We start from the raw sequence: 55,013 nt of genomic DNA, 5'->3' as shown, positions 1-55,013 counted from the left end.
TCTTTTATCTCACTGGATGCATTGCCTGTATTTGGGAGAGAAGGGAGGGAGGGCAAAGGAGGGGCGTGGAGGGAAGGGCAGGGAAGGGAGGGGAAGGAAGGTTTCTGCCCCTCACACTTTGCACTAAGGACACAGCCTCTCCCGGCACAATCCCGAGGTCCTTCGTGAGCTGCTATGGTTCCGGGTGCTCTGCTAGGTCTTGAGGGCTATAGAAGAGGTGGGGTCCCCGCTCCCGGGCAGTTCTTAACCCAGTTGGAGAAAAGAATAAGCAAATCCACCTATTAAAATGACGTGCTTTCAAACAGAGCGATGAAGGACTCCGCTCCCCTCTCCTGCCCCTTCTGTCCCAGGTCCCACCTGGGGTCTCACCCAGAACTCCAGCACCACGTCCTGGGTGGGACAAGCGAAGGGGAAGTTACCCGTGGTACCAGCAGAACAAACAGCAAGCGAGCCCTCCGGGGGTGGAGGTTAAGTGCGTGCGTGCATGCGTGCGAGCGTGTGTCTGCCTGAGGGATCCTGAGATAATCCTGAGATAAAGCGCAGAATGAATGGCCAGGAAATCACTCCACATGCACACGTCTCAAAGGCCGCTGGGCACCTACTCGCTGTGCATGAGAGTGTTTTAAGGACAGCTCCAGTCTGCTCTAGCCGACTGAAAAGCCAGCCTTGCCGACACAGCGCTTCCCAAACTGGCCGGAGACGAAGGTGGAAAGTAGAAGGCAGAGCCATGCAGACTAGACAAGGGACCCGTACGCAACGATGCCTCCCCGTGCACCGCACAGACGCGGGCTCGTCGGGGTGGGCTCCTTCAGCAGGCCGTGCTGGTTCACTAGACCTGCCGTAACAAAGTGCCGTCTTCTCACAGTTCCAGAGGATAGAAGGCCAAGATGGAGATGTCAGCAGGGTTGATTTCTTCCGAGGCTTCTCCCTTCGGCTTGTAGACGGCTGTCCGGCTTCTCTTTTGTCTTCCCGGGGTCTTCCCTCGGTGGGTGGGGTCTGAGTCCCAATCTCCTCTTCTGGTAAGGGCGCCGTTGTGCTGGATGAGGACCCACCCGAATGACCTCATTTTACCTTAATTCCCTCTATAAAGGCCCCAGCTCCAAATACAGTCACCTTCTGGGGTCCTGGGGGTTCGTTAGCGCTTCAACCTGTGAATTTGGGAGGGGAGGACACGGTTTATTTATCCAAGTACAGGGGAAATCTGTGAACGTGTGTCTCGGGGTGAGGAGGGACATGGCCTTCACTCTCCTCCGGCCCACACTCACGTACTCGTGGCTGAATAATTCAAATAACTAGCACTCCTGCGGGGCCACAGGTAACTGAGGAAGGGGAGCTAAGGGCATCTCGGGGAGGAGTGAGCCTCTCGGGGTGAAGGGGAGGTCATTTTCCAGCATAGAGAACATAAGTGGGCGGTGGGGGGGGGAGTTAGAGAGGAGCAGGGGGTGATGGGGAGATGGATGAAGGCGAGTACGTCGAGGAATTCTGCAGGAGGGCAGGGGCGCTGGGGGCCACAGGTGGACACCGGGGCTGGCCCCCGCCAGCCTCTCCGTTAGCCCAGGACTGGCCCCGTGGTCGTCGGACGAGGCAGGTAGTTCGCTACGTACATCTGATGTGAATAAAATGATACCCGTGGAACAGGGTCCACGCCTCAGCTTGAGCGCTTCCTCAGAAAATACAAGTATATTCACAGAAATGCCCTGCCCTTCAAGACAACATTCTACATTCTTCTGTCCCCAAACCACAATGTTGTTTACATAATGAGTTTGAAAACAAAAGGGAAATATTAGACGGCGTCCTTCATGAATTCTGATAAGGGTGTTATTCTGTTCAGAGGCATCCTAATTATAAAGCAACACAATAAGCCTCCACTCCAACAGAGTTATTCTTCTCTATCAGGCAGATGGTAATTGCTTTTTAAAATAATACATATATATGTGTACAACTCGTGGCTTATCTGTTTAAGTTATCTGTTTGGGGGAAGTAATATCTATCTTCTTAAATTGCCTAATCTTTTATTCTGCAGAGGCTAACTCTGACTAAAATCTCTTTTCGAGAAACATATTAGCGCTTAATGAAAAAGCAGCACTAGGAGAAAAGGATATAGTCTCAGAAATGATGAGATTGCCGAGCGATGGCTTCGGAGGGAGGGGGTATAGGTCTCTGCCCGCCGCCACCTGTGAACGCAGAGGGCAGCAACGATTGTTTTGGCTCTTCTGCCCACAGGCACGCCAGGCAGGTTGGGAAGGAGGTGGCCTCCAGGCTCGGCCTCGTCCCGGGAGGAGGCAGGGAGGCAGGGGAGACTTCCAGCCATTTTCGGGATAGCCAAGTATTGGTTACGCCCAAGGACTTCCAGGATCATTCCCTTTCTTTAAAAGATGGCTTCACATCGAGGGCCCCAGCCATAGCCCAGAATAATGCTTTCCTGCCAATGAAACGTTCCGTGGAGACAAATATTGTGGTGGAGAGTGGGGGTTGCCTTTCGTTAGCGGAGGACGATGTAGGGCAGAATTTTAACACTGTAGGTCAAAGCTGATGAGACAGAAGTGACGTCAATTTAGCATTTGCTGAAAAATGAAAAGGAGAGACTAGATTAGACCAGATGCACGTAGGGCTTCCACCGAGGGCAAGCGCTGTTTGGTAAGCCTTTAACGCTCCCAGAGTTAAATGCCAATTCCATCTGGGTGTACCCTCACCGGTCACCCACCCTCTGGGCACGAAGGGTTAGCTGTCCCGGAGCCATCCAGGCCCAAAGCAAAGGCGTCGGAAGGCATGGAAGGCCACTTAGACGCGGCGCCCACGCTCACGCGGAAAAGCCCGGCTCCCTGGGCTTGCTCGCTCGCCTGTCCCCAGAACACTGAACGGGCTGGTCTTGCCTTGTCTGTTGACTCAGGAGCTGGTTTAGTCTGAGGTGAAGAGAACAGGGTCGTCCCAAGATCATCATGCGCTAAAATCCACCACCCTCCTTCCAAACACGAACATGGGACATTGTAGACATTTCTTAACAGGGTCCACCTGCTTCTAACAGACTCCTATAGATTTGTCTGTCAGTGTGCCCGGCTACGTTACAGCCCACCCACGTATCCCCTGTGTCCAAAACACATGCATTTCCTGCAGAAATGTTTATAATTAAAATTTCCATTTTTAACAAGATGAAGGACAAAAGGAAATCCAAACACGGGTTTAGCCGCATAGAGGCAGCTCAGAGTCAGCAGCAGAAATCCAAAATTATCATTTGCTCCCGAAATAAATGTATGAAGTCTCGAACCACCAGCACCATCCCCCCAGATGTCTTGCTTTCATCCGGCTAAAAACACTCTTGCACTTTGGGATACTATGGGATCGTAGTGGGATCAGGATTCTAAAATCACGATGGGACAGCAATCGCCATATGCCTTAGTCACAGCCTCTTTTCTTCCACCAAAGCCGCCCTGACGCTGGACGCTGGCTTTTCCCGTCTCTTTGTCCCTCGTTCACACTTGGTCTGAATTAAGTTAGAACCTAGTGTGTTGCTCTCCACCCTCAGCTCTTTCCCCGAGGTGGAAAGACTTCCCTGCCAGGGCCGTCAGTCAGCTGATGTGTCTGTCACCGGCTCTTGTCACACACTACAGACACAACCATTCCCCTAAACCTGCCAGGGATTCTGGGAGCAGATCTGAGCCCGGTGATCCCGTGGCCTTGCCTTGGTCTTGGCTGTTCAACAGCAATCGCGACAATGCATTCCAGCAAAAACACGTTCCAGTGTGGTGGAATCAGGTGACAGTTTGTGAAGTCACACCCCTCCAAGCAAGGTGAGGGCTCTCAGAAGCTGGCCGCCCATGGAACCCCATTGAGAATCAATCCCCTTGCTTTTAAAAAGCAAATACAACGGACAGTCGGGGGGGGGGGGGCATGTATCATTATGACAACAACCATTAAATGGCATCTCAAGGGGGACCCTCACCCCTCCCTGCCCCTAGGGCCTGGGTTTCTATACAAGGAAAGCTGCAAAAATACGTTTCCGGTGAGGCAGCGTGACCTGTGGGGATTGCTGTGATCCGGACACAAGCTTTTCTCTTTAAATACTCATTTCTGGATTAATTTGTCCGCACACATACCAGTCATTGAGCAAGAGTGCATTCGGAAAGGCTACCCACTGAAAGAGAGCACACTACATTTTATCTCACACTGCTTTTGAGGATACTCGTTGCATATATTAAAATCTCCGGGTTTGCTCTTTGAGCATTGTTTCAGATGTCTGTTCTTTGTTTAGGGTTGCTTTCTCTCAAACCTTTGGTGGTGTTCTATTCACTGTGAATATGCATCTGCTCAGGAATTCCTGCCCAAGTCCTGGGGGAGGCTGATTCTGCATTTCTTGTCTGCCATGACTGAGGGTGAGGAGTAACCTCCAGAAGGAGTGAACTGGTCCTGGTCGTCCAGGTGAGCAGTTTCCCACCAGCCGTGGGGTCTCTAGCTATATCCACACTTTGTCCTACGTTTGCACACATCTTCCAACGTCGCCTGCTGGTGACACAGCCAGGATTAGCTTGGTGACTACCAGAATCCGCTTCCTGTCCTGTGTCTCCACTCACTCAGAAACAGCTCCGGCCTTGGTGGAAGGGTTTCTGTGCTGTGGATTCTCTGCTCTATTTTCTCCCACAATCTGCTCCAATCCGCTATCGTCTTTCAAGGGCTCCCCCAAATGTCACGTCCACAGATGAGCCTCTTTCTTGTTTTCTGGCAGTTACACAGGCGGGAGTGTTAAGTGGTGCAGTCATCTTGGGAAAACGTTCAGAGGATTCTTGTGAAGTTAAACACATGCCTAGCCTTTGACGCGGCCATTCCATTCTTGTCATAGTCCCGGAAGAAGTGAAAATACGTGCCCCAAAAGACGTGTACGTGAGTGTGCTTGGAAGCTATACGCACCATACTCAAAACTGGAAACAACCGAAATGTCCTTCCGCAGGAAGACAGACAGACAGACAGACTGTGGTATATTCACACAATGAGTATCAATAAAACAAACTATCACTACCCACCAATAAAAAGAGACTACCAACCCCAGCAATGGCACTACTAGGTATTTATCCAAGGGATACAGGTGTGCTGTTTCGAAGGGACACATGCACCCCAATGTTTATAGCAGCACTATTGACAATAGCCAAAGTATGGAAAGAGCCCAAATGTCCATCGATGGAGGAATGGATAAAGAAGATGTGGAATATATATACAATGGAGTATTACTCGGCAATCAAAAAGAATGAGATCTTGCCATTTGTAACCCCGCGGATGGAACTAGAGGGTATTATGCTAAGTGAAATTAGTCAGAGAAAGACAAATATCGTATGACTTCACTCACAAGAGGTCTGTAAGACACAGAACAGATGAACACAAGGGAAGGGAAGCAGAAATAATATAAAAACAGGGAGGGGGATAGAACATAAGAGACTCTTAAATATGGAAAGCAAACAGAGGGTTCCTGGAGGGGTTGTGGGAGGGGGGATGGGCTAAAAGGGTAAGGGGCATTAAGGAATCTACTCCTGAAATCATTGTGGCACTATACGCTACCTAACTTGGATGTAAATTAAAAAAAAAAAAAAAAAAAAAAGAAAGAATCTGGGGGAAAAAAAAACCCAACAGACTACCAACACACACACACCACATGGACGAATCTCACCATGAGATCGTATATTGATTTTACATTGATTTACAGAAGCCAGGTATAAAGGGTGCATACTGTATAATTCCATTTATGCGAAGTTCAAATGCAAGTAAATCTGCTTTATGGTGATTAAAAAAAAAAAAAACAAGCACAACAGAGGGTGCCTCTGGTGGGGGGGGGGGTAGACTTGACCAGAAAGGAACTTTCTGGAGGGACGGAATGATTCCATGTCTCGGCTGGCGTGTAAGTTACACAGGTGCATACGTTTTTCAAAACCTGCCGAGTTGTGCAGTTAAGATCCATGCCCTCCACTGTATGTAAATCAATCTTCCATTTAAAATAATTTTCAGGGGCGCCTGGGTGGCTCAGTCGGTGAAGCGTCCACCTTCAGCTCAGGTCATGATCTCGTGGTTTGTGGGTTCGAGCCCCGCATCGGGCTCTGTGCTGACAGCTCGGAGCCTGGACCCTCCTTCGGATTCTATGTCTCCCTCTCTCTCTGTTCCTCCCCCGCTCATGCTCTGTCTCTCTCTCTCTCTCCTTCAAAAATAAATTAAAACATTTAAACAAATTTAAAAGAATAAAGAAAAAATAAAATAATTTTCAAAATAAGAGGCTATTTTCGAGCATGAAACATGCAAGGTTTATTTTTAATCGTATTTTTTAAAGCTGACAGGAGGCAAGAAGACATTTACTTGCTGTCTCACACCGCTGGTAAGATAAACAGTAAAGAGGTTCAAAAGATCCCATTACATCCTATTGCTTCGAAAATGCATAAGATAAATATAATACATGTTCTCAGTTTCAGCTAATTATCATATTTCACTCACCACCCCTCAGCTGTGCCAGGAAACAGCCCTGACTTTCCTTTCTGAGAATACTATATTCGGACCTATATTTAGACCTAATATTTAAGGTAACATTGAATAGAGACGCCACCTTGACACGCAATACCAGCTGCCATCTCACGCGTGCACACAACCAGAAAGTAACTGCCTTTGCCTCGAGCGAAGATGAAAAGGACGGGAGAAACGAGATTATTATCTCTGGAAATCTCTTCACCACGAAGCCGCTTCCTCTTCAGAAAAGAGTGCATGGCTCATGTCACCACTCAAGCATTCCTTCAACGGCCAGGGAGAGGAATCTACATTTGGTAATTACAAATGCTCCCTCGGACCCTCCCTCCCCTGCCCAGGAAGCCGAGCACAGCCCAGGAGGAGCCCTGCGGAGATCGGCACGGTGATGGCACTGACGGGTCCTCCCGGTGATGCGCCCACTGACCGCCTTTGGGCCAGACCACCTGATGTTGGGAGATCCCAAATTAACCCAGGGGTTGGGGTGTTGCGCTAGCCCCCCCCCCACACCCCTCTGCAGTGACAGCAGAGGCCAAGCAGCTGTGGACCGAGAGCCCTGGTTGGGGGCGGGGTGGGGGGGCGCCTCTGCACCAGCAGAGGCTTCACTCGGGGCCCCTGCGTTCCTGCTCCAGGAGGGAGCGGCTGACACCTTAGGGTAATCCCCCTGTCTCTTTTGGCTCCTTTGGCACCCCCGTTCTTCTTTTGTTTCCCAAACACTTCAGCACCCCTGTCACTGATTGTCTAGATTGACCCTCTTGCATGGAAACACACAGTGTGGCTCTGTGTTCCTGATCAAAGCCCGATTAGTACACGGCAGGTTCGAAGACTGGGCAGACCATCAGCGGCTTTGGGCTTGAGCACAGGGACGGGCTCGACGCCGTGGAAATTGGCAAACTGGTCGCTATGCAGAGAGGCGGGATCACAGTTCTGTAATCGCACCCCGCGTGGCCTGGGACGAAGGGCACACTGAGAAGGAAGCCAGCAAGCTGGTGTGCGCTTGGCCATCGGGGCAGGAACGCAGACGCGGTGAGGGCGCGGGACGGCTGCGCCTGACTGCCTGGGAGAGGTCCTACAAGGAAACCAGCAAGCTCGGGGATCGGAACTCTGAGGTCGAGAAGAGTCAGAGCGGGCAGGACGCTCCACGATGGCCCTCGAGGGCTACCGGAAGTCTCACGGCCGCAAGACTGGTACCAAAAATCAATCCCCAAATTCGTTCGCGGAGTTGCAGAATTACCTAGTACTTTGAACCCACAGCCTTGCCAGTCCTCTGATGTGAGAGTTAGGGCATCGACTCGGGGGGGTGACGAGCACCCCGAGCACTGAAATGTGCCCATTGGGTTGACTCGGAAAGCTTCGAGAAGCTATAGGTCTTGAGGATGCCTTGCCAGACGTGGTGTCTCCTCACCTGGTTGAGAACATCAGCTTCCCTTGGCCCAAAGACCCATTATAGTCTTGCCCCAGGAAGTTGCCTTATGAGAGAGTTTGTCCTCAACACTCACCCCCCACTTCCTGCTGCTACCAAACTGAGCCCGGCTCACACCAAGGGGACAGATACCATGTTGGCTCCAAGAGGGTTGCAGGCACGTGTGATCCGAAATCTCCATTCTACAGTTTCACTCTCCAAAAACTGAGCTGTTAAAAATCCAACTAGGAAGGTGCCTGTGGTTCAAGACTTCGAAGTGGCTCCCAGAGTTCAGACCTCCCCGTCTCCTTCCAGTGCGTGGAAGTCAGGTGGAAGGTGGGATACGCGTGAAGGCGGTGTATCTAACCTCCAGGACCTTTAATGACAGTCACTTCCAGAGCCAGGAAAAGGCAGCAACTGAAGCCACCAAGGAAGCCGCGTCCCATTGCATGCAAGAGAAATAAGCTTCTTATTTGAGCCTCTGGATTACTTTTTGTCACAGCAACTTCAACCAGTGTTCTAACGCAAGACATATTCTTTTAAAATATAAATACTCTTAGGGAACTATACGTGACTTAACATTTCACATGAATTCGTTTAACCAAGGTGTTTTCTTCCAGAGCCCTTGTAGTTGAGTCTGACAGCCTGGTACTTGGAATGCCGCCCGCCCGGCACTTAACGGCAGACGACCTTTATTGATGACCGTGCTCTCTGAGCCCAATTCGAGTCCTCACCACAGCACTGCTGGCAGCTTCTACCAACTGATCCAAGTTGGCGAGGACATCATAAAACCCACTCGCCGTCCTGACTTAGGTTTGGATGGGGAACAGCAGACTGGGTTGGTCATTGAAGAGAGGCCCCATGAGTCTAGGACAGCAAATCGTAAAGAATGCTCACGGAACATGTGCTCTGTGGGGACACACCCCCAAGCAAGGGTGGTCACCATTGGATACAAGCGCGCAAGTCAGAGTCCTTGCTTAGCAACAGGAGAGTTGATCAACCAGAAAGGAATGTGCAGATGTCACACGAAGAGTCTCCAGGATGGTCAGGAATTTGTTTTGGAGGCTACAGAGCCTGAGTGACCCCCAACTTAAATCCCTGAACCATCCCAAGGGGGACCCTTCTGCTCCAGCCAACGTACAACCATGAAAATGGAGCCATCGATTCTGAGCTCCGAAGCCCCCCAGGAGTGGCCGCTGCCCTCTCTGAACGTTGGACGGCTCCCCACCCCTCCCCGGGATGAACCCTCCTTGGTCTCCACCTTCTCACCCCCAGTTCTGCTGTTATGTCAGATGGGCTGACATCTTCATTCGTCTATGCCTCAGCTTACTCATCTATAGTGAAGATCATTGTAGCACCTACTTAGGAGGTACCAACTTAATGAAAATTAAGTGAATGTATATAGTGCTTGGGTGGCACCTGAGATGTGGCAAGTGCCATCAAAGTGTTAGCTTTGACGCTCAATAAATGAACGGCATAACTTGTCCCGTGACGTGGTGACATCAGAGGTCCCCGCTATGCCGACTTAGAGTGAATTCATCTGGCAGGCAATTGTTTTGAATTTTGATAGTAATCTGAACAGCTTCACCCGAGAGAATGAATAACATGTATGAGTTGGGGGCAGGTACTTTGAGGTGGTCTGGTTGAAACCTTGGTGACTGCAAGATTGGAGCTCCCGAAGAAATTGGACCAAATAGAAAAACTGGGATGTAGTCATCTGAGGCAGAGGATAGATGAGCAAACCCCACTTCCGCATCTTTATAAAATCTGCTACTGGAGACAGCTGGCCTCTAGGACCGTTGATTCCAATGCTCATGGGAGAGTCGATGGCAGGTCGAGTGCAGTTCCCAGACGATCGAGGACTATGATAACCAGCTTCCCTCCCTCCCTCCCCTTCCTTTCAGGGTAGATTGGCAAGGCTCTCTCTGCAGACATTCCCTAACCAGCCGCCTCCCCACCCCATCACTACTTGAGGACAGAGGAGCAAGACACCCCGTTTTCCTGAGTTTTTTTTTTTTTTTTAATTCTCAGAGAGAGAAAAAGAGAGAGAGCAGGGGAGAAGTACAGAGGGAGGGAGAGAGAGAATCTTATGCAGGCTCCACGCGCAGTGTGAAGCCTGATGTGGGGCTCGATCCCATGACACTGGGATAGTGACCTGGGCTGAAATCAAGAGTCAGATGCTCAACAGACTGAGCCACCTGGGCGCTCCCGTCCTTAGAGATTATTTTATTTCACCAAATGCTCTCAATGCAACTGTCCCAATGTAAACTTAATCTTCAATCAGCTAATTTTTAAATTTGTTGACCATTTATTTTCACTATAGCTGCAATAGAGTCCTTTTGAGAATATTTGAAAATCAAATTTAAAAAAAGAAAAACTATATCAATGAAAGGTAACCTCTCTATATTGCTGGGCTCGGTAGGTATCCATTTGTTTCTCTGGGGACGTAGAACTTTCTAGAATCTTCTGGGATGAAAGAATGAGGGAGGTTTACAGACCATACAGGTCTTTCTTCTCACTTCTGCCCCTACCTTCCTGTCGCCGACGTGAATGTTTGGATCCATGGACTGGAGGACCCAGGATACAAGAAGTTGAGAATACCTACCTCTGCTAACATCATAATTGTTACCATTAAAATTATTTTTCTCCGTCGTGTCTTTTGTCCTACGCATAGTTTTACGTAGTTGTAGCTACAGCGTGGATATAATTTTGGATTCTGCTTTCTCGCTTACAACTATTATGTAGATCACAAGTATTTTCATTTTGCTATATAATCCTCATAGCAAGTGTTATCGCTGCCCAATACACCCTCAAGTGGATTAGGTATAACTTACTTACCACGTCCCCTCTTATTGTAAACCTAAATTGTTTCCATTTTTTCACCAACATTTGACTTTAGCGCTTTTAAGAGTGGATCAGAGACATGGTAAGTCTGTGGGAAAGGTCATAAGTAAGATGACTTCCACCTTGCGTGTCTCTGGGTTCTTCACCGGCCCTCTTGTCCCAGCAACACACTCTCAAAAAGTATCTGCATCCAGACAGTAAGTCATGTGACCACCCCAGTAATCCTTCCACCTGAAAATAGTTTTACAATAGGTACCTGGGATTTCAGCTACATCATTCCCAAATCACACTGGATGACCTCCTTGCTTCAGGGAGAACTGGTCCCTATTGCTGCCACCGATATTTCTCTGAGGCCACACCCAAGGCCAGGTGGCTGTGGCACTGACGGTCACACCCCTCCTGGTGGGGGTTGGGGCGATACCGAACCCAGAGTCCTGACAATGCACTGCGCTGTCAGGGGCAGCTGGTCAACCCACAGCTTGGGGCTGGGAGGCACAGGACCAGGGGGTAGGTCAGAGCACAGGACTGAGCCTCTTTGAAAGTCCATTTCTTCACCAGCACCAGGGGTCAGGTAAAACCCGAGAGGGGTCAGAAGCCACAAAACGATGAAACCTGTAATGCCTGCCCATCCCCACCAACGTTACCATCCAGCGTGTATCCCTCGCGTGTAGATGAAGTGAACACACGGTACTTTACAAACAGACATCGTCATCCTGCTTTTCGGCCTATCCTTACAAAACACAGCTGGACAAAACGAGGTCAGCAGGAAAGCCCATGAGACCCGGACCAACGGACCCTCCATCAGTTCTGGCTGACATTTGGTCACCATCACTGGTCTCGCCTGGGCCACACTGCACCGTCCTCAGTTCCACCCACCTGAACACGGCCTCCCGGAAATGCACTTTCGTATCGTCACCTCTCCCGGGTGGGGGTCTGTGCCCCAGGGAGCAGGTGTCCACTGCTCACTGCCACAAACTGGTGAGGACTACGCTAACACCTCCCTTTCCCCGGAGACGACCCCTGAAAGCCCAACCCCACACCCATTCAGTCTCAACTAGTCTCCGCAGGTGGCCTGAGGCCTGAAGAGTTCTTTCATGCCATGAAAACCTTTAATGATTTGGAAATGAAAAAATGAAATGAAAATGATAAAGATGCTTTAAAAAACAAAACAATACTGTGGCACCAGAATGAACGCGCCCTGGTGATGAACTTAGAGACGCCCCAAGTTGAAAGTCACGTCGGGAAAAGAGGTGAGGTTTAGAGTTCTTGGCCACTGATTGAGGTTTAGGGGGTAATTTCTCCCCATTTCAAGGAGATGGGCGCGCCTCTCACCACTGCGCAGTCCGGCCGCACACACTGGAACGCGAGCGGCAGCGCGCTCCCTGCAAATCTCCAGGCTTCCCGAGCTCTCGGGCTCTTCCAGCTTCTGGAGCACCGAACAAGCTTTTTGCTTGAAATTTCACCCGATAAAAATTATAAGTTTCACTGGGTGAAAGGCAGAAAGGGAAAAGAGGGATGGAGGTGTCCAGATTGAAGGAGGATCCCCTTCCCTTCCGCGGGCGGACCTGAGGTCTGCGGCGGGTACCAGGGACTCCGGGGCGGCGGAGCGGAGAGGGGCGCGCCGTGCGTCTCCAGCACCCGCGGGCGCGGCGCTGGATGCCTCCCCCACCCCCGCCCAGTTTGGGGGACGACTCGAAAGGCAGTGCTCGGCAGTCCCCTCCTCCTCCTTTCTGAACTCAGACCCCTCCGGAGTGGCGGACAGGAGGGAGGCCAGGCCGGCCGGTGGGGGTGAATCTGCGTAACGTTCACCCTTTAAAGTCGTGACTCGGGGCGCGGCGGGGGGGCCTAGTCTTTAGGGGGGTTGCGGCGGGCACGCTTCCCGCATCGTCCCCGCCAGGCCCCGATCATTCATTCGGTCAGTCTTCATGAAAGCGTCCCCGCCGCCTGTCCCCCAGTCTCCGCCTCCGCCGGCCGGGGACTGCTGTGGGGGACACTGGGCTCCATCTGGTCCGAGGCGACCAAGAAAACAGGTTGCTTTCTACCCTTCCCCGACACCCCTTCCCCTCCGGATTGCGCTAACGAGGTTAAGCGAGGTCGGAGGCTCGCGCCCGGGGGGCGGCGGCGAGCCCGCATCCCGGGCCGAAGGCCCCTGAGCCCCCGCCCCCACCCCCCCGCGACCCCCGCGGGCGCGCGCGCGCCCCCTCTCCCGCCGCTGTCCGCCGTCGCCCGGCTTCCGCGGGCCGCTCGGCCCCGCGCCGCTGCCCCGCCGCCCGGCGCCCGGCCAGCCCGCCGCGCGCCGCTGTCTCCCCCCAGCGGCCGTGGCGTGTCGCCGCGGGAGCCGGGCGGCGGGCGGGCGGGCGGCGGGGGCGGCTCGGCGCAGGCAAGCCCGCGGCTCCGCCCCGCGCGCCCCCCCCCCCCCCCCCCGGCCGGCAGGGCCGCCCCCTCCGCGCCGCGCTCGGCTCAGACGGAGCAGCCGCCTCTGCAATGTCAGCAGCCGCAGCGGCGGCGGCGACGCGAGCGGCAGCGGCCGGGGCCCCGCGGTAGCCGCCAGCGCGGCACGGTCCGGCGGGCGCGCACGGCGCGAGCCCGCGGCCACCTAGCTGCCTCCGGGGCGCCGCGGACGGCTCTGCGCGCCCCGGCGCGGCGCTCGGACTCCAGGCCGGTCCGGCCGCGGCCGCGCACAAAGGACCGCGGACGCCGGGCTCCCGGGGGCTGCGCCCAGGGACCGGCCGGGGAAGGGGGCGGGGGGGACGGCCAGCCGCTGCCGCGTCCCCTCCACGCCTCCCCTCGCCTGGCGGCCGGAGCCCGAGCCGGAGCGGGCCCCGTCATATGACAGCGGCGACACCGCGGCCGGCGAGCGCGCGTGCTGCCCACTCGGCTGCGCCACGGCCGCCGGCGCCGGGGGTGGCCCGCGCCGCGCCCCGCTGAGCGCTCGTCCGTCGCCGCCGCCCCGCGCCCCCCGCGCCCCGACTCTCGGGCCCCGGGGGCAGGAGCCGAGGGGAGCCCCCCGCCGGCGCCGAGCCTAAAATGGCCACGCTGCTCCGCAAAATCGGGCTCATCCGCCTGCACAACCGGGACACCGAGGACCCCAAGCACCACCACAACCACCGCGGCGGCGGCGGCGGCCAGCAGAGCGCGTCGCTGCGCGGCAAGGGCGGCGCCAAGAGCGGCGGCCACAAGCAGCAGCAGCAGCAGCAGCAGCAGCAGCAGCACCCCGGGGGCGCGGGCGACGCGAGCCCCGGGCCCGGCAAGGGCAAGGGCAAGCGCGCGGCGGAGCCGGCCCCGCGCGACAAGCCGCCGCAGCCGGCCGCGGGGGCGGCGGGGGCGGCGGGCGCCGGGGGCCCCCGGGAGCGGGCGGCGGGCGCCAGGGCGGGGCCGGGCCCGGCGGCGGCGGCGGCGGCGGCGGCGGCGGCGACGGCGGGCGGCAGCCTGGTGCCCGCGGCGCGCCAGCAGCACTGCACGCAGGTGCGCAGCCGGCGGCTCATGAAGGAGCTGCAGGACATCGCGCGCCTCAGCGACCGCTTCATCTCGGTGGAGCTGGTGGACGAGAGCCTCTTCGACTGGAACGTGAAGCTGCACCAGGTAGACAAGGACTCGGTGCTGTGGCAGGACATGAAGGAGACCAACACCGAGTTCATCCTGCTCAACCTCACCTTCCCCGACAACTTCCCCTTCTCGCCGCCCTTCATGCGGGTGCTCAGCCCGCGCCTGGAGAACGGCTACGTGCTGGACGGCGGCGCCATCTGCATGGAGCTGCTCACGCCGCGCGGCTGGTCCAGCGCCTACACCGTGGAGGCCGTCATGCGCCAGTTCGCCGCCAGCCTGGTCAAGGGCCAGGTAAGGCGGGCGGGCCGGCGGGGAGGGCGGGGGCGCGGGGCGCCGGGCGGCCGCTTCCAGACCCGCCTCCGACGGGGCGACGCTGCGGGGGCCCAGCGCCGTCCCTCCGGGTCTCGGGTCTCCGCGGGCGCTCGCGCGCGCTCGCTCGCTCGCTCGCTCGCTCTGCGCCTCTCGCCACCACCGTTCGTCCTGTGTCCCGCTTCCCCACCCCCGCCCCCGTGCCCGGGGCTCGGCTCCCTTTCTTCCTCCACCGCCCACCCCGTTCCTGCTGCGCCTCACCCCTCCCCGTCTCCCCTCGCGCCCCACCCCTCCACCCCCTGCCCTTGGTGGCCTTCTCCACTCCGCATCCACCTCTCTCCTGCCCCCTTTGCCCCGGTGCATAGGCCGCATCTCCTACTCCTTGGCCCCCTTTCCTCCTTCCCAGCCCCCCTCCATCTCCCTCATTCCCTCCCCCTCATCTGTTTCTCCCCTTCTCGGAAACCCCCTAATCTCCTGAAGGTGGAACTTTAGGGGTACCTCACGACCCGAGCGCCCTGCTCTGCCCCCAACACACACACACACACACACACACACACACACACACACACACGGATCTTCTCAGCAACATCTCAGGTGGGTGCCCCGCAGGGGTGTGGGGTGCCCTGCAGAGGGCTGGCCTGCTGGTGAACCTATAGCCCTGCTCTGCCGGCTCCTTCTGACAGGCATCTAGAGCAGAGGTGAAAATACTGCTCTTGAGAAATTTCACTGGAGCAGCCGAGGTGTGGTTTGAGTGGTTCCTAAAGTGTCAAGGCCAGACTCTGTCAAGGAAATGCCTGGCGCCTACCTGCCCCCTTCCGGAACCATCACCTCTGGGGCAGGTGTTCAAGGGCCGGGTCTCTCCGAGACCTGTTTCTTCCCTGGGTTTCCTCGTGCCTCTGCAAGTTAAATCCTTTCTCAGGGCTAAAGATTTTTAACTAAGTAGTGAACTCCCCCAGGGGGTAGGGGCAGGCAGCTCCACGCCTGAGGACCCCAGAGCAAAGAATGAATGCGTCTTCTCTGAACTCAGTGTTCCCACCTGGCTCCAGACAGGGGCATGATGGTTGTATCTTGCCACACTGCATGCTCTTGATGATGCTCGAGTTGATTGATATTTTCCCGAATCAATATGAAGCAGTTGATAAGACCGTATTTTTGTATGGGCAGTTGTAGATTATGGAGAATCGTTTCGTTTAGAAGACCCTGAATGACCTCGATTTGCTCGTTCTACAGCCAGCATATCAGAAACCATCAGTCCTCTGTCACCTGCCTCTGTCCCTTTCACGGCAGGATCTTTTCACACTAATCAAATAATGCTTGTTCACTGCCAGGTTCACCAGAGGTAGAGCCCCTGGGATCCTACTCAAATAGCGTCCTGACTCCAGGGGAGGAGCACTTCCTGCTTGCCCCTAGTCTGTTGTTACCAAGTAACCATCCTGCCGGTCTGTCTTTTCTGGGATTCATTCGGTTCCACTTATTTCTTGAGTTGGGAAAAGGATGCATATGACAGCTCTGGAGAGACATCTTTAACTGAGAGAGGTTTAATGCTTTTGTGTCAGAGGTTCATGCTGACTCCTTTCCGTTCAGCGCTGGCTCTGATGTAAGGTGCCTGAGATTTAAATACAAGCCACAGGAGTGGGGCGGGTGGGGGGAGGGGTCACCTTAGTTTATTTTTCCAACAGGATTTGTACAAATGATGTGGAAGAATATTCTGCAAAAAAAAAAAAAAAAGGCCTTTGTTATCTGTTTCTTAAATCATTGTGAATCAGAACTTTCTGGAACAGTCTTTTCTTTCATTCTCCACGGTGAGATGACTTTGGGGATCAGGGGAAGAGGAATGTCATCTTATAGAGCCACAGAATCATGACATTTTAGGTTTGGAAGAGATCCTAGAGGTCCCTTGGACCACAGCCTGCATTTTGAAAGGTGCAGGAAAATAAAGATTTCAAATGGGAAGTGAGGACGTTTCTTAAAAAGAGATACATCTTTGTAAATTAAGTGGTTTCCACGTTTAAATTAATGTTGTGCATAATAATTGCATCGATGCCCGTGCAGTTCTCTTAAAGTTCCTTGGGTATACGTTCCTTCCCTTCATGACCAAATTGAGCCTTACACACAGTTTGCAAGTTGCAAGATTATTGCTTTCGTTGTTGAAAATAATTGTCAACATTTTTAATGATTAATTTCAAACCTCACTTAATTGAACTCAGGGCCCTCCACCAAACCTGTTGTATTCCTCCCGTTCTAAATTCTAGTGTGGAAATACCTGAACTAAAGGCAAGAACAGGGCAATGTATCAAAGCACCAGCTCAACACCTTTGCCTTGTCTGTGCTGGCTTCAACACCCGAAAAGACACCAAAGGGGGATTCACGTCAACTATTCAGAATGCAACATACAAATAGGAGAAATGAAGCCATGATGTTTCAAGATCCTGTGCGCCAAAGGATTCTAACAGTGTTTCAGGGACCTGAACATTAGCGTGCCTTTCCGTTTCGAGGTCCCTGCTTACAGACTGCTCGGTGCCCATACTCTTTCCGTGGTGAAAGGTAACAGGCTTTGGCAAAGCCATCAAAACACCTGATGAGGTATTCGAAGACAGCCAGGACGGCCGAACCAATAATTAGTTTAGAGGAAAGAACCGTTCTACTCTAGTTAAATTCCCCTCTCTGTTGCCATTCCTTTTTTGGATTCGTGTGTCTTAAGAGACAAAGTTAAGAAAGGCTTTTTTCCCACTTGCATAACTGCTCAGCTTAACTTTCCAAATCGAGGGTGTACTAAGTTGACTTTGTTTCTGCACCTTCGGAGAAACCGTAAGACACTTTTAAAGGTTCCATCGGGAGTGTGAAGAAAAGGTTTGCTGAACGGTTTTGTGCATAAAATAAAAAGCTCGGGGTTATCGCAGGATACGATAAATTCAGTCGTGTCACGAGACCTCTACCTAGTGGGCCCGCGTTATCAGATGTCTTGCATGCTGCTTTATGGATTGTGGTGGTTTTAAGTGAAATCGATGTGCATTTCTTGTAGGATGTGTTCTTTGTAGACACAGTGAGACACATGCCCTGCTTGCTTATTGTCTATAACTAAGCCTTGTTCTGACCAAATGGAGACATTCTCAGTAATTCTTTTGGTTTTCCGCAATGAAGTGGAAAATTTCCAAACTTTTAAAGTGAACGGATGAAAATGTTGGATCATAATTTATACCCTTTATCATTTACCGAACCAAAAGAGACGCTCCCTGGCTCCAGGGTAGGATTTGCGACCTTCAGAAGCTGTAAGACGGTCCGGAAGTTCATTGCAGCGTGAGACCTAGCAGGTGGCCCCACACACAAGACTCCCCTTGCCAAGCTTTCCGAGTACAGACTCTGGAGACCTAGGCTCACTAGCACCAGCGTTGGAGGGCCCTGGTCGGGAAGTGACTCGGAGTTCCCTGGCTCACACACCAGGTTTGGAGCCTGGGATCACTGAATGATCGATAGAGACCCTCTCCTGGCAGTCCTTGGAGCAGAAGGGTCCCCAAAAGCCGTTTGAGGAGGCTCCAACTCAGCTTTCTGCTTGCACGTCACTTTGCCTCCCGAGTGTCCCCTTTTCCAATCACTTAGACATTGCCAGGGGCAGGGAACCAGATGGCACTTGAAAGACTGTTCCTTACTCCTCCTCTGTTTTCCCAGAGCCAACCACACAGCTCAGCCCAACATGCAGGCGATGCTCAGGATGATAGCAGCAGCTAACCTCACGGGGTGCTCTGTGCTATGCCCCGGGCCAGCTCACACTTAGGCTGTGTCACCTCAGTTGGCACTAGTGTTTCCATGGTCCCCGTACAGGTGAGGAGACCGTGGCTCGGCACAGTTGGGGGAAGTCGATACCTCCTGTTCCAATTCTCGCGATGACCGGCAAAGCTCTGGAAACCGAGGATCCTCGGTAGTGAAGGCTGTCACGGCTGGCAGAGTCCGACCGGGGGCCGTCTAAGCACCTGGCCGTCTCCTCCAGGCAGCGGTCTGCTGGGTGTGACCCGCGTGATAATCGTTTGTGGCCGCAGAGAACAGAATACCCAGGCAGGCGTCCGCAGAAGAATGAGAACAGCGGGACTGACATGGCCTCAGATCTTCGTGTTTGAACCGCAAGCTGGGAAGCGATTCCAGGACAGTGATGTTTTGCCTCACAGAGTTAGTTTCTGGGCTCTTTGAACAAAGGAAGCTGGCAGGTGTCTCCACTTGTCGGAACGTGGTGAAAAAAGTAAAGCTCCCTGCAGTGCAGCGGTTTGATGATCCAGGGCGTCTCTGAGCTCGACCTTAGGACTTAAAGCTCTCTGCATCACGCCACTGCGAATTGTGTGTGCGCACGCACACACGCGCACAAATACAGCCTTCTTCAGAACTTCTTCTGAAGTGCGAAGTCTTGGAATAGCATTTGACGTATGGCCGCAAAATCTCCAGGTCTTCTCAGAAAGAGCGATGAAGATCAACCACCGTTTCTTTGGGTCCTAAAGTGCTGTGGTTTCTAAGCTGGTGTAATCAACACATGGGGTTTGAAGCCCCATACCGTTGGCCAGGCAGCTGTCAGGAAGCACCGTGGACTGCGGGGGGCAGTGGGGGGGGGGCAGGGTGGCACTGAACAACAGACATTGACCGTTCTGGAAGGCAGACGTCTGAAATCAGATGTCAGCAGGGTGGGGTTCTCCTGGGGCTGCGTGGGAGAATTTCCAGGCCGCTCTCCGTGGCTCTCGGACTTCTCCCTATGTCTTCACGTGCTCCTCCCACCGTGCACATCTGTGTCCTCGTTTCGTAAGGACACCGATCACATTGGCTGAGAGCCCACCCTAACGACATCAGATGGACTTGATTGCCTCCAAACACAGTCACATTCCGAGGTGCCGGGGATTAGGACTCAGTATGGGAATTGTGTAGGGTCATGATAGCAAACCAGAACAAGCTCAAATGGGGATTTTATAACCAGTTCAACCTCGTGTCTCTAGAGGCTTTTACTGGTTTGCAGAGTAATGTAGGTGAGGCCGATTCTTGTGAACGCAAGGCCACACTGAGGAGGGCCCGGGAGGGCCACCTTGGGATAGAGCCAGTAGCCCTTATAGGGGGAAGTAGTGGGGGCTGGGGGGGGTATGTATGTAGAGTGTAAACAGTGATAACCACGGGGCGGGTAAAGCCACGGGTTCACGAGCAGCATGGATTGGTGGGGAGTGCTAATGAGTCACTCTGTCGTTTTGTCCTGTGCCGAGTGTAGGTGACGGAGATAATTGCCCACCCAGGATGACTCTGCAGCTTGAGGTAGCCATGTGCTTGGCCGTTTGAAGAAAAAATAGCTTGTTCCGATATCAAGTAGGACGGGCAGGAGGACACAGACAGGACTCTGTATCCTAAAAATAGCCCTGTGCCAAGTTGGCGGGCTCCCATAGCTGGATCCCTGGCGAGTGCGCAGCGCCGTGGCTGATGGTGCAGTTAAGAATAGTAGTGACTCACTTTACCCTGAGTTGTGGACTTTTGAGAATCTGAATTTGCAGGAAGAGAATGTAAATGCGTTTCTGTGCACGCTTCTGACTTGTGGGAAGGGATGTGACAGGTCTGTGTTTCTCGTTAAGGGACAGAGAATTTTGGGGGGTTTCGTTCGTTGATGGAAAATGCCAACAAGTAACAACAATTCGAAGTTTGTTTTGAAGCCGGAGGCCCACGACCCAGAGCTCTGCCCTTTTTCATCCCTAGGGACAGGCGTGTGAGAGTCCACGCTTAGAAGTAAGGCGGCCTCGGTAGCAGTACGTTGGGGACAGCTAACAAACCCTCCGAGATGGCTTCCATGTTTTGTCTGGTTTTTAAAGCAGCCACTGAGAGTGGGTCCTTTGAGCCACATTTCCGATCTCGTGAACCTGAGATCTTTGCCAGGTTGATAAGGTAATGGGGAGGCGAGAAGGAGGGAGGGGGGCAGGTGGGGCTTCATTCTTCTCTGCCAGTGGTTCTCAGCTCCCTCGGTAAATTGGATGCCCTGGGAGGCTTTCGAGGATTCTGGTGCCGGAGCCCTCCCCTCAGGATCAGGCCCTGGGGACGGCTTGGAAAAACTCCAAGGTGATTCTAATGTGTGGCCAGGATTGAAAAAGCCACCCTGGGCCACGAGTTGCCCACCTTGTCCACGTGCATTTCCTCACCAGTGGCCACAGCAGGAGTGTCCGTGGCCGTGGAGGTAACTGTCTTACCTTCTCCCCTCCTGCCTTGTTGGACTCACTGTCCTGTGTCCGGCCTGGCTGAGCCCCCTGGGAGCCCTCCTCTTGTAGAGGAGGCCATCATAAAACCACGTCCTTCCTCCCTAAACCGAGGGGAGCATGGCCCCTGGAAAAGGAAGTGTGCTCGAGAGAGTTCACTGACCCATTAGACACAGCCGTGAGGGCTCAGGCACTCGGACTACCCAGAAGTAACTAGTAGGAATCAACCAGTTCCCATGACACAGGTATTGAGTGCCTACTATGTACTAGACAGTTACCGGGCATACAGTGGTGCCTAAGACACGCGTCGAGTGCCTGCCATGGAGAAGTACCCAGTGGGGACAATGACAAACCCGTTCACGTTGGCCTTTGGCATGTCAGGCAGCCCCACAGTCATACCTTGGTTGCTGTTTGGATAAGCGCCCCTTTGTTGGGTATCCGTGACCCTGACTTCTGGCAGTGGCCCATGTGTGCCCTGGGGATGTGGGAGAGGTGGGGTCCTGGGGTCAGTGGGATCTTCGAACCTTCTGTGTGATGTTCTCAGAAGGAGCATTGTCCCCTACAGGTGGGTGGGACTCTAACACTCAGGCTCGCTGCTTTCCCGAATGCTGTTTCATTGCCCGTGAATGGGACAATCAGGCATTCCCAAAACACACAAAGGAGTCGTTGTAACGGCAGAAATATTTCCAGTAACGTCTATGCTTCCCTACCCAGTAAGTCAGCAAACTAAAAGGATTGTTTGCTCATTTTTCATCATCATACTTCATTCATTTGTTCACTCAGCACCCACCTACTGAGGGTCTACCTTGACTTGGCCATGGCAGCTATGTCACTCTTGGTGTCCCCAAGGCTTCCCTTCCCCATTCTTCATGCCATCCCTGGTCCTCCTCCTGGCCGGCCACTTCGGTGAGTCTAGGAGGGAGAAAGCAGTGTCGGGGGACCCAGGACCCCAGATTGAGAAAGTCGGGGGAAGAAGCAGATTTAGGACCTAACAGGTGGCAAAGGATGGGAAATGGAGAGCAGGGCGTGGCTGTGGGAGCCGAGAAGTCACCTGATGAGCCCCTTCCCCCGCCGGCAGGCTTGGGCGTGGGCAGGGAGCAGAGAGCTGGGACTCTGCCTTTCCTCTGCCTTTCGTGTTTTCCCGCCTGCCTTTTCTTCTCCGCCCTGCGCTCCTGCCTCATTGGATGCTTGTCATCTCCTGCTTGGACCCCTGCAATTCCCCATCCAGCCTCTCTGTCCCCATCCTTCCTCCCTGCTGCCGCCTCCCTGGCTCCCCCAAGACGTAGGCCTGGCTCCCACACCCTTCATGACGCCCCTTATGGAATACCCCTCAAACCCTCCCCACCTGCTGTGGCCTCCTAGAGGTCCGTCCTCCACCAGCCTCTCCCAGCCCCAGCTGCTGGTCCTATACATCCTTGCTTGGCTCCCGGGCCGTGCCCCCCCCCCCCCCGCCTGACATTCACCAGGTGAGGTCCAGCCGACCCCGATGCTCCAATTCCTCTGCAAAAAACCCTCTTCCTTAGCACTCACACTTTCTGGAAGGCACTCATTTCTGTTCTTATCCTGCTAGACTGCGTTTACGTATTACTCCCATCGCACAATACCAGACACATCGTGCGCGCCAAATAAATCGTTCGTCACACGACGTGCTTATCTCAGCAGACACCGCAGTCCTTTCGCTTTGCCCCTGTTTGCAACACAACAGGAGGTGAACGTGTGTTGGCTGCTTACCATGGACAGGCTGCCGTGCAGATGCCTTATGTTGGCCATTGGATTAAATCCTCGCAACAGCCTATGAGTCAGGTGCTATTTGTTCTTCCCATTTTACAGAGGAGGAGACTGAGGCTTGCTGAGGTTGAACCTGTGCCTAAGGCAGATGGCGAGTGAAGGGGAAAGCTGAGTTGGCATCAGGTAGTCCAGTGCCAAACCGCCAGCTTTCAGTGAGCTGTTGAGTTGGCAAGTGGAAGCCATCCCAGCCAAGTGACATGTGCAGTTTGGTCGTCCCCCATGGGACCCTGTGTACCTTTTAGAGATGCTTTTGCAATGATACCAAGCTTGGTTTTGCTACAACGCTCAGAATTGATCCACGAGGGAGGGATAACGTATCCAATCTACTGAATTACCAGCAAAGTTGGTCCAAATACGCTCATGGTACGAATTGTCTGAAATAGGAGAATGTTTTACATCTTTCAAAACTGTAGGAGAAAGACCATCATTGTTGCCTTCCTTCTACACAGAAAAAGGAAAGGCATTTTAAAATTTCTGAAAAACCCGAGAAAGAAATGCTTTTGGAACATAATTGCTACTCCGGTTTAAAAAATGACCACTTTAAAAATAAGTTCTGGAAAACACCATTTCTCCATCACAATATTTGGCAAGCAGTCCCAAGATGTTTTTTTAATTAAAAGTTCTTTGATGAGAGAGGTAGGGAAATACTATCTTATAATGGATTCGACTGCACTTTGGATTGAAATGTGTTCAACTTACTTGGAAATCGTAGCAAACATTTCCAGAAAAATATCAAGGTGGCGCTTTCTGTCTTTTGATCTTGAAGATCATACATTTCCAGAAATCAGAATATGGAGTAACAGAATTGATTATTTGCGGGTTCTAATAAAAAGCAGCCTTTACCATTTTACAAATTGGGACATTTTGCGCACGTAATTATTAAAACAATTATTTTTACCTTGTTGACACATATGAATTAGGGTGAATTTTGAGTGTCAGGCTGGGTGCCCATTTTGCTCCCCAGGAGACACCAGTCAGGAATTGGATGTAAATGTACAAAATAAATATTAATTGCTGCAAGGGGTGATCTGGGTTGAGGTCTTTCACGATAATGACATCCACTAATTCACTCTATTTCCAGGCCAGGGAAAAGGAGAAATATTATGGAAGAAACTGGGAACTGAATCTTGTTACAAGCTTAAAAGTGTAAAACTTTTTAAAAAGTTATCAAACTACTAAATTAATCATTTCTTTAATCTCACTTTGTGCAAGGGGGCTATTTCTCAGGGAAGCTTCCTCGCATGCAGAGAACACGTCCCTGGGCTGAGAGCCCCCTCCAGTCCCTCCGGGGGTGGGGGGTGGGAAGCATATCACACGGGTTAGGGTCCTGGGGAAGTGGCCTCCACCAGCCCAGAAGGAAGCCGCCCAGAGTGGCCGCAGAGATCCCCCGGCTCACAGATCTGCTCGTTTATTCTCTGATCACGTGTGCAGTGTATATTAGGAAACATCATAATCTGAGCTCTTCGAAAACAGTTTCTCCAACTGTAGGATCAACCAGTAAAATTATTTAAAGCTTAAAGGAAATTATTATAATTCATAAATCAAACTAATCTCAAAAAAAACGTGAGTTTGAACTCTGCTGGATTGAATTAGGATGATTTTTTTTTTTAAGTTATTTTATTTAAAGGGGGATCCTGGCATCTGCCTTTCTGTGGTTAGGAGACATTGGTTATTCTCCCAGATCCATCGGAGAAGAACTGGAGCCCCCAGGAGCCCTTTCTGCCACCTCTGACCCTGACAAGGCCACCTTGAGGACTGCACGGTCCCTTGGCATCTGGGGAGGTCTGCGGACCCCTCCTCCGGGCAATTTTTTTAATGCACAAAAGAAAATTCCTAGGATTTCAAAGGAAATCAATTACATTTAAGTACAATTACCACATTTTTAAAAGTGGTGGACTAAATAGAAATTAAGAAGCACCTCTTTATGAACATGTTTAATATGGAAATCTAACGACAGATCTGATGACTCCTCTAATTGGAGGTAGTAAGTAACAGCATTTCAAGATACCTATTCCAAAGGTAACGTGATTTTGTCTTTTTGTCTCAATTTCTGTTGGTGACAGAGTCAAGGCTGTGGTTTGTTACCTCCCATCCTCATTAAACGATGTCCTGAGTTGCAGTTAGGAGGTAGTGAAAATGAAGGCGTGTTTTCCATCCCAGCCTCTGTACCCTTGTACCCTCAGGGATACGTGGCCCCAGTTAAGAACTGCAGGTGGTTCGTGGCTGTCACTGTTGACGGCTGTCTTGGGAAAGCTCTGCGAGCCAGAACCACTGGGAATGAGGCTTAGAAGTCCCACCATATAGTCTGCTCTCCCATCGTCCTGTTGGGATAAAGCCGTGGACATCAAGGTGGGGGAAGGGCTCTGATACCATCCGTCTTCCGGAACCTCCTTCCCCGCTGGGCAGGTGGCCACCTCCTTGGGCCTCAGGGACCTCACCTGAAGATGGAAAGTGTCATCCCATTCCACAGGTGAATCGTGACGCCCAAAGGAAGTGATGTTCCAAGTGCCACGCACAGAGGGGGCCATCAATAGATGTTCCTTCTTTCCAAGAAGTAGAGTGGGCAGTGAAATAAACACACAAGGAAACTGTCACCAAAGACCCAGAACTGACTCACGTTTAAATCCATTACACGAAGGGATAAGCTTTCACAGCTGTTAGCATTTCAGGGCTCTGTTGACATCCAGTTGGCTCGAATTTTTTCGTATCTGACCACGATTTTACAAATACTCACAAAAGTCTCAGGGTAGCCTGTCTTTTTTCCCCTCTCGGAGCCGCTGCCTCTTACTGTGTCACTGCCTCTGTTGGCTTTGCATTGTCAAGTCCTTGTACTTTGCCAGGATCTGGTTTCTGACAGTAACCATGACTCTGTGTAGTCCAGCCACAGATCAGAGGCTATTTTTCACCTTTACAACTTGGCTCTCTCAGGAATCCTCTTTGTTAGCGTATCTTTACATTAGCTTAATTTTCTTTGCTGCTGCTAAGTCAGAAAATTACGTGTGAGAATATTGTTACTGAATATGTTTACTTTTACCCTATCTCCGCGCACACCAAATGGCTTTGTTAGCCATTAACTATGGCTGGGATGCTTTGATTCATTATGGAATATGATAACTGGGACACTTTGGGGTTACCAGTTTCTTTTAAGATGAAGACCTGGCTTAGAAACCAAATACTCACCCGGATTGCCTCAGTCCAGTGTCAAGAGAATTTCACTGTGGCCGGGTATTGCCTTTCTAGTACCTCCAGGAAAGTCCTTTCCTTGAGTGGAATTCAAGGGAGATCTAGTTGAAAGCTCCAACCTGTAGGACTTCCTGCATTTTCTCAGGAACACCTGGGAGCTGATACGTGACGTTGTGACAATTGGACGCTAATCAGAGTGAACGCCAGCGCCTGCCTCACATTCCATTAGGACCCTGAGCTCAGGCCCCACGCCTAGGGCCGGTCTTCCTGCGTTTGCTTGGAGAGTGCCTGGATGCCTCCAGGATCCGTGCAAATCCTAAGACTCGGGTGGGTAGGAGCAACATTCCCACGAGGAGAGGGGGTGGCCTAGAGTTCACTGATCCTCCGGGGTGTATAGGCTGAGTGGTGATTTTCCCACAGTTGAGCCATACTGAAATCTGAAACTCAACCTCTGAGGTCACAAGAGGCTCAAGCATCCTCTGCCCTCGTGTTTCTCAGCCCGTTGGGCCCAGCAGCCTAGGGAGGGGTGTTCTCTTGTACGTGAAGTTGGAGTCTGTAACATCTAAATCGGTTGACCGGCCTCAGTGGCTGGGGCCATAGCTGCCTCTTCCAGTGGGCGATGTTTTCAGCATCATAGCCAGCAAATGGAAACAGTTCTGGGGCATCTGGGTGGCTCGGTCGGTTAAACGTCAGGTCAGCTCAGGTCGTGATCTCACTGTCTGTGGGTTTGAGCTCTGCATGGGGCTCTGTGCTGACAGCTCAGAGCCTGGAGCCTGCTTCGGATTCTGTGTCTCCCTCTCTCTCTGCCCCTCCCTCACTCACTCTCTGTCTCTCAAAAATATACAAAAATATTAGAAAGGAAGCAGTTCTACTCACCGTTGCTCAGACTGAGTTTTCGCATTTGAGTCTCTTTTTCTCTCCTGCAGACTATCTAGCTGTCATCAGATCTTTTGGTTGACATCATTTCAGTCACCCTAGCCTAAGAAAAATATTAAAGGACTTCAGTCTGTACCTTGACCCTGACCGCACAGCCCTGAGTCTCTGGGGCTTGCTGGTCCCCTGTTCAGATAAGCCTTGGGCTCTGCAGGCTTCGCTGGGAAGGTGGAGCCCAGCGGGCTGTGCGCCTGCTGTCAGCCAGCCCTCGACGTCATCGCCCTTGACGAGGCCGTAAACTGCACAAGGGCAGGCCACACTGTTGAACTTTTAAGGCCTGTGGACGAAGGGATCCGTGGTGCCACCTCAGAAGTGGGTGTGCGTCAGCGCCCAATCGGGAGAGACCCTCAAACCCGGACGCAGGAGGAGGTACACGAAGGGTGCAGCCGTCTCTAAGAGGCACGAGTGCAGGAGGAGGGCGGGAGGGCACCAGCAGTGCCGGCCGATGCAGGGTGGGCCGGTGGGGGCCAGGCGCCCCCAGCCCAGAGCGTGGTTTGCACGTGGCTCTGCCACGTCAGAGCACATTCACTTGTGTGCTTTTCGGAGGTCCAAGACAGGCAGGGCTTCGGGCGCGAGGAGCACAATGGGCTTGGCTGGCAGCCATCAGGGGCGAGGCGGGTGTCTGTTTTCTGGGGCGCCCGTCCGTGACGGGATTGAACCACACCGCTGCTTCTCCAGCAGGAACTAGGGACTTCGAATTCCGAGGTGCATCTTCTTCCCTCCGTGTGGTCTCAATTTGTAGCATCATCATGTAGGACTTGTCAAAGATCCGGGTGTGAGAGGCCACTAATTAGAGAGAAGACGGTCCGGCACAAAGCAGTGGCTGTAGGACCTGAGGGACAAAGGACTGTGCCCTCACTCAGCACGCACTCAGGACACGATGTGCCTCCTCCCGGTGGGCCTGGCCCCGTAGATTCAGTGGAAACTTCCATACTGGACTATTAAATTAAGTTGCCCAAAGGGTTGAGGAAAATTCGGGCTCCTACATCTACCCGGAAAGGCTATTATTTCCTCATGCGTTTGGTCTTAAGAAAAATAATTCAGTAATGCTACCTGTTCTGATAAGGCAGGTATAGTTTGAGTGAGTGATAAGAAGGGAGAATTTTTCTTTTTAAAAAATTTTTTTTTAATTTATTTATTTTGAGAGACAGAGAGCATGAGCAGGGGTGGGGCAGAGAGAGAGAGAGAGAACGAGAGAGAGAGAATCCCAAGCAGGCTCCACACTGTCATTGCAGAGCCCGCTGACGTGGGGCTCGAACTCACAAACCATGAGATCACGACCAGAGCTGAAATCAACAGACACTTAACTGACTAAGCCACCCAGGTGCCCCGAAGGGATAGTTTTTCATAAGCGATCTTTGCTTTCAGACATAGGATTCTCTGAATCATCCGGTCGGTCGTCGGCCAGTGAGTATCTTCCTTTCCTGTTCCCCGTCATGTTGTCCCCGTGAATATCGCTACTTTGTATCCCATCTTCTCTCCCATCTCCTGCCGGACCACCTGCATCTCGCTAGTTTCTGCGGTTCTTCGAAGCCAGTAAGTCACAACACTTGCAGGTAGGTAGCATCCTAGAAAATATTTCAGAATATTCTAGAAAGCATCGCTGAGGTTGGAGGAGTAAAACCTTTTAAAACCCATTTCTTGCAAACCTTACGCACGTACCGTATGTTAAATTTATCACACGGTAATGTGAAGAAAGTCTGGGGAAAGAATGCAGGTTTGGGAATGACTGCAGAGAAAAGAAAGAGCCACTTGGATGAAGAGGGGTGTGGGGTTTGCTCGGCGCGGGGCCCCGTCCCTATCTCCTTGCTGGTGCATGTTGTAAAGCTTGTGGGCTTGTGGTGTGGCCACTACCCCCTCCCACAGTCCGTGGGCTTCAGGCCTTAGGCCACACGGGGCCAGGAGCTGGGCCTCGATCCACAGGTTTCCCAAAGCCCAGGCTTACACATAGCATTTGTGCTCTGATTTTACACTGACTCTTTTTCCAGAATAGTCTAAGGTATTTTTTTTTTAATTCGTTGAATCACATAATTAAGCAGGGTTGGGAAAAGTAGACGTAGTGAATGAGCCCACCAAGATGTCAGTGACGTTTCTTGAGCTTTGATAACATTGGCATTTCTTTGCCATTTAAAGCAAATTCTCTTCGCATGTATTATGGTTTTAAATTCCTCGGTGGGAACAACAAAGCTACAGGAGATTGAAACTCCTGCACCAGACAAAATTCCAAAAGTCCAAGGTCAGAGGCATGAGTTGTTTTCCCGTCAATGGAAAAAGATGAGAAATAGCTTCCAGCCCATTCCCATAGAACTTTCCAGCACACGTACTCGCTGTCTGTCTGTCTGTTCATACAGTCCTCGTTGGAGGCACCTGATTCCACTGTTGCATCTGCGAACGTGCGGTTGTCGCCACTGCTGGCCGCCCTTCTCGGGTAGAGCTGGCCACTGTGTGCAGGTTCCCGGGAAAGAGGCAGGCTAAGCCTGCCCGCGCTCGCCCGCCGAGCTCAGAGCGGGCACCCTCCTGGCAGACGCGGGTCCGGAAAGGCCGCCTCCGGCCCGGGCTCTCTGGCGGGCTGCACAGCACTGCACCAGGTGCAGACAGAGGCATCAGGTGTCCCCCCCCCCCCCCCCCCCCCCCCCCGCCTTCGGATGTCAAGTGCCTCAATGACACTTGGGACGTTGATTATTTGGACTGGAGGGCGGCTGTTGCCCATGCTGGATATTTTTACGTGGTGCAGCCGGATGCATTCGGAGCTCTGAGGGCCACCTGTGCTGGTGTCCTGAGGAGAAGCCACCCCTCCGAGGGATCAATGACATCATCCTCACACAGGACCCATGAGGGGCAATGCCAGAATCCAGCACCCAGTAAACGTGACCGCCTTCTTAGTTTTCTTCGACTCGGAACAAAGACACTGAAATTTCAGAGCCAAGCGGAGTAGAAGACAGTACTTAGGTTCTGTCTAAATAAGAGTGGATATTTTAACGTCCTAGCAGAAAACCGGGAAATTAGCAAGATATAACTCACCAAATTGCTGTCCCGTGACCGAGTGTCAGCCTTGGCCGCCACTGTCCAGGAGGAGAAGGTGCTAGGGAAGCCCATGGGAGACCCTGCACCCCCTGCAGTCCCGCTCTTGTGGGCGCTCTGTGATGCTGCTCTGTGCCCATCCCCCGCCCTGCTCCAGGACCCAGGACACAGCGGCTCAGAGTCAGGTCAGAGTCAGAGGCGGGTGGCGGGGGGGGGGGGGGGGGGTGGGCACAGCCGGAGGACAGGAGCCGGCTCACTTCCTGCTTGGGGGTCAGCGTGGGGGGGCCAGACCCGGTCTCCCAACACCAGCTCCCAGCGCACCATGGGCCACCTACACACGCTGCCAGAGTCAGAGTTAGCCCGTACCGGGCGTCAGAGGAAACGGAGTCTCCACTCATCATTTCCCCGTTTTCAAACTCTCTTGTTTCTCCTGTGCGGAACATTTATCTAACGCGCCTTTTGTGTTACCACCTCCCCAGTCACTACCGCTGGCCTCCCTCTGCAGTTCAGGCCCTAGCGTAGCCCTCCCTCCACTCCCCTGTCCTCCCCACTACCCCCCGCCCTCCCCTCCGCTCCCCCGTCTTCCCTCTGCTCCCCACCTGCTCAGGCCCCGGGACAGCAGGGAGGCTGGAGGGCGGTGAGCACCTGACTCTAGGGAGACTGGGCTCAGTGTCTCAGCAGCGGGTCTGCGGGTCCCTTCAGCCCCCCACCCCCTCCTCACACGCTGGAACAGGAGTCCATTCGGCATCCCTGGGAGGACTCAGCGAGCTGCCCGGGGAGGAGCTGCCTTGCCCCTTAGCACCCCAAGGCCAAGTGCCCCATGGGAATCCCAGCATCCATGCAGGCCCCTCTCCGCCTCACCTCCTCCTTGCAGCCTCTGCTCTCCCCCTGCCCCGCACTCTGGCTGAGCAGCTCCCTTCCCTGCACAAGCCCAGAGCTTCCTGCTCCCAGCTCATGGGGCACGTGCTTCCTCACGGGTCCCTGCCGTCTCCCAGCCTGGAGAACCATGTGATCCCCACAGGGGGAGCACCTCCCCATAACGGGAGCGCCTCCCCTCAGGGGGACCATCTCCCCATAAAGGGAGCGCCTCCCCTCAGGGGGACCATCTCCCCATAAAGGGAGCGCCTCCCCGCAGGGGGAGCATCTCCCCACAGGGGGAGCGCCTCCCCGCAGGGGGAGCACCTCCCCACAGGAGGAGCACCTCCCCACAGGGGGAGCACTTTGGTGGGGCTCCGTGGGGTCACGTGGGGCCCACGAAGGTAGCCCTGCCCTCGCAGCTGGCTGTCAGCCCGCAACTGTGGCAGAATAACTGAGTCGGTGACCTTCGGGTACTGCAGGACCCTGAATCATCAAAGAGACTACAGGTGTCGAGTGCTCTGTAAATGTCGGGACAGTGGACGTTTTTAGCAACAAAACGACACCGGATCAAAAAGGCGATTGCCGGTTGACAGCAAGCACCCGAATAATTTCACCCCCAGCACCGTGTGGATCCCACATGACTTGTGTTCTCTTTTTTTCTCTAAACACGAAATCTACCGGTCACGGCGTTTTAGCAAACGAGCACTAGATTTATTGTTTTTGTTTTTAATCATGTGTCCTTGAAATGTCGCCCTCCTACTTGCCAGAAAGCACGAGGCAGACGCCTGACGGAGGCCGAATCTGGGCTCCAAGAGACGGTGAGGGAGGGACCCTGTTCCACTTCCCCAGCCGACGGATGGTGTCCCGGTTTGGGGTTCATTTTTTACACAGTTTTAGTGTGAAGGGTGTGATTTGAATACTTGTCCGCAAACACTTTTTCCTTCATTTCTTCGTGGCCATGTCCCTGTTGGAAGTTTCTGAGCCACTGTGAATTCACTCCCCCTCTCTCTCTCTCTCTCCTCTCTCCCCCTCTCTCCTCTCCCTCTCTCTCCTTCCCTCTCTCTCCCTCTCTCTCTCCCCCAGCACTCCTCTCCCTCTCTCCCTCCCTCCGTCTCTGTCCTTCCCTCTCTCCCTCCTCTTTCTCCCCCTTCCTCCTTTCTCTTCCTCTCTCCCTCCCTCCCTCTCTCTCTTCTTTCCCTCTCTCCTTCCCTTCCCCTCTCTCCTCTCCCTCTCTGTCCTTCCCTCTCTCTCCTTCCCTCTCTCTCGCTCTCTCCCCTTCCCTTCTCTCCTCTCCCTCTCTCTCCTTCCCTCTCTCTCCCTCTCCCTCCTCTCCCCCGTCTCTCCTCTCCCTCTCTCCCTCCCTCCCTCTCTGTCCTTCCCTCTCTCCCTCCTCTCTCCCCCTTCCTCCTTTCTCTTCCTCTCTCCCTCCCTCCCTCTCTCTCTTCTTTCCCTCCCTCTCTCCTTCCCTTCTCCTCTCTTCTCTCTCTCCCTCCCTCTCTCTCTCCTCTCCCCACTCCCTTCCATTCAGCTGTGACTTTTCTGGTTGGAACTGTATTCGGCTATATTATTATTCAGAGGATGCTGGGATCACCAGGCACCACAGACAGGTGGCTTAAACAGCAGACATTTATTTCCTCACAGTTCGGGAGGCCGGACCTCTGAGCTCTAGGTGTGGGCAAGTTTGGTTTCCCCTGAGGCCTCTCTCCTAGACTGTCAAAGCCCTCTTCTCCCCGTGTCCTCACATGGGCGTCCCTCTGTGCGGTCTGTGTCCTGATCTCTTCTTACAAGGACACCTGTCACCTTGGACGAGGGCCCACCCGGCTGGCTTCATTTTACCTTAATCGCTTCGGGAAAGATTCCGTCTCCAAATGCAGTCAGATTCGGAGTTCCTGGGGGTGAGAACATCAACATAAATACTGGGGACACAGTTGAGCCCCAAACAGAGCCTTTCTTTCAAAGCAGGTGCCGGTGTGGACTATGCTATGGACTTCCAGCCCCAGAACGTGCATTTGCCTGGGGTGCAGAAAGAGAGGACACCGGGCATGCAGGGGCTGGCATCGGTGGTGTGGCTAATCCAGGAGGACCAGACCGTTGATGGGTTTTTTTCCAACACCCGCTGGAAGGTCGGTGGTCCTAGAATTCAGCAGTAGTGGACAGCCTCAGGTCGAAAGGATAGTGAATATGTTTTAATCCAATTGGTTTTTATGGCGAAACACCCAAGTCGATGCATTTTTTAAGATCAAAAGTTACTTCTGGGGCACCTGGGTGGCTCAGACAGTTAAGTGTCAGACTCGTGGTTTCGGCTCAGGTCATGATCTCATGGTTCATGAGTTCAAGCCCCACATTGTGCTCTGTGCTGACAACGTGGAGCCTGCTTGGGATTCTCTCTCTCCTTCTGTCCCTCTCTCTCTCCCTCTCTGTCTCTTCCCCTCCCCTGCTCATGCTCTCCTCTCCCTCTCTCAAAATAAACTTTAAAAAAAGAAGTTATGGGGCACCTGAGTGGCTCAGTCGGTTGAACATCCGACTTCGGCTCAGGTCATGATCCCACGGTTTGTGGGTTCGAGCCCCACGTCGGGCTCTATGCTGACAGTTCAGAGCCTGGAGCCTGCTTCAGAGTCTGTCTCCCTCTCTCTCTCTGCCCCTCCCCCACTCACGCTCTGTCTCTCTCTCTCTCTTTCAAAAATAAACAGATAGATAAATAAATAAATAAGTAAACATTAAAAAAAATTTAAGTTGCTTCTGTCATTTTAGATATCCTCATCAAATTTCGATGTAGGATGCTTTCCGAAAATCCTCAGTTTCACTTGTACGGTAATTTGACTCATTCAATTTACAGTTCCGTCAGAAAACAAGTCTTAGTTGTAAATTATATTGATCGCTGGTGGAAACCAGCACGCCACGGGTTTTGGTGGTCCACCACATCCGTCACGGAGTTTTGGGGGAGGGCTGTTTGCACTTTGCAGAGCGGAGGAGTCCATTAAAATATGCCCAAATACCTCCAGTTGTCTGCGTCCAGGATGCTGGAACAGGCAGGGGTCCACCCCCACAGGAAGGCTCCTGGCAGAGATAATGGACTTGACGTGTAGAGACGTGGCCTCTCCTCTTGGGCAGCTACGGTCCGCCCTCAACCCCTCCTGCCTTGTCTTCCCAGAAGTGTAGACTCTGGAGCAAACAGACTGGCTGGGTCACCAGGACTAACAGAGGGTGGCAGTGTGGTCCGAGCCTTCCCTGCGGCTCCCCGGTCATGAGCACCTTATGTCCGTGCATCCAGACTCTAAGCTGGCACTGGTTTTCGGCATCTTGCCCACGCCGGACCATAGATGCCCACCCACCCCGGAGGTCCCGTGATGAGAGGGCTTTTCCGTAAACTTCACAAACATCAGGGCCCCCCAAAATACCAAAAGACTAGGTGCTTTATTATATGTATTCCAAGGGTTTTTATAAAATAAAAAGGCATATTCAAAGTGTTTATATCATTTTCTAATTCACACACTGTACCCTTAGATGTTCACGTTTTAATTTCGGGAGGCTATCTCTGACTCTCGCGGTATTGTAATTAAAATGGTCTGTAGGGTTTTTTCTTCCACTACGTGCATTTGATGGGGAAAAAAAGCAATTAAATGAAAAAGAAACTGATTTTCTCTGTGTCTGTCGACTTTGATCTGCTTTCTCGATTATAATGATTTTTTAGGGAAGTAGATTGCTCTAATGCGGTTCAATTAAGCAGCATTTATTGAGTAGGAGTCAAATGCCCTTCGGCAGTGAAAGTGAACACGAGAGATGTCGCACGTGGACGCTCCGGTGAGCCCTGCATTGGTCAGTGGCCATCGTAGGACAATAGCACCAGTGAGGAGCGAGCTGTCCTGGTTGGGGACTGAGTTATAGGTCTGCTTCTGTGCACCAGCACTGCTTGGGTGGCCAAAGCAGGCACCACAGCCCGGGCGGCTTCAACAATGTATTTTCTGGGGCGCCTGGGTGGCTCAGTCGGTCAAGCATCTGACTTCGGCTCAGGTCATGATCTCGAAGTTTGTGAGTTTGAGCCTCACGTCAGGCTCTGCGCTGACAGCTCGGAGCCTGGAGCCTGCTTCACATTCTGTGTCTCCCTCTCTCTGCCCCTTCCCTGCTCACATTCTCTCTCTCTCAAAAATAAATAAACATTAAAAAAATCATTTAAAAAAAATGTATTTTCTCACAGCTCTGGAGTCTGTTCCTCTTCCTAGAAGGATGTGAGTCATCCCGGCTTGGGGACCCACCCTAGTGACCTCATTAAAGCTTCCTCACCTCCTTGCAGACCCCGTCTCCAAATACAATCACAGCAGAGACGAAGGCTTCAATGTACGGATTGGAGGGGAATGAAATTCAGTTTGTAACACACCTTTCACGTGATCTTTTTCTTTGCCGTTTGAATTTTTTACTTTGTCCTTTGCTCATGTGTACTTGGATTGCAATCTGCCTTATTTTCCTTAGGAACTTGGCCGTCAAACTGAGTCCTAGCAATCTTTGTCAGGGGTCTATTGCTACCTAACAAATCAACCCAAGATTTGGTGGCCTGAGACAACAAGCGCGTGCTTGTCTCACTGTTTCTGTGGTCGGGCGCGTCTGGCTCTGGTCTCCCCTCGAGCGGCTGCCAAAAGGTGGCGGAGCTCAGCTTCCAAGGTCTTTCGTATGGTGCTGCCAGGGTTGGGTTCCTTGATGGCAGTTGACTGGAGGCCTCTTCCTGGGGCAGCTCGCAATATGGCGGCTCATGAGAGAAGGAGAGGGGCCCAGACAGAAACCCAGCACTTCCCCCTACACTGTTCCTTAGACGTAAGTCACAGGTCCCGTCCACACTCGAGGGAAAGGACGTGGACGCCAGGGATGGGGACCGTGGTGGCATTGGTAGAGGCGGCCCGCCCCAGGGTCATGGAGTGTTTGCTGATAGTGTCAACAGGCCTTGCTTTCCTCACGTTTTCTAACCTGTTACTATCGATAGATGGGAAAACGATCAAACTCTTGTACGTACGTATATATTCATATAGGTACGTGAACTCCTACCTCATCTTTATTGACTTTCCTTTTGTCTCAGATGCAGAGAGGTGGGTTCCCCACAGCCCCCCAATCTGTGGAAACCCCTTGGCTTTTAGTAGATGTTCTTTAAGATGCTTGGATCCTTGTAAAGTGTGTAACGTTCTGGGCATATATGTGTTTTCGGTGGTTTAGTGAGCCGTCAATGTAACCCTTTATATTTTTCCTCATTGCTCTCATGCCTGTATTTGCTGCTGCGCACATTGTGTGCACAGTGTGATCGACCGCTTTTACTCATCCCCTCTCAGGGGAAGACCCCAGCCTTCTCTGGCTCTTATCCTCACATAAATGCTGCAGTTCACCTCCTCAGACTGGCCGTCTTAGGAATGCGTGTTCAGATTCTCCTGGGAGCTGTGCCCAGGCGTGTCTTGTTGGCATAAAACCCAAGCATTCTGACTTTTTCTGGGTATTGCCAGAATCTTCCAGAATGGCTTCCCTGACCAGTCCACGCACTTCCTCAAACACCCTCAGCAATATCCTCCATCCTGAGTTTTGGGTGGTTTCTTATCTCTGTTTTAAAGTACAGTTCTTGGGGCACCTGGGCGGCTCAGTCCGTTGAACATCCAACTTCAGCTCAGGTCATGATCTCGCAGTTCCACGTCAGGCTCCATGCTGACACCTCGGAGCCTGGAGCCCGCTTTGGATTCTGTGTCTCCTTCTCTCTCTGCCCCTCCCCTGTTCACACTCTGTCTCTGTCTCTCTCAAAAATAAACATTAAAAAAAAATAATGATAAAGTACAGTTCTCGCTAACTAATACATTTGGACATTGCCTCCTGAACTCGTCAGCCGTTCAGATTTTTTCTTCGAATAACCTCTTCATATTTTTTCCCTACCCTTCTCTGGGCTTTCCGGTTACCTGGCTTTTTCTTGTCAACTTACAAGAATTCTCTCTGTTTTCCGTAGAAGTCCACCTTCGTTCCCCTCCGCGTCATGAACATGTTTCCTTGGCCCCATCTACTGACCCACCTGGCCCTCTTCTGCTGCCTTTTATTATTCCTTTTATCCTGCAACAGGTCCCCATGTAAATATGACTCACTTATCTTCCTGCTCCTGTGTAGGTACTATAGTATCTTTACGAACCGCCTCCTACTCTAATATCAGAGAGGACAAGACCTCTTCGTTACTCGTCTTTGCTCTTGGTGAATCATTAACGTCCCATGTAAGTTTTTTCAATGATTTGTCAAGAGTTTTTGTCATCGTGGTGATTTACTTTCTGCAACAGAGCATCCCCTGAAATCTCACCATGACACAGTGAACGTGCATTTCCTGCACATGGTCTCGGGTGGCTTGGCCCCCCCTTTCTTGTAGTGTGTCCGTCTAGAGCATGTGGCCCCAGAGGTCACAGGGACAGGGGGCGAGTATGGGCCAGCACATCAGCTCCTAACTGCCCCCACCTGGAAGGACACGCTTTACCTCTCCTCCCGGTCCACTGGCCGGTACTGGCCACAGGGCCTTGGGCTGGTGGTGGGAGCTGGGAAGCACACTTGTGCTTATAAAGCACTGACCTGTCTACCACATCAGGTTCATCAAAAACAGCCGCATCCGAAACCCACCAAGTTGTGCACGTTAAATACGTATGGCTTTTTGTATGTCAATCATACATCGATAAAGTGGTTTAAAAAACAGCTAAGCCTTTAGGATTTTCTATGTAGGCTGTTGTATCATCTACAAATAAGGAGGTCAGCAGAACACTGCATCCTGGTGGCATAGAAAAACTTAACAATATCGTGACAGCAGACAGACAAAACCAGAGCAAAACTATTATTTTTACCACCTCAAATATGAAGATGCGATAAGCTTGATATTTGTATTTTTAGATCTTAACACCAGCCAATGTAAATCCCAAATAACAAATCCAGGAAAATTCAGTTGAAAAAATTGTCCTTCTGCCATTTGAAACATCACTGCGAACATGCCTGGGGTCAACGTTGTGTCGCGGGGAAAGGCGCGTCGGTGGTTTGCTCCGAACTCCCCTGACATCTAGTTAGCGTGCTCCGTGACAGGCCCCCACGAAAGTTTTGACCGCAAACAGGACAACGTGTTGCAAGGGGTGTTTTCAGTGAACATGAGAGATTTTACCTTGAGATTCTAGTTTTCTGAACACATTCACCTTATTAAAGACACTTATTGGACAGCTGTGATGGAAGTTGAGTGCTCACTGACGTTTCTAGCCACCACCCACCGCCACAGTCTGTGACTTCGTGAAGGTCACCTGTCCAGCACAGAGCACTGGTTCTTGGGCTGTTCTTAACGACTAGTGTGGGCGAGGGGTGGTGTGGTGGGAACGGGGTATCCCCGTCAGGTAAGGTTGGCATGTCCTGGCTTACACGGAGTTATTACAATCCTTGGAGCCGACCGGATGCTGGTATGTCTTGGGAATATCCAGTCATAGTTTACAGAGCGCACCACTTCCCAAAATTTCGCATCATGGGGTTCTAACTCTAATTCCAGAAATAGGCTGGCCTTGTTGGGGGACCCTGTCATTTAGTGCAGCTACTGCCACGGAGAAGTCCTTTGCCCCTTCGTTCTCCACCCGATCGCTTGCAAAGTTGGAACAAGGGCACCTCCTGGGTGAGGCGGAGATGAGCTAACGTGTATAAAATACTGAGTGGGACACGTTTTGGGGAAATGGTGACACGTGTGTACTACCTTTGCTTTGGAATTCTAGCTGGGACACAAAGCAGCCTTGAGGTCGATGTCGGTAATTCCGCATGCTTGGTCGTTCGCTCCTCTGGAAGCGTGCGTGAGCACCCACGGGGTGCTGGGTGCATAGCGGCGCGACCCTGCGGATGAGGACACAGGCACCCGACATGACTGGGGAGGTGCCACAGCCTCAGGTCTTCGTCATGACCCATAGTGGCAGGTGGTTTGCACAGCTCAACCTGATGCCCTAAATTCAGACGTGTGTAAATTAGAGGTTCACGTTGGTCCCATTCCTAAAAGTCCGGCGGGGTTTGGTCGAATCTGGGAAGCTGCTGCTTCACGTGTTGGATAATGTGGAAGGGGTGTGTAGGAACCGTCGTGTCCCGGCACTTGCTAGTGGGGTGACCATGCTCCCCGACCCCGCCCCAGCCAGCATGTCTCCGCTCCCGTGTCAGGGAAGGCAGTGCTTATTGTGCCTGCCTCACCACGGGGCCAGATGCAGAGGAGAAGAAAGGTCATTTGAAAATGACGTAGAGACTGTTGCAGGCTTTGCAGGGACGGCCCTCGGGCTGGAAGCAGAATTGCCTCGCCCGGCACTGTAGGGTAGAAGCAACCGCGGGTGCTGCCCGGTTGAGCCTGGCGATTCCGCCTCCGTTGCAACCCCTGCCGCCGGTGCTTTAAGGTGCTCGTTCCGCAGCAAGGATGCGTTACGTCCTCTGTGGCTGCTGGTCTCAGCATTCCTGTGGGTTTTGATTAAAGACAAGACCTACCAACCCCCACGCGGTGAGTTCACGTCATCACGGAAGGGTCTGTCTCTTTCTTCCCCAACGCTCAGTGCCCTGGTACAGAGGAAGAAAATTTGGGGAAAAGAGGAAATGAGGCAAACGTAATCCCTTTGGGTGGGGCGTGGGGTGGATCTAAGAAAGGACTTGATAGTCCGGTGTAGATAAATAACATGACCTTTGTTTTTCCAAAAGGGAAAAATGGATATATTGCCTAAAAATCTATTTAGTATTTAAATACAATTATGAAATGCTCAGCTGCACGAATATCGTGCAAACCTACGCATGATCTGGGCACGTTTGGGGTGTGGGCTGCTTCAGGGGGCACCCCGTATTTATATTTCCGTCACCTGTTGTTGCTGTCTTTAGCAGAGCGGCTAGGAGCATGGACACTGGGGACCAACCTTGTGAGTTCAAGTTCCTGTTTCACCACCTACCTGCTGTGTGCCCTTGGCAGTTGAACTCTGCCTCGGTTTCCCCACCATAAGGGAAGCCCTCGCAGTTCCCCTCTAGCGAGGACTGAGTGAGTTTATACACGTAAGGCCCTCAGGACAGTGGCTGGCACAAATTTTACCTATATTGTAGTACAAAGTACTACCCCGGTGGCTCGGTCGGGTAAGCGTCTGACTCTTGGTTTACGCCGAGGTTGTAATCTAGCAGTTCATGGGTTCAAGTCCCGAGTTGGGCTCTCTGCTCTCAGCACAGAGCCCGCTTCAGATCCTCTGTCTCCCTCTCTCTGCCCCTCCTCTGCCATATGCACACCCTCTCTCTTTCTCTTCCTCTCTCTCCCAAAATAAACATTAAAAAAAATAATAAAGTATGTACTGTTTGAAGATCCCCAGTGATGTACGGTATATAAAAATCACAGATTGAGTTCTTTACTCATTGTAACTTTTACTTTATCAGAAAGAGAAGATCCTGTGGCAACACCACTATACAAATAAAAGTGGAAATCAGAACATCCCCAAAGTAATGACCTAAAAGTAATAATAGCCATCCCAGTTGCTTATAGAGCATCACTTTTTAATTTTTATTAGGTCAACCAAAATCAGTCCCTCGGTTTTCTACGCGGTTGAGTCAGAGCCTAGAAATTGGAATTTAGGACCAACTTCCGTTCTTGATTGCAGGCTTGAGACTATTTTATGATAACGGAACACTGCATTTTCCAGAAAGATCCCTACTCCTTGCTGTCTCAACGCTAAGGTATTTTATGCCCTGTGTTTTCTTGCAAACAGAAAACGTGTGTGTTGGGTCTCATCTACACTGGGGCCATCACCTGCATAACACCGGCAAGTCAAGGAAGGTGGGACAATGGTGTGCAGGCCTGGAATGGTTGGAATCCTTCTATCCAGTTGTGCGTCGCACCCTGCCAGTGGACTCTGAATGCTGAGCGGGCTGAACTGAACGAGAGACCAGTGTTCGGTGGAAGGTGGGGGTAGGAAGGCAGGGTCAGGTAATGAGGGGTGGGAGCCGGCGGGGAGCCTCAGGAGGCCAGGGGTGGGGGAGAGACTGGAATACAGGGAACAGTAGAGTCCAGCCGTGGGGACAGAATGCTGACGTGTGCCGGGTTTGTGTCCACGGCGTGGGAAATGCACAGGCTTTCCGGAGCCTGCCTCTGGTCTGGGTGCTGGATTTCACCAAGCCCCTCCAAAAAGTGTGGTTGATGAAAATACTCTTCGTTTTTGAAGTAAGTGCATGAGGACTGCTTGAGTTAGGGGATGAGTTCATCACCCGCCATCGATTGGCAGCGGTCGGAACACCCCAGGGGCCTGGCGTCAGGCTGCTCAGGTGGTGGCTGAGCGTCTGGAGATCTCAGGGGGGCCGGTCTCCCTCACCCTCCTCTTCTTTCCAGCGGTGGGAGGGGAGCACCTCATTAGCGCCTCGTTAACAACCTGCGCACAAAACAATCAAAATTGTGTTCTCAGGGCAAATGTAGCAAGTCTGGTTCAAGCCTACTCTAAGGTGTGTGGATGTTAAAAGTCCTCCAGCACTTTGGGGCGCCTGGGTGGCTCCATGGGTTGCACATCTGACTTCGCCTCAGGTCATGATCTCGAGGTTCATGAGTTCGAGCCCCGCGTCGGACGCACTGCTGTCAGCCTGTCGGCGCAGAGCCCGCTTCGGATCCTCTGTCCCCTTCTCCCTGCCCCTGCCCTGCCTGCGTTCTCCCAAAGATAAATGAGTATTTTTAAAAGAAGGTCTTCAGTCCTTGGAGGGCCGACATTTCCCACAGGGGAAAGCAGCCCATTTTAAGACGACATCAGGGATCCTTCTGGGTCTCCGAGATGCCCAGCGGGCATTGCTGTCGTAGGGCCCCCTGCATGCGGGGGCCTCGATGCGCTGGGTCGTCATGGTGGTCCCATGAGACAGGGACTCTGGGGGGCGGGCAGCCTGAGTCACGGAGGCCAAACCCGCTCCCACATCAGCAATACCTATGTGCCAGCTATTTCCCCGGCCGGAAAACGTACTTTGGATTGTAAAGGCAAACCACAGCTGTCTTCACTGCCTGCTGGTCGCCCCCGGTGAGGACGTGCCGTTCGCAGGGCAGGAGTGGCCCCGTCTAGGGACAGGTAGCAAGTCCCTTCCCCCGGAGTCCAGTGACCCCAGCTCCGGGGACTCGGAAATGCCCGCCGCCCCCGCCCGTCCTCACGGACAGTTTAGAGAATTGGAGCCCAAGTCATGGCACTTGCACACTTTAAGTTTTCCAGAAACTATATCTCAAGATTCCCGATGATTTCAAAGTCTCGTTGGCTTTATTTAGTCCACGTGGCAGAATTTCCTTCCGAGCCGGGAAGGTCCCGCGGAGCCTGTGTTATGGGGCAGGAGCGGCCTCTGCCCTTACAAGTTACGCTGCCTGGGGGGGTGGTGAGGCTGTGACGTGCCACCATAAACCGCAGACACACACGTGCCTCCTGAAGCCGGAGACCGTCTCCCGAGTCAAAGCGTAAGTTACCTTGGTTGCCTGTGACAGCCTTGGGTTACTTCTTGACGTCATTTGTCCAGAAGAGCCCAGGTTGGGATGGTTTTGTGAGACTCACGGAGCCCCTGCCAGCAGGTGTGGAGAGCGGAGCACGGCCGCCCCCTGTTTTGACAGGTTAATCCCCAGTGACAGTTCCTGTCACGTTTTTCCAGTGACGTTCTCGGGCTCCTCTGTGTCTTTGGAGTCCCCGTCGGTGGCATCGCCGTTGTTATCGTCTGTGCTAAGACAGAACTCTTCACACCACCCTGATCGATGGGGGCGGGTGGGGGGTGGAGCTGGTTACGGAGGGTCATAACATCAGGCAGACCCCTGGCCAGAGGTGGGTGAGTGACCCCTGCCAGCAGACCTGCCTTCTGTGGGGCAAAGGGCACAAGGCGGGCAGATGGGGCACCTCGCCACGCTGGCAGCCGTCGGCTGGTTCCCGAATGCCCACGGGCCCCGCCTCCCTGGAGAAGAGGATGACCTGGCCTCTCCCACCAAGCGCCCCCCACCCGCACGTCGTACAGCAGCAGAGAAGCTCCGTGTGCCCAGCACGCGGTCCTTAAATCAGGGCCGTGGGGCAGACAGAAGCAGCCTCGGGCATCAGGGCGCGTGCACTGGGTGGGTGGCCCCAAGTCGGAGTGAGTGGAGTCCCAGCCCCGGAACGGAGGGCTGCAGCGAGGATCGAGCCACCGAGAACGAGCAGATAGACGAAAGCACCGGTGGGCACTGTGGGCGAGAACCTCGACCCTCATCCTCTTTAAATGTGTCTCCAAGAAGAAGGGCAAATACGGCGCCCTAAGGAAGGCCCAGTGTGTAGGGATGATGGGCGCCGGGATTCCGGCGCGAGAGGTCAAGTAGCGCAGGAAAATGCCACCTTTCCTGCCGGCCAGTCACTCAGCACAGAACGGATGCGGCGCAAGAAGGTGGCCGAGGCTAATGGAGTTAACACGCACCTGTTCGTCCCAGTGGAGCCGGGTCCCAGGGAGGAAGGTTTCCGTGAACCGAGATAGGCCAGTGTGTGGAGATCCAGGGAGTCTGACCCTGATACCAGAGACACAGATGTGCTGTGGGGCTGGCCCAGAGCCCCACACGTACGCAGCTGGGTTTAGCTCGTAAGTAGAAGACGCTGACGGAGCGGCTGCAAACGGAACACGGGGTCCTCGGCTTGGCCTGTCCACGGGCTCCGTTGGCATTCTGGGTCCAGGAGCAGCGGACGCTACGGTGGCCAGTCGTCTTGAGGAGCAGGAACTGTGAGTAAGCAGGTGTCTCACGAAGAAAGACCTGCCTGCTCGGGTCACACACAGACCGGAGTCGAGGAGGGCGCCAGGGTCCACGGCGCTGTGGCCGGAAGACCAGACGGGTCCAGGTCACTGGCCAGCTCAGGGCTTAAAAGTCTGGTAGATGCGAGATGGCAGATGTGGAGCCCCATGCAACAGAGAGGGTGCAGGGTGGTGGTGGGCATTCAGTGACCTCGGCGCGTCCTGAGTCCCACGGGAGAAGGCCAGGCTGGGCGGCGTTTCGTGGAGTAGATGGTCAGTGTCGTGTTTCCTTTCTCCTGTATCTGCAACCCTCCTCCCTGTGCCTGCGGGCCGGCCTGGCCTTGGGCTTCAGAGCACGGCCTCCAGCACGGCTCTGGAATCTTGTGTGACTCTGACCGCCTTACTTGACCTCGCCGTGTCTGCTTATTCATCTGTAAATCAGAGTTGATTATAGCGAAGCCTACCCGGTGGGCTTTCGGGGAGGGTTTGGTGCGTGCGTTCAGACCCCATCCCGAGGAGGATGCCGGGCACACAGTTGCCGTGACCGCCTTCAATAAGTATGTCGAGCTGTCACTTCCTGTGTTCCAGCGCCGCTAATGAAACCCACGGGGACCCGGCTGCTTAAGCAGAAGTATCAGCATTCGTGGAATTGCCAAAAAAATTTTTTTTGAAATGATTATCTGAAATAATTTAAATTTTTAGGAAAAAAAAATTATTTTTCTCTGCTTGCTTCTTCCAGGAAAATACCATCTGTCTCAAAAAAGAAAAAAGATTCAATAATTGCTAGAACTTTCTTTAAAGTGTAGAGGATGTAGAGATGCTTGTGTTTTGCAAGCTGTGCCTTCGGTGCTGCCAGTGGCTTGAGGATATTTTATGATAACGTTAAATAAGGTAGCTTCAGTTTCATTGCTACTGAATGTTACCCAAGTTTATATAAAAGCCGCCTGGCTTCGATATCCTGAGGTGTTCACAAATTTAAGAGAAGATATCTGAGGACATTTGTTACCTAGCCATTGGGAAAATAGTTTAGAAACTGTAATAGAGCATACGTTACCTGAGCTTTCTCAGTGGAAAATTCTAGAATGTTCCATGAAGTAAACAGTCCTTCTTGAGTGAAGTGGCTTTGTATCCTGGGCGATGTTCTCAAACTTGGCCCCGGTGAGAGTCAATTCCGCAGGAAAGCTAGTCAGTGGTCCTGGCTGTGCCCGCCAGGCTCCTGGGTTAAGCCCCGCGCCTCTCGCTCACCTGGCCCCGCCTGGGGTCTCCAGCAGCCTGCACGAGATCTGTTGGGGGGAGCGGGGGGGGGGGTAGGCACTTAATAAATCTTTGGGAAACACAGGTTGCTTTCTTGGAACTTTTTTTATGGCTGAGCTGTCCTTAACAACCAGGCTCGTTGGGTTTTCGTGTGCAGAGATTGCTAAAGCATGAGGCCAAAGGAGTTTTTCAAGCTCCGATCTGATGACAAGTCAAGGAAGCATCTCACACACTGCGGGTGCTCTCCCGGCTCTCACCTGCCACCTGAGCGCCAGCCGTGGCTTCCCGATGCCCCCTTGCCTGACGCCCGCCCCCTCCCCACTCCCTTCCCAAGATGGTGCCACCGGCTGTGCCATCACCGTGCCCCAGTCGCCGTCAGACACCTTGCCCCTGCACAAGGACCAGTTCCCCTTTATCCTTCCCCAAAGGCTCGCTCACCCCCGTGGCAGGTGTCCCTGTGCGTAGGACTCGGGTGTGGAGGCTGAGGCGCAGGGAGGGCAGTTCACTCAAGAGCCAGTGACTGTGTCCCCTCCCTGCTCTCTCCCCGCCGTGGACTCTCCCCATGTCTGTGATTTGGAGCTCGCGATGTGAGAGCCCCACGCAGTACATCCGACGGCCCCCTTCGGCCCTTCGTGGCTGCATTTCTGGTGCGTGTTCTGAACCCGCCGACTCAGAGGACTCAGTGGCTGATCCTGGAAACCTGTTTCCTCCCGGGTCGGAAGCCTGAAACGCCCTGGGCCTCTTCTGCCACCATAACCATCCTTCCCCAAGCCCTGCTGTCCTGTCCTTTGCTGGACTTAACCGCTCTCCCCCACCCACACTGCCTCCGCCCCAGACCAGACTCCCCTCCCTGCCTTGGCTGGTGCTGGGCAGACTCCCCGACAGGCGGGGGTCTCCCACTATAAATTGACCACCCTCCGGACTGGCTCAGGCGGCCTGGGGCTTCCCCAGCTCAGCCAGGAGGCTTCCCTCAGGGCTGCTGTCGGTCCCCTTGGTGGTCATTTCACTGCAGGGACCCACACATCCCTCCGTGCAGCTTGACCATCACACACAGCCACACACACAAATGCACATGCGCTCAGGAGACGCCACATACGGGAGAACCTGTGTGCGTGCTCGTGCACACATACACACGTGCGCCCTTGCACACATGTGCACTCGGCACGCGCACACGCACACACACTCTCAGACCCGTGGAAAGTGCTGCAGAACCACATCAGCGTGTCCCCGCTCCCAGCTGCTGTTTGCCGCCTCGCTGGACCGGATCCAGCTCAAGTCCTCCCCCTCGCTGGTCAGCGGCTTGGCGTAACTGTTTCGATTTGAAAACGTGTCTTTGAAGCTGCCTCGTCTGTTGTAGGGTCCTATCTGCGCTCTGGAACTCTGTGAGTTGACCCGCTTTGCACGTTAGACCTCAAAGAGCGGCGAACTCGTGGCTGCCTTCCAGCGTGGACCTCCTTCCAAAGATCTGGGGAGCGTGTCTTCCCCCCACCCATGGGTTGGAAACCCGCTCCGGAGGGGTTAGGGGTTGTGAGCGCTCTCAGACTAACAATTACACGTTCAAAGACTTTGAAAACAAGTGGCCACTCTGTAATTCAGCCCAGGAAATGAGTGAAAGAACCTCAAAACTTCACATGAGGAGTCTGGAAACTCTATTTTTAAAAGAGCGGAAGCCTGTAATTCACGGGCAAATGAAACACAGGAATACCACGAAAGTAGGTTTGTGAAGAAAAATAAAGCGGTAAGGAGAAAAACCTAATCAAGGGAGAAATGCAGAATGAGTGTATTTAACTCATGCACTGTCATGAGACAACGGTGTTAAAACAGACAATATTGAAAAAGCTGGGAAATCAGCCACATAAATGCGAAATACTAGATTTGCCCGCAGACGTTCCGTGACAGAAGAAACCAAGTCGTGATGTCCATATGGAAGACAGAAATTTGTGTGTTCTTTTGTTTTTTAATTTTTTTTTTAAGTTTACTTACTTAGAGAGAGCATGCACATGAGCAGGGGAGGGGCAGAGAGAGAGAGAGAGAGAGAGAATGAGAATACCAAGCAGGCTCCACACTGTCAGCACAGAGCCCAATCGCGGGGCTTGAACTCACAAACTGTGAGATCATGACCTGAGTCCAAATCAAGGGGCTGGCGCTTAACCGACTGAGTCACCCAGGCGCCCCTGTGTGTGTCTTGTTTTTCCAAGAGGCCAGAAGGAAACGAATTGTCAAGGGGTAAGATCCTCTGTGATAGTTCCCAAAATCAAAAGCCCCGTTTGTTGTGGCCACCTGTGCCTGGCACTGTGCCAAGCATTTCACGTGTTTCGTCGTAGGAAACCCCTATAAAAATCCAACGTCCTGCAACACTATTCGTATGCTCATTTTACAGATGAAGAAACTGAGATTCAGAGAGGTTAAGTGAGTCGCCCAGGGTCACACAGCCAGGAAGTGTTGGAGCAGGGATTTGAAGCCAGGTCTGTTGAATTGTGTACCCTCACCCCAGCGCGCACACACACACACACAGTCTCACTCACTCCATGCCCCAGACTCACCAAGTGTCTTTACATGGTTCTCTGAATACAGCAGACTGTTTCAGCTTCTGCTGTGGGACCCCTTATCCTCGCCACCATGGCCTGGAAAACACCGGCCACCCATATGTCGGCTCGAGTGTCATCAGACACAGAAGTCTTTCTCGAGGCACAGACAAGCGGCACTACCCCCCTCTCCCCTCCGCCCCGCCCCCCGCCCCCACCTGGTCCCCTCCGAGGACCAGAATCGTTTCTACCTTAGAAGGCCGTGCGATCCCAGTGACCAGCAGTTGCTAACCTGGGGGGGACTTGTAGCAATCCTTGGCTAAACAGATAGAAAATGAACAGACTCCTTGGTCCGGGCCGTCTTTATTCTGTACTCCAGCTGTGCTCAAAGGGTGTGATTCGACCTCTGAGGGGACATTTGGCAGTGACTGGAGACGATTCGCTTGTCATCTGCTTCGGGGCCACTGCTGCATCCAGCTGCAATGCAGCTAAACTAAACATCCTACAGTGCACAGGGCCACCCCCAGCAGAATGATCTGGCCCCTGATGCCGATGGTACTGAGGCTGGGAGCCCTGACGTGTGCCTTCTGTCTCAGCAGCTACAGCACACCCCCGTTATCTCCCCATAATGGGCTCTAAGCCCCTACAGGCAGGGGCCATACCACTTTGTCTTTTTAGGCCCTGCACCCAACATAATGAAGGAATAAGCGCAGAAGTGACAGGGACGCCTGGGTGGCTCAGTTGATTTGGGCATCCACTTCAGCTCAGGTCATGATCTCACGGTTCGGGCTCTGTGCCGACAGCTCAGAGCCTGGAGCCTGCTTTGGATTCTGTCCCTCCCTCTCTCTCTGCCCCTTTCCCTCTGTCCCTCTCTCTCTCTCTCTCAAAAACAAGGAAAAAAAAATTTAAAAACCAAATCAAATTAATAAAATTAGAAAAAAGAAGCGAGAAAGCCACACTGAAATTCAATGTGCTCATTGGGGTAATGGAAACCATGTAGGATCAGGGGATTGACTGAGGACCTGAGTTTGGAGTTGCTTATTAGCTACATAGAAATGTGTAGCCGTAGGGGCGCCTGGGTGGCGCAGTCGGTTAAGCGTCCGACTTCAGCCAGGTCACGATCTCGCGGTCCGTGAGTTTGAGCCCCGCGTCGGGCTCTGGGCTGATGGCTCAGAGCCTGGAGCCTGTTTCCGATTCTGTGTCTCCCTCTCTCTCTGCCCCTCCCCCGTTCATGCTCTGTCTCTCTCTGTCCCAAAAATAAATAAACATTGAAAAAAAAAAAAAAGGTGTAGCCATATAGAATTTTTCACGTTGAGTTATTGTGATTGTGATAGCCCAAAAGCTATGCGGCCAAAAGAAAAAAAAAAGTCAAACCAAAGTATCAACTCATAGTTTTGTTTGACACACGCAGTCCCAGAGAACTGTATACTCATTAGCACTGCTCGATATCCGTGTTATGGTGAGATTTTTAAGGCAGTTGGGGGGAAATCCTACGGTTGCTTATAACTGCATTTACCATCTGTGGCTCAGGAGAGAGAGGGAGGTTACGTATCTAAGCTCTTAATGATGGTGCAAAGCTATCACACTGGGTTGCGTAAACTCCCGTCCAGGTCTTTTTGCGCTAAACACATGTCGAGGTATTTTAGGAGAAACAACAATCATTCAGGGAAACTCTCCAGAAGGGACTCTTTGGTCATCAGGCAAATGGAAACAGACAAGGGAGAAATGTGAATGTTGTAACAATAAGAAAACCAGCTCTTAAGTAATGGTAAGACACCATTTACATTTTTCTGAAGTGCTTCCAAATGCAGTATCTTTCTCTGACATTCATAATGATGCTGTGTGGCGAATATCGTTCCCACTTCATCGAGGAAAATACAGAGGGTCAGAGCGGTTGAGCTGAAGGTTTTCCCACAGTCCACCCTCTAGGAGATGGGACCTAGAGTGGGGGGAGTGGAAAATGGAAGGCGGCTCCACATCAGAATGTTGGGGGCCCAGGCATGTGGAATGTCCCCCCTTCTTGATCCAGGGGGCATCGCAGGGGTATCTCAGCAAAACAGCTCAGCCACCCTGGCAGGGCCAGGCAACATAAGTGGTGTTTCTCAAGCTCGCTATCTCGCTGGGTGATATGTAAACAGCCAATCAGAAGGGGACAGGCCATCTATGAGAAGAGATCTGTTAACTGTAAACTAAGATGTGAGAAACAGCGGACCAGGGGAGAGGTCTCCGTTGAGGGCAGCGAAGGTCCGGAAACCTCCGGCTGGCCGACAACAGACTCTGTTTCCTGGTTGCTGAATTGACTGAGTGCTGGGGCTCTATGTTCATAATATTTCCTGGGAAGAGAAGGAAACAAAGAGCGGTCTGTTCATTTGGGGTTTTGTCTGTTGTTTTTTGTAACAGTTGGGACTTTTCACAGGGAATAGACAAAGTCTATGTTCGTGCCAAGAGTGACAGAATATTCCAAGATATTCGAGAGCTTGTATTTGGCTGCTTTGGGTTCAGAATTCTCAAACCTTGCCATGGGCTTCTGGTGTTATAGATAAGAATGATACGAGATGGCTAGAATCTGCGTGTTGTGCAAAAGAATACAGCCTGATGTTTGCTCCCACTCCATGTAGAAATTGATGCTGACATTCCTGCAAAGGTGCATTTGCTTGTGTTTAAGGAAACAACCTTGGACTTTGATCTCAACCCATCATGATGATGATTATAAATGTATTAGCTTTTCACAGTCCCTTTTTATCAGCTATAACTATGCCACATAAGAAAAGTGGGAAGTTCCAAAATTAAAACCAGGAGCCACATCCCGGAGAGGCATGGGGAACTTTCAGGAAGTCAGTCAGTGGCAATTTCCTGCCTTCTTCTCCTCCTGTCCTCCTCTGCCCTTTCAGCAGCTTGTGTGATGGGAACCAAGCAGCAGATTGGATGAGGGGGCCTTGCCCTTGGTGGGCATACGGACAAGTTCTGCCAGAGAGGTGTCCAGAGGGGGCAGAGCCCAGCTGTACCCGGATTTCTGGCTCCTTCCCTGGGCTTTGGTTTCCATCTCCACCGTTGGAAAGACAGATGTTGAACCGTATGCTCTGAATTTAAGTGCACAGAACAGTCTTCCATTCCCAGAGACTAGTGATTGGGTGCCATTTTCCCTGTGAATTACGAGGCCGGTGCAGCCGTCTTCCCACCAGAATGATTAGTGGGTTAAGACGGCTAAGATTGGGTGGACCTGACCTGCCTGTGGCCACACGGGCCAGGGTGGCTGCCGCCCTGGATGCCTCGTCCGAGGGTCCACTCAGAGGGGCTTGTTAGTAAAGGTTTGTAAACATCAGGAGATTGTTGGAAATAGTGTGCCTGCTCTTGTTGGTGGGTAAAACTCAACCAGGTCTTTCCGAGGTATCTCTTCCACCCCACCTGCAAAATGTGCGCACGCAACGCTTGGGAAGACACGTAGATCTTCCAGGAGAGGCTCAGGGGGGTTCCTGCTGGCCATGAGGCGTAAAGGAGGACAGCGCAGCTGGACAAGAGCCCCAACAGGCCTTGCTGACCGACGCTCCGTTGCCCAGGCTCCTCTTTCCCTTCAGTATTCCCCGTGATGCCAGGCACACCTCACTCCCAGGGCTCTCTGGAAAGGAGGGGACCACCTGAGAGGTGGTCACATCAGCAGTGCCTTTGGGTTCCTTGTGCCTCATGATCCAGAACCTTCTGTGCCCATTCTAAGGTAGATTAGACCTTCTTGTCCACTGCAGATGCCAACGCCCCACCTTTCCGGCCAGAACACACCTGGTCCCCGTGAGGGGTCGGGCCTCTCCCTGGGATTGTGTAAAGGGGCACCTACCTCTCATCGTTCCTCCTCTCGGGGCTCAAGGACAGCCTTCCTCTTCCTGGAAAATGGCTCTGCCGTCCTGTCCTGAAATGGCTCCCAAGAGACATGAATTACAAGAAATTCACTCGTTCCTGGGCTTGACTTTTTTTTTTTTTTTTTTTCAACGTTTATTTATTTTTGGGACAGAGAGAGACAGAGCATGAACGGGGGAGGGGCAGAGAGAGAGGGAGACACAGAATCGGAAACAGGCTCCAGGCTCCGAGCCATCAGCCCAGAGCCCGACGCGGGGCTCGAACTCACGGACCGCGAGATCGTGACCTGGCTGAAGCCGGACGCTTAACCGACTGCGCCACCCAGGTGCCCCATGGGCTTGACTTTTAAGAGTCAGAGGTTTTTTTTCATTTATTTTATTTTATTTTTTAAATGTTTTCTAATGTTTATTTATTTTTGAGAGAGAGAGACAGAGTGCAAGTGGGGGAGGGGCAGGAGAGAGAGAGAGAGAGAGAGAGAGGAAGACACAGAATCCCAAGCAGGTTCCAGGCTCTGAGCTGTCAGCACAGAGCCCGACACGGGGCTTGAACTCACAATCTGCAATATCATGACCTGAGCCAAAATCAGATGCTTAATTGACTGAGCCACCCAGGTGCCCCTTAAGGTCAGAGTTTTAAAATGTGTGTGTGAATACGTACACATCCACATATGAGTCTGTTACAGGAGAGGCTGGAAGTCACAGGGAACATGTCCTCGGTGGGAGGCAGAGGCCATGGGAGCTGCCTTTCGCCCGAGGGACAAGCCAAGGCTTCTGCAGATGCTCATCTGGTGCAGGCCGGGGCCTCCCGGGCCACGGGGAGCCAGGCGGAGAGGAACCAGCAGGTGCTTTCCGGGCCTGGAAATGAGGCATCAGGGGGAGCTGGGCGGCACCCCTCCTTCCCTGCAAGCCCGGCACCCCACTTGCTTGGCACCCGTCTGGGGTTCCCACAGATGAAGGCAGCAGAATTAACCCCTGTGGGATCAGAGCAGGGGTTCTAACCTGGTTTCCCTTTCCCTCTCCTGCAGGGACGGATCTGTAGAAAGGCCGGCAAATCAAAAAAGTCCTTCAGCCGCAAGGAAGCCGAAGCTACCTTTAAAAGTTTGGTGAAGACGCATGAAAAGTACGGCTGGGTCACCCCACCCGTGTCCGACGGCTGATGTCCCTGGCGACGTGCGGTAGACTCTTCAGCCACCTGTCCACACACACACACACACGAATTCCCGACATCTCCTCCTCAACGCCGAGCATCCCCCATCCTTTTCTACTCTGCAGCCGGAACTGAATCCTGAATGCCAAGGAGACGTTTAAGTTATTTATGAACAGATGTGTTTACAGGGAGAACGAGGGAGCGAACGCTGTTCGGGATTAGGTTTCGATTGTAAATGAGCGGCCATCTCGAAGTCACTTTAGAACACACGTTGAGATGGTGCCATCCCCCAGCCCGCCTGCCCCTGTGCCTGCCCCTCGCACTGCCCTTAGCTTCTTCCCAGACAGTGGCCCCGAAGAGCAGGCAGGAGAGCCAGTGCCTGCTGCTCGCCCACTTCCATGTACGTGGTACCGTTCTCGTTTCCTAGGAACGCCCCGCATCGCTGTGCTCTGTGTCTGTTTCTCTCCCCGGCAGGTCCACATAACTTGGAGACGTGTCTTTCTGTGGCCCCGTGTGACGACATGTAGACCTCATTTGTGCTATGACCTTTGGCTCCTGAAAACACGAACTTAATATCGCCAAGTTCTAGAGATGGAAAATGACAGATGCCCCCCGGGGAGAATGTGCTTTCTCTGCCTCCCCAGTGGTGGGCACCTGTCCACAGATGACCAGCACCCCGAGACGAGAGGCAGGGGTGCTGTGGCCACCGTGGGCGCACAACGGTTCAGATGCCGGGTGCACGCTCCCCGGGGCTCTGACGTTGGGACAGCCTCTTCAGTATTCTGGAACGTTCCTCCGACGCTGCATCGTGCTCCTATCTTCTCTCAGCTCGTCAACCCACCACCAAAAGCAAAAGACAATTTCCCATTCACTGAAGTCATCTGACTCATTTTATTATCTGTGCTAGTGACAGGGAATCCGAGAACCGCCAAGGGTACCAAGTGACCATACGAGGACTTGCATGACCGGGTCTGTTTCCTCACCTTCAAGTCACTTGTGTGTCCCGGGGAGGGGAGGGGGGGCCGGGCTGCGTGATGCGCGAGCACCCTCGCTGTGATATCAACTTCCTGTTATTTAATCCCCCACAGTTCATTTTTCTCTTCTGTTAAGTTCCTTAGAACTTTCTAAGAAGTTCCATGAAATGAGGAAATACTGTTTATAACAATACGTGGGAAGAGGTTAAAATGTTCATTCCAGGTGGAAAAATCTTATTGGACACATTTTAAATAAAATCATGCATACCTGATGCCCTGCCTCAAGAATCCAATCATTGGGGGCTGTCCTTCCACTTAAAATATTTGATCTGTTTTTAAAATTTAATATTTGAAATGCCACGATGGCATTCTACGGTGAGGTTAAAAAAAAAAAATGAGTCTTCGGGACCCACGGTCTTTGCAAAAGGAGAAGCACTTAGAAGCTAACAGGAAGCATTAAGGGTTGATTTGACCAAACTCTAGTGTTGGCCAGTGTGAAGGACAAGAAATCTTTGCCAATTAGGTTAAAATTCTGTGGGCAGTTTTGGCTAACCCGGGGACCTGTTCACTTGTCCAGGGTTGTCAGGGGTCTGAAAGACCTGGCCTCAGAGGACGGGGGTCAGCTTCCGGCACGACTGACCGTTCACCAAATCCGCCCCCTTTTTGCGGCTCTTAGTTTTTTGTTTAAGCCACTTCCTCCTATGCCCGTATTTCACATGTGGCGCCCTCTGTCCGGCCAAGATGGTACTGTGTTGAGCACGCGTGGCTGCCTGCTCATGTTCCCTCTGAGTAGTAATAGTCACGAAGCATGATGGCAAAGATCCGAAGCTGTTCTTCCGTCGGATCCTCTCCAGGGAATTCTCCGTCCTGGAAACCTGACATTTAGCACACAGCCTTGATTGGGCTCCTGTGTAATGGGATTACCCTGTGGATACCACAGATGCGGGACAGAAGCAGCTTGCCAGGGCCAGGGAAAGCGCCCGCACTTTCTTTCCAGATGTTTTCCTCTTCTGATGTAACATGGACGGCAACTTTAAGACCTTGTGTATATATATTTGGATATACATAGAGTATAATGTGTATATACACACAGTGTATGTAATGTGTGTCTATGCAGTATGTAACCTATATCTAGAGCCTGTCACTTCCGTGCTGTTTGCTAACTGAAGAACGGGTCCACAGCGTTTCAGGGTATGTACCGCAGCCGAGTGCGGTCAGGAGGCTGGTTCCCACCCGAGGGTGGCCTCAGTCACTGCCAATAGCGACCGGGGCCAGGGGGCGGTGGGGTGTGGAGACACTTGGCCCAACGTCTAGCCCTCCGCACACCCTGAATTTTATTTCCTCTGCATGTTATTTCCATTGGGTGTGTTAGAAACTGGAAGCTATGGAAGAAATACTCTTTAGTGAAAAAAACTGCCATTTTTCACTTAAACTGGTAAGACTTCGTGGTTTGAAAGCAGTGGAGAGTCACTGAAAACATGACTATTGCTTTCACTGTTAGTTGGAAGAACTCCCTTTGCAGGGGCTGGGGCATCGTAGGCAGACAAGGCAGCGTTGGCCAGACGGGGGAGCCTGACCGTGCCCCGCTGACCCCGCATGAGGGTCCTGCCTGCCACCACCAGGCTGCCTCCCCACTCTGAACTTGATGCCTGTCTCCAGGTCCCAGGTGGGAGGAAGGCTGTCTCGAGACTCAGCGAGCGGCTGGCTGGGGTCACCCTTCCTCACAGGTCAAGAAATCCCTCTTCAGACAGACAGCAGGGAGATGATTGGACAGATGTACAGGCATTCATGTCCCCCGGAGGCCACAGAGCCAGAGAAAGAAAAAGTATGAGCTCACACGTACGTCTCCTCCCGCCCAGCCAGCGGTTTTCCTGGGCTGACTGCCGTTCGCCTTGGGGGTCCCCTGCACCACAGGCCACGGGCTGTGGATTAGACCTGCACACAGTTTACTGGCTGTTTGCAAGATCAAGAATTACTTATGCCT

General features: G+C 52.7%; 1 protein-coding gene and 1 long non-coding RNA gene across 2 annotated transcripts; both read left to right on the top strand.

The window, feature by feature from the left end:
- The first annotated feature begins 13,184 nt into the window (after nt 1-13,184).
- UBE2QL1 (ubiquitin conjugating enzyme E2 Q family like 1) lies at nt 13,185-53,301 on the top strand. Its single transcript, XM_045442572.1, has 2 exons — nt 13,185-14,572; nt 51,934-53,301. The coding sequence occupies exons 1-2, from the start codon at nt 13,763-13,765 to the stop codon at nt 52,063-52,065; spliced, it is 942 nt and encodes a 313-aa protein (XP_045298528.1). The 5' UTR covers nt 13,185-13,762; the 3' UTR covers nt 52,066-53,301.
- Nucleotides 47,938-48,416, top strand: LOC123579069. Its single transcript, XR_006702611.1, has 2 exons — nt 47,938-48,117; nt 48,347-48,416. It is a non-coding gene; the product is annotated as an uncharacterized LOC123579069 (long non-coding RNA).
- Nucleotides 53,302-55,013: the final 1,712 nt, after the last annotated feature.

Source organism: Leopardus geoffroyi, chromosome A1 (genome assembly GCF_018350155.1).
Source record: "Leopardus geoffroyi isolate Oge1 chromosome A1, O.geoffroyi_Oge1_pat1.0, whole genome shotgun sequence".
In the NCBI taxonomy this organism is placed as follows: Eukaryota; Metazoa; Chordata; class Mammalia; order Carnivora; family Felidae; genus Leopardus; species Leopardus geoffroyi.
The sequence above is the reverse complement of the archived record's forward strand: the minus strand, read 5'-3'. Positions and strand labels throughout refer to the sequence as shown.

Excerpts from the sequence above, each read along its gene's own strand:
- UBE2QL1 (XM_045442572.1), top strand. The coding sequence starts at position 13,763 with ATGGCCACGCTGCTCCGCAAAATCGGGCTCATCCGCCTGCACAACCGG. Across the intron at positions 14,573-51,933 it reads CCAGCCTGGTCAAGGGCCAG|GGACGGATCTGTAGAAAGGC; the intron begins GTAAGGCGGGCG and ends CCTCTCCTGCAG.